At 46.3% G+C, this 71,591-nt stretch overlaps 1 protein-coding gene across 4 annotated transcripts; it reads right to left on the reverse strand.

Annotated features, from left to right (window-relative positions):
- Positions 1-34,577: 34,577 nt before the first annotated feature.
- On the reverse strand, positions 34,578-54,709 carry ZBTB44 (zinc finger and BTB domain containing 44). 4 transcript variants are annotated; one of them, XM_054395540.1, is made up of 5 exons: positions 53,671-54,709; positions 48,066-48,150; positions 42,382-42,491; positions 38,415-38,715; positions 34,578-35,942 (listed from the first exon to the last, which is right to left on the reverse strand). In XM_054395540.1, the coding sequence occupies exons 1-5, from the start codon at positions 54,686-54,688 to the stop codon at positions 35,660-35,662; spliced, it is 1,797 nt and encodes a 598-aa protein (XP_054251515.1). In that variant the 5' UTR covers positions 54,689-54,709; the 3' UTR covers positions 34,578-35,659. The 4 variants fall into 4 exon arrangements, with proteins under 4 accessions (XP_054251515.1, XP_054251514.1, XP_054251513.1 ...); XM_054395539.1 differs by having other exon boundaries at positions 42,382-42,494; XM_054395538.1 differs by having other exon boundaries at positions 42,382-42,545.
- Between the last annotated feature and the right edge of the window lie 16,882 nt (positions 54,710-71,591).

The following is a 71,591-nucleotide window of genomic DNA, read 5'->3' on the forward strand; positions in this document are numbered from 1 at the left end:
GGCCTACTCTGGACTCACTCCAACAGCTCTGTGTCCTTCTTATGCTGGGGACACCAGAACTGGGAGCAGGATTGGAGGTGGGGTCTCAGCAGAGTAAAGATGAAGAATCACCTCTCTAACACAGGTATCAAAGTGACCCAGAAAGAGTTAATCAGGACTCAAGTCACTGAAGGAGCATTAACCCACTGCAGCTTTGCCTTGGCCTCCCTTCCAGCACTGGGCTGGAATCAAGGAGGGGAACAGATCAGGTGGAGGATTAGGAAAACATCTCTCATGGTGAGAAATCTGCCAGGCTCCCAAGGGAAACAATGAAAACCCTGCTGCTTGAGTCACTTAAAACTGGACCCAGTACAGGAAAATCCAGTGGAGGGAACAAGCCTTCCCCTATGGGGGGAAAAAAATGGAGAAGTTGGATGAGCTCAGCTCTTTCCCATCTCCACTTTTGTGCCTCCAGAAATTCGCAGAGGTGATAGCTGACACAGCACAGAGCAGGTAAGTTGGGTGATTAATGGCTGCTACCAAACCTTCCAGGCTGACTCAACCCAAGCCACACAGCTCACACAACAGCTTTGGGACCCTGGACTGCTAGGACCACACTCAGCTTGAGGTGAGGAGCAGCTTCTTCTAGTGAGAGAAGCAGCAGCAGCAGCCACAGGAAGGAAAACTCAGCCAGGGCAACACAGGCCCACGAGTCACCAGCAACCACCTTGGTGGTGGCTTCTGATCTTCACTGCTCAAACCTCTGAGCTCAAACAGAAGTTACCTGACAAGGAACTGACACTTCACGTGGTGGAAGTGAGATGTTGATTAGGTTACCCAGGGAGGTGGTGGTGTCACCACCCCTGGAGGTGTCAAGGTGTTCAAGGTGTGGCCATGGCACTCTGGGCCATGGTGGTGTCAGGTTGATGGTTGGACTGGATGATCTTGGAGATCTTTTCCAACCCAAACAGCTCTGTCGTTCTGGTGACGTGTTCTCAGACAAATTCTTCCAGATATTAAGCCTGAGGCCACAGGAAAACTGACAGTCAAGTAACACTGAGCAGGACACTGCTGGTTTTGGTGTTCTTTGAGAGCCACACACTTCAGAAACAGACTTTCCTCAGGGAGACAAAAAATGAAAGCTAGGAAAAGCTCATTCCTTGATTAATATCAGCCTCCCCTGCTTTCTTTTGCAGACAACTGCTGCTCAGGCCTGGAAGACACTGGGCTAGACAGATCATTAGTCTCCCAGCAAATCCCAGCAAGCACAAGCTAACTGGAACACACAAACCATCCATCAAAGACCTGCACTGCCTGCCACATACCCTGAGACACCAGCAGATAAACCCACAAACAATCAACCCTTTGAGCCTGCCTGGACCTCTGGAAGGCAGCAATTGCCCATGCAAGGACACTTGGATCTGACAGAAGCTTGGCAGAGCAGGTAGGAGGTCTGTTACTGATGTCCTTCTAGCAGAGAGCCAGGCTGCCTGTTCAAACAAGGTATTTGCAGTGATGAATTCCTGGTCCAAGGTAATTTACAGCCTCAGTAAATAAACAGGCTTAGGGCTGCTTAAGCACTGCTTAAACACCCATACACAATAGCCCTGGGCACAGCACTCTGAAGCACCCAGGAGATGTCAAAGCTGGGGACAAAGAGAGGAAATCAAATCAAGCTTAAGACATTCCCCATCAGGAATGACACTCTTCCACTCTCAAAAACACCTCCTCTTCAAATAGTTCTCCTTCACCCTTCCACCCAGATCTCCATGCCAGAAATCTTTAACATGAGAGGTTATCACCTTGTCTTTCACCACCTGCCTTTTACATTCTCCATCCAACTTAACATCAGAGAATGGTTTGGGTTGGAAGGGACCCCAAAGACCATCCAGTTCCAGCCCCCTGCCATGGGCAGAGACACCTCCCACTAGCCCAGGTTGCTCAAGGCTCTGTCTTGAACTCGAGGCCCTGTCTCACCAGGTTGCCCAGGGAGGCTGTGGATGTCCCCTCCCTGGAGGTGTTCAAGGCCAGGTTGGATGAGGATGAGCAACTTGGGCTGGTGGGAGGTGTCCCTGCCCATGGCAGGAGGTTGGAACTGGATGATCTTGAAGGTTCCTTCCAACCAAACCATTCTATGAACCTATGAAATTAAGACATCTTTGAAACCAGAGTTCACTTCACTTTTGCTCTCCTTGCCACAAGGGCTGCATATTCAACAGCATCACCATGGCCCTCAAGGCTGGGGCAGAAGCAGAGACGTCCTCTGCTTTGAATTCCTGCAAGCAAGCCCAAAACCCAAGAACAAGAGGAATTAAGTGCTGGAGGCACCAATGTGAGAGAAAGCAGCTGAAAAAGTACAAAGGAAAGAGGCAACCTTCAGACAGTGAAAAACCCCAGAAATCCTCTGGGCAGTGGAATTATTCTGGACAATGCAAGGGCCTGGATATTCCCTAGCAGTCATGGGATGGGAGGAAAAGGGAAAATGTCAGCTGCCTACCAAGGACTGCTCCCAGGAGAGAGGTAAGGATGAATCTCTTCTTCCAGGGAAGGGACAGAGTGTTCTCCCTGCAACCTGCTTATCACCCCACTGCAGCATGCAGGGGATATAGGAACAGCCCTGCTGTGGCCAAGAGTGTGGAGAAGCTGAGCTCATTCCCTCCCCCATGTGCTTGTTCCTATAGATGAAGCCACTTGGAATATTTATCCCATGTTTTGATCATGCCTATGGGCCTGCTTGGCTTGCTGCCCTGGAGAGATGACAAGCAAGGAAAGGTAATTGCTAGCCAAGAGTGGCAAAGTCTCTGGCTCCACACAGCAGTTAGGATGTGTCCAGCAAGGCTCCCAGCCCAAGCTAAGCTGTCACAGCCTCGGAGCACTGCGTCCTGCAGTTTGCTGCTGAGCTTGCTGGCTCCTAGGAGGAGGACATGGGCAGGGCAGCAAGGAGAACTCAGCCAGATGGGAAGCTGTTTCAAGCATACCTTGCACCAAGCTGAAGAAAAGCATGAGCTAGAGACAAGAGGAGCCACGGATGAGGGAGAAGCTTGTCTTGTCCATACAGGATCTGAATTCTTGGAGGAGAGACAGCTTCTACACCAGCCTGCTGCTGCCTTGTTGAACAGCCTCAGGTGATCCTCTCAGCCTGTTTCCTTCTCAGACAGGACAATCCTAATCCTTCAGAACCACCTCTGTAATGAGAAGGCACACAAGACATTACCCCCACAGCAGATGACCTCACACAGACAGGCAGAAGGCTTCACCCCAGCAAACAAGTTCCCCAAAGGTGACGTTGCCTCACCTGAGGAAACAGCACAGGCTTGGCAGTAGCTGCTGGTCCCTCTGATGACTCCATTGCACCCAAAGCCAACACAGCTCACACTGTGAAGGCTGCCAGGGCTGCCCACCCCTCCCTCACCCAGCAGGAAATGTTCAGGGAGAGGCAGAAGAAAGCTGAGCTGGTTCTGATCCAGAAGGTTGGCATCAGGGTTCATACGTTTGTGGCAATTCAGCTCCAGTCTCAGAGGTGCTCAGGATCCAGCCTGTGCATGTGCTGTGCTGCTGTCTGAGCCAACTGGGAGTCCTGGGGCTGCATTAACTCAGGGCCAAATCAGCACTAAAGGATCCTACCTCTTCCCTGGGTTCACCACGGCTACAGAGTGCCAGTTCAGACCTGGTTCACATCCAGCTGTCTCTGAACACAGGCAAAAGGAACATGCATCTACCTGTGAAATACCATCCAGAGGCAGCCAGAAAGAATCAGGCCAGGTTCAGGGTGAACTCAGGCTCTCCAGGACATCAGTTCAGCCTCCTGAGGTTAATCCCCCACTACCCTGGAGGAGCCTGGCCAGGGCATGGTGAACCACAGCAGCAAGCCACCTAAAGCCAGAGGACACACAAGAAAGATAAACTCAGGTTGGCTAAGGCTTCATCATCATAGAATGGGTTGGAGGGAACCTTAAAGATCTTCCAATTCCCCTGCTATGGGCAAGGACTCCTCCCACTAGCCCAGTTTGCTCAAGGTCTCATCCAACCTGGCCCTGAACACCTCCAGGGAGGAGGCATCTGTGACCTCCCTGGGCAGCCTGTTCCAGTGTCTCCCCACCCTCACTGGAAAGAATTTCTTCCTAATCTCCACTCTGAATCTGCCCTCTTTCAGCTCAAAGCCATTGCCCCTTCTTCTATCACACCCAGCCCTTGTCAAAAGTCCCTCCCCAGCTCTCCTGTAGCCCCCTTTCAGGTACTGGAAGGCTGCTCTAAGGTCTCCCTGGAGCCTTCTCTTCTCCAGGCTGAACAGCCCCAGCTCCCTCAGCCTGTCCCCATAGGGGAGCTGATGGTTTTCTGATCCAGAAGACCATCAGAACAGCCAGGCTAGGCACTGGCTGGGTTCACACCCAGAGACATCTCTAACCAATTTAGTGTCTCTTCCTTCTCAGCTTACAGAGAGGTTTAGGATATCTTCCAAAGCTCCCCACCACATGGAGGCTCTCCTCACAGGCGTAGGTGTTAGGCAGAATCACTGCTGCTGGGAAGAATTGCTCAGCAAACAGCCTTGGAACAGGATCCCTCTAGAAAAGGTTTTTGTTTCCTGAATGGAAACCAAACCCCTTTATATAGGCTGGGCTGGAGAGTCAATGGCCAAACTGTTCCCTTCAGATCTTATTTTCCTTGGACCTAGAGTACACCCCACATGAGACATCTGGCATGGAGCATGCAGGAAAGAGTTTGCTTTGGCACTGGCTTAGTTTTGGAGCTCTCAGTGTTTAAAGAGGATTTTATGAATTGAACAGTCTCCCTCTCTTCTGTAATGCTGCAAATTAAGGTTTCCACATGTGCCTCGGACAGAGATTCACTAAGACACTTATTGCATGTTAAATAAACAGCACTCAGGGCAATAGAGCACTCTCACTGAGGATTAACAAACATACAATTCAGGCAGGCTGCTGCAGCTGTTAAACCTCTAACCCAACTCCAATGTCATAATCAGTCATTTTATTAAGGTAATAATTGCCCTATTAATGCTAATGAAATGACTCATGCTTCACGCTCCTCTGATCACCACCCTGAAAGCAGAGGCAGCAGTCAGCTCCTTCTCCAGCTCCAGAGGGGCTCAGGTTAGTTAAGAGGACAACCAGGACTTACAGTCCACTACTCCAAATCAGCTTCCAGACAGAAGTGATGAGGAAGTGAGACCTAGGGTGTTCTGGAGAATGAAGGTGGGGTGTGCAAAAAGCCTCATCATCCTCCTGAGGGATGATGGACAGGTTAGGGAGTCAGAGGGTGAGGGACTCAGAGCTGGGTTTAGACAGCCAAGCAGGGCAGAGGAACAGCTACTGGCCACCAGCAGCTATAGAGCTAGGAAAGTAGGAAGGAATCACTGCCCTAACCACAAAGCCTCCTTAGATCATAGATTCATAGAATGGTTTGGGTTGGCAGGGATCTTAAAGATCATCCAGTTCTAACCCCCTGCCATGGGCACACCTCCCACCAGCCCAGGTTGCTCAAGGCCTCATCCAGCCTGGCCTTCAACACCTCCAGGGAGGGGACATCCACAACCTTCCTGGGCAAACTGTTCCAGCATCTCCCCACCCTCCCTGGAAAGAATTTCTTCCTAGTCTTCAATCCATTCCCTCTCATCCTACCCCAAGAAGCCCTTGTAATGCACACATCATGCCCAGGACACCTCACTGGGACACTGTTTGGAGGGCTGGGGAAGCCCAGGCAACCTGCAAGCCCAGCACTCTGCTTCAAGGCACTCAAGCCACCCAGGAGGTAGAAGGAACAGAGGATGCACCTCCCAGAGTGACCTCACAAGCTGAGCTCTGTCCCCAGGAGCACCTTGAGCGATGCCAGCTCCCAGCTCAGTGCTCAGCAGCTGTTCAGCTCCCACAGTCCAGGCGCTTGTGCTGCAGTCAGGACCAGACTCTCTTGCCTGACCTTCCACCATGAGCTGGACCAGATGTCCCAGCATGGGCTACAAAGGGGCTCAGCAGCAGCCTTGGGGCCTGAAGCCAAAGCCATGTCGTAAGGCTTGGCTCTGTATGCAGAGAGATTCCCTTGCCCCTCGTTCCCAGAGTTTTTGGTAGCAATTATTAATTTCAAAGTTTGAAAAGAGAGAAAGAAAGAAAGCAAAAGTGGATTCCTTGCATCTTTGTCATTTTAATTGGAAGAAGAGCTTCCATAAGTGGCAGATTTCATTGACCTCATCTCCAAAGAGTCAGGGAGGAGCAAGTTATCACTTGCCATGTGATAGTAACCTCAAGTGCAGCTCAGGGACTCAGCTCGTTAGCACAGGCAGGCTCCCATTTGTCAGACTATAAACTACCACACTGCCAAGGCCTGCAGTGGGCTGCAGGTTTAGATATTGATTAATTGGTGAAGTATCTCTGAAATGTCCTCTGTTAAAAGGGAAATGACCTCATGCTTCCTTTGAGACTCTTCACTCTTCCTCCCGCTCCAAGAATTTCTACAGCGTGGTTTTGCTGTGATTCTTGACTCCACCACAACTCACATGAGTCCTTTTCAGAGCTCAGCTGACCCCCCAAAGCAATGCCACCCCCTTTTCAGAGCTCAGCTGACCCCCCAAAGCAATGCCACCCCCTTTTCACAGCTCAGCTGACCCCCCAAAGCAATGCCACCCCCTTTTCACAGCTCAGCTGACCCCCCAAAGCAATGCCACCCCCTTTTCAGAGCTCAGCTGACCCCCCAAAGCAATGCCACCCCCTTTTCAGAGCTCAGCTGACCCCCCAAAGCAATGCCACCCCCTTTTCAGGGCTCAGCTGACCCCCCAAAGCAATGCCACCCCCTTTTCACAGCTCAGCTGACCCCCCAAAGCAATGCCACCCCCTTTTCAGAGCTCAGCTGACCCCCCAAAGCAATGCCACCCCCTTTTCAGGGCTCAGCTGACCCCCCAAAGCAATGCCACCCCCTTTTCAGAGCTCAGCTGACCCCCCAAAGCAATGCCACCCCCTTTTCAGAGCTCAGCTGACCCTCCAAAGCAATGCCACCCCCTTTTCAGAGCTCAGCTGACCCCCCAAAGCAATGCCACCCCCTTCTCACAGCTCAGCTGACCCCCCAAAGCAATGCCACCCCCTTCTCACAGCTCAGCTGACCCCCCAAAGCAATGCCACCCCCTTCTCACAGCTCAGCTGACCCCCCAAAGCAATGCCACCCCTTTTCAGAGCTCAGCTGACCCCCAAAGCAATGCCACCCCCTTTTCAGAGCTCAGCTGACCCCCCAAAGCAATGCCACCCCCTTTTCAGAGCTCAGCTGACCCCCCAAAGCAATGCCACCCCCTTTTCACAGCTCAGCTGACCCTCCAAAGCAATGCCACCCCCTTTTCAGGGCTCAGCTGACCCTCCAAAGCAATGCCACCCCCTTTTCAGGGCTCAGCTGACCCTCCAAAGCAATGCCACCCCCTTTTCAGGGCTCAGCTGACCCTCCAAAGCAATGCCACCCCCTTTTCAGGGCTCAGCTGACCCTCCAAAGCAATGCCACCCCCTTTTCACAGCTCAGCTGACCCCCCAAAGCAATGCCACCCCCTTTTCAGACCTCAGTGGACCCTCCAAAGCAATGCCACCCCCTTTTCAGAGCTCAGTGGACCCTCCAAAGCAATGCCACCCCCTTTTCAGACCTCAGTGGACCCTCCAAAGCAGTGCCAACCAAACCAGCCCAAGCAGACTCCCTGTTAACCTGCTCACCTCTCACTCAAGTTTCCTCTACTGACACTGAAAGAAAGAAGAGAGGGTGGAGAAAAAGTCAAACTTGAGCTGAAGGGTTTGTGAACCTTCATGGTTCAGATCACTTTGTAACTAGAGATATGCTGTGGTCTGGTGAATTTTTATTTCCCTTCTTTCTTGTTCTTAAGGATCAGGAAGAAGCTGGGAGCAGCAAAGGCTCCTGAGCACCAGCAGACATAAATGCCATGGAGTGCCAGTGCAGGCACTTTGGAAATTCAAGGTGCTTGGATCAGAGTGTGATCTCCACAGGAGACAAACACTGAATCCTGGTCCAAGCCCCAGGCTCCTGAGAAGACATTTGGCAAGGGCAGGAAGGGAAGGCTGGTAACCATGGCAACCACTCATTTCTTAGCATCAGACAACAAAAATGACTCCTGAAGACACAGGTCCCATGGCCACTGCCTCCATTGCCCCTGTCCTGAGGGGGCTCTCCAGCAGTTGTGCCACACACAGAGCTACACCCAGGAACCTAACACAGCCCCCCCCTTAACCCCAAGCCCCCCCATGCCCATACCTTCTCTTGGCACACTCACAGGGAGCTGCTGAATTTCTTACTTCTGGGTCACAATCTTCCCCATTCCACAGCCGACACAGACAGATGCCAGGCACTCACCTCAGAGCCTTTGGCATTTGAATGCTGAGAAAACCAGATGGGAACAAACCAGATGAACATTCCCAACATGGGTGCTAAGAAGCAGCTGAAGCTCAAGGCAATCCTCCATTTTGTGGCACAGCTTCACCCACCTAGAACGAGCAGAAACCATTCTGCAACGTGCAACTTGATTCTCATTGTTATTCACCCTACACATCAGGTAAGAGCTTTCATCTCCACTGGGCAACCACATCACTGAGTTTTATGATCTGTGCACGGTGCACAACATTAGGAATAAAATTAAAACTACTCAGATCTCAGCAGCAACCGAGGTGCAGTCACAAGGCACCGAACTAAGCATCTTAAACAGCTCACAGGAGTAAATTCTTTCCCCTCACCTTTTTCTGCCTTCAGGTTGGCTCCATCTTAGAATGATAGAATTATTTCAGTTGGAAAAGCCTTCCAAGATCATCCAGTCCAACCATCAACCCACCACCACGGCCACTAAACCATGTCCCCAAGTGCCATGGCCTCAGGTTTCTTGAGCACCTCCGGCGATGGGGGCTCCACCACCTCCCTGGGGACTCCACCACCTCCCTGGGGACTCCACCACCTCCCTGGGCAATGCCTGTTCCAATCCCTGACCACTCTTGCAGCATAGAAATTGCTCCTAATCTCCAACCTAACCCTCCCCTGGCCCAATTTCAGGTGATCTCCCCAGCATTTGGGGCACTTTCTGATGGTGTTGTCCTCTCAGCATGTTCATCTGGCTACCAAACAGCTGCCTCATTAAAAGCCTCAGCTCTTCAAGACAGACATCTGTTTCAGAGAGAGAAGAGGGCTTCTAGATCCCTGGCCACTCGAGGAAGGGCTCTAGCAGCTGGCTGAAACTGGGAGGTGAAGCTGGGAATTGAGGAGTGGAGGGAAACCTTGCATTATTTTTAGCAAGTTTCTCAGCTTTTGGCCTCGATTCAGTTTTCTTCCAGCTGACTTTTGCTTTCTCAAGGTGAGACTTTTGCTCAAAACCTAAACCATACTTACTGTTCCCTCCCCTCCCAGCAGCATTCCCCAGCTCTCCACTCCCCAAAGCACGGCTAGACAGACATGCAGTCACTGCACAGCTTAATCCCCACCACCCCAACTCAAACAGCATCTGTACTTCAGCATTGTGCTGCACTACTCACCTTCCACCTGGCTTTGTCCTGCATGTTGCCAACCACAGGAACCTGAAAGCAGCACGTTCAACTCCTGCAAAACCACATTCCCATTTAGAATTCCTCTCCTTCACCCTCAAGCTCCCAGCTGCCCTGGAAGGGCTAGAGAAGGTCAGCAAGCAGAAGGCAAGGTTTGCTGACTCTCCTCCCCCCAAGAGCAGTGTTTAAGCCCAGCCAGGTGTTCCAGTTTAGCCTAACTGACAGATTGGGGTTGAGCTGCACCTGGCCCCAGCCCAAGCCTGCCCTAAAGTGAACCCACCACAGCCACACACACACCAGTGGCCTGCCAGCTGCCCAACCAGGTTCCTCCATGCCAAATAAAAGTGCCCACCATGGGGTCACTCCCAGATGATCTGGGAGTCATTCTCCACCAGCTGGGAAAGGCAGCCAAGGAGAAACCAGCCCCAGAGCCTTTGTTTTCCTAGCTAAGGGTTTATCAGCTCTGAGCACCTGCTTTTTTGGCTTGTGCTCCTTGCAAGGCTTTCTCTGTGCAATCCACGCAGCCCAAAGAGAAGCTCTGTGCCATGAAGAGAGCCAGGGCTGTTTCAGATGTCAGTGTCTCCAGCTGCTGTGTTGATTTTGAGGGAACAAATGTGCCTAGTGAAGCAGAGAGGTTAACATAACCCTGTCACCACAGCAGAAAGCACTGAGGTTCAAGGAGTGAGCACAGGGATCCACGGTGTGCACACAAAACCCTTATTTGGAAATGTGCTGATTTAAACACACAAAAGAGGGAGAATGGAAACCAAGTGCAGAGAATTTTCAAAGCTGACATCAAATGAGCTCTGCAGAGTGAGCTTTTAATTAAACCATATTGAAGGCTCCTTTTAGAGAAGAAAGGACAGGGGGCTTAAAGCTGCCCTCGTCTTTAAGAGATGTTGTAAAGTAGCTCTTCTCACAAGGAGATGAAAGGTGCTGAGGGATTGAGTTTTGAGCAGGGAAGACAAGCACCACACTGCCTTTGGCAAAGGCAGCAGAAAGAAGATGACACTTCTGGCCTGGGCCATCATCTGGCTGATCTACTTTGACCCCTTCCTTTAGGACTAAGTGCAGATCACTCAAACAACAGCCATCAGGGCAGCGTTTTGGACTGAAGAGTCAAAGGCAGCAGACAACTGCTCTGCTTTAATCCCAGCACTGGGGGCTTGCAGGGGCTTTCTGTCTGGAGAGCAGATGCACACAAGGAGGCTGGGAAATGAGGAGGGAGAAGATAGAGGCAGGGATCAGAAAAGGGGAAAGGCAATTATGGTCTGCAGCTCTGTGTTGTATCTTGAGCCTGTGGCTGCAAGTTTCACCCCTTCTACTGCTGAAATACTTCTTCCCCAGCTTTGCCAGGTGCTTTGCAACAGGGTAGAAGGTGCTACATGAACACAGGGTCTTTGATAACTGCCTGGGAGCCTTTCAGCTGCTGAAAACAAAAACGCAGAAAATAGCATTTTAAAGGATCCCACAAACAACAGAAAATGGTCAGGAAAGCAAAACTAAACAAACCAAACCCAACCTGGACTGAATAAGGAAACGAATTCCCCTAATTACCACAAGATGCTCCCCAAGTCTGACAGGATCTCTTGCAGCAGATGTGTTCAAATAATATTTCCTCAGCCTCCAGCCTGCGTGGGCAGATTCCAGCATCAGCCACTAATGTTAAAAAGCACCTAATGAGCATAGACAGTAAGAAACTGCTTTGGCTTTTGCTGTCTGCATTTTCCTCATCCTCTGGGCCAAGCTGCAAACATTTTGTTGGTATTATTCACATCAGAAAGTGCTTGATGGTGGAAAAAAAAAAAAACAAAAACAAAACCACCCAAAAAACCAACCCCAAACCACTAAAATCTGGATCTATGAAAGCAATTGCTAGAAAGGAAGGACTGGAGGCCTTGAACTTTCTCTGCAGACAGAGTGCAAAGGGGAAGGTCTGAGCTTCTTCCAGCAGCGACAGCAGACTCTGCCTGCCCCCTGCTCAGAAGCCCCTGCAGATATCTAGGGATGAAGAATTATACACACTCAGACAGACACCCCAAGCAAGAATCTCTCCCTAATTTCCCATTGGATTAGCTGTATTTGAAACACTGCAGAACGATGGAGGATCCTGGAGTGATATTTTCACTGCTCAACAAGCAAGTTGGCAGCTGCAGAAATGCAGCATATCAAATTATGCCAAGATTTTTTTCCCCTCCTTGCTGCTTGGGAAGGGATTGTCCAAGAACAGATGCTGTGAATTTTGCCATCCCCTCCACCACCACTGGTGCTGGAACAGGCTGCCCAGGGAGGTGGTGGAGTCATCATCCCTGGAGATGTCCGAGAAATGTGTGGCCATGGCACTTGGGGACATGGTTTAATGGCCATGGTGGTGTTGGGTTGATGGTTGGACTGGATGATCCTGGAGATCTTTTCCAGCCCAAACAATTCTATACAGTTGTTCTACAAATGTTTAAGTGGAGATCAGCATAACAGCTTGTAAAGAATGACCTTAGAGAGCCTCTTTTCCTTTCCCCTCTCCCCATTCCCATGTTCAGAACAAGCTCACTCCTTCTCTCCTCAGTAATCCACATTTACACCTAGAAAGCAACTGCTTTAATTAGACAAGGATTGCTTTCAACAGAAAAAACATCTACTGAAGGGAAGGGACTCTGGGAAAATCTGCCTTTGCCCATGGTAGCCACCTGACCTCTTATCAGAGTGATGCTGTGCATGGCCCTCCACGAGGACAGAGATGGGACAGCTTCTTGGAAGAGCTGGAAATTAAGAAATGCTGCTTGGAACCCTGCCAGTTAATCCTTCAAAGGGTGAAGGACAGGTCCCCACAGCACTCCACTGACAGCAGGCATCTTCCCTGCTTGTTCTGAGTTCTGCTTCAGAATCCAAGATCTTGTCCTCCTCAGGGCCCCCCTCTCTACCCCCACTCTCTATCCTCATTTCTGAACGAGCTCCAGGGTTGATTTCCTGCGTGTTTGAATAGGACCAGCTTGACACAGCCTGCCTTGGGATGAAATCACCAACTTGGCTTGCCTTCTGTCTGAAAAACAAATCCTTCTGCAGGGCTTTCATCTAGAAAAAGGACAAGGATTCTGAAATGCAGGCAGACCTCTGCCAAGTTCCTGCAAACTGCTGCCTGAGCGAAGCTTGCGTTTGCTGTGGATGGAGCTTGGCTTTAATAAAGGTTACCTAGCTGAGGCTTTACCCTGAGAGGGATCAATGAACCTCCTCCTGTGTGCTCCCCTCATAGCTCAAAAGAAGGAAGCAGGAGTGAGATACAGAGTGCTTGCAGGGCCCAGCTGTTTGCAAAGAGGAATGGGAACGTGTCCACAGGCAGATCTCCCACACTGTGGGAGCAAAGGGCAGGGCCAGCTTGGAGAAAGGGAAACTAAAACACCAGTCTCAAAGTCTCTAAACCAGTTTCCTTCTTCATGTCTGCCTTCTCCCATGACCCTATCTTCCCAGGTATTTAGGTTGTGATAGGAATAACATTTTCTGGGATATCTAGACTTTGGATTTCCTATTACTGTGCAGGAAATGGTGATGACAGAGGCACAGAATCATAGAATTGTTTTGAGTAGAAAAGACCTCCAAGATCATCAAGTCCAACACTCAACACCACCATGGCCACTAAGCCATGTCCCCAAGTGCCATGGCCACACATTTCTTGACCACCTCCAGGGATGGGGATGCCACCACCTCCCTGGGCAGCCTGTTCCAACACCTGACCACTCCTGCAGCAAAGAAAATGTTCCTAACCTCCAATCTAAACCTCCCCTAGCAGAGCTTGAGGCCATTTCTTTTTGTCCTATCACCTGATACTAACTTAGGAGGAACTGACAGCTCTGCATGCATGGTGTGCAAGCAGTATGATGGAAGAGTATGGTGATCTGACACTGGGTTTGGGACATGGTTGCTTCTATACGCTCCTCAAATTTGGCAAGCAACTGATGGGCTGTTCCAGCTAAGGATGGTAGGTGGTATTTGCATCCTAAACGAGTGAATGCCAAAGTCAGAATGTAATTATTGCACTTGGCTTGCCCCCAGCTCTTGAAAGTAGCCCAAAGCCCATCTCTGTGCTTCCCCAGCCCATCCAATTGCCTTTCCCAGGACAGAAAATGCAGTTTCTGTGCTCACACAGAAGATGGGCAGCATTAAAAATCATCCAGTTAACACCCCCAGCCATGGGCAGGGACACCTCCCACCAGCCCAGGTTGCTCAAGCCCTCATCCAACCTGGCCTTGAACACCTCTAGGGAGGGGACATCCATAATCTCCCTGGGCAACCTGTTCCAGTGTCTCCCCACCCTCACTGTCAAGAATTTTCCACTCTCCAGTCTAAATCTGCCCTCCTCAAGCTTCAGTTCATTCCTTCTCATCCTATCACTACAAACCCTTGTAAAAGGTCCCCTTCTGCCAAGTGCTGGAGCAGGGAAGTGCAACTGGGCTCAGTGACAAGAGTTTGTTATGTGAGGGTTCCTGTACTCCAGAGGCAAGTTCTTTAGCCCAATCCTCCTCAGCTTAGGTGAAGCTGAACCACAACATGAGCTGCTACAACTGGACCAGGCTGTGAAGGTGTTTGCTGGGCACTTGCAAGCAGCTTAGAGGCAAGGCTGGGTGCTCTGCTTGCACTGACTCTAACACTTCACCTCCTTTGGAGAGCTGGGGTCTGAAAGCCACCATATGGTTATCATTGGTACAGGAGAAGCATGTGGCCAGGGCATGTGTAACTCACATTTTCCTCTGGACCACACTCAGCCTGCACTTGTTTATTGTGGGGGAGGGACTGGAAAAATCATTGACTCACTGTCAGGAACAAAACATTTCAAATCTTGAATTGAAAAGGACTTTTTTAGTTCAACAGAGCTTTTCTGCTGGTGCAGGGGAAAGTGTTGAGTGGGAAAGTTTGGGGGTTGCAAATTGTTTTCCTTCAGTGGGAGGCATATGCTGAAGGGGCAGCTCTTTGGCACTGCTCTAGATAAAGTCAGGTTTCTACTCTGGCCTTGCTCTAGTCTGCACCTGGCTGAATTCATAGATTCATAGCATCATAGAATGGTTTGGATTAAAGGTCATCCAGTTCCCCAGCCATGGGCAGGGACACCTCCCACCAGCCCAGGTTGCTCAAGGCCTCATCCAACCTGGCCTTGAACACCTCCAGGGAGGGGACATCCACAGCCTCCCTGGGCAACCTGTCCCAGTGTCTCATCACCCTCACTGTCAAGAGTTTCTTCCTGATGTCCAGTCTAAACCTCCCCAGCTCAAGCTTCCATCCATTCTCCCTCACCCTATCACTTTTTACAAGCCCTGGTAAAAAGTCCCTTCCTGGCTTTCTTTCATACAGACAAACAAAGCCACACTGGCTCTATCCCTCAGGTCATGCCTGCTTCAGGTATCACTGAACTTAGGATTGTCTCCATCAGAAAGGAACCTCAGGTGGCAACCCTGCAGCTCAAACTACCCACCCCTGAACTGGGAGAGATCAAAATGACCCTCTGCAAATGGCCCACATGGTGCTAACATGCAGTGTGCTGGGAGAAGAGGGGATTAAAGGTTTAAGGTGGAATTCAGTGCACTTCAGCTCCACCATTCAGCTCAGCTCAGCCTTCACTGGCAGCTCTGTGAGTGTTATTTTGGAGCTTTGTGCCTCAGCTTACCTAAATTAACAGGTCAAAGTTTGTAATGCCTCTCTATTTCCAAAAGTCCACAGCAGCAGAAGAAAATAAGCCTGTGAAAAAAAAATCAAAGATATAAAATGGCTGTGGGTAAAAAGGTCTCAAATTTGGGCAGTGCTAGCCCCTGCCCTGTTCCACAGCTGAATTCAACAGCTGCACTCGTGTCTGGTTCAGTGAAATGCATTCATCTCCTCACAAAGCTCCTGCAGATCTAAGGAGGCTCTGCTGGGTCTAAGATCTGAGCCAAGCTTAAGCCTGAATTCTGCTGCATCCAGCTCCATTTGCCACGATGGATTCTGCCAAGCTCGCCTGAGCAGGGGAAAAGCTTCCAGTTCTAGTTCTCAGCTCTGCTCTCCTGCCTCTTTCTGGTCTTCCTCTCTCCTTCTGCTGCTGGAAAGCACAGGAACAATGGAGATTAGCCAGAGCTCAAAGGGCCTTTCAAGTGTTTCCCAAAGAGCATGAAACCTTTGCCTCTGTTCCTTGCTGGTGTCACACAGTCAGCTCTCCCCCCAACCACACAGACTCTCCTGGACATCTGAGAACAGCGAGTGCCTCACAGAGCTGAAGGGGGTTCCTGTCCTCAAACCTAACAAACAGTGAGAAGAGTGAACATCTGGAAGGAACAGATGCTCCTCAGAGCCCTGGAAGGCTCACTTCAGTGTGTACTTTCTGCCACCCAGGGCTGTCTGCCCACGGAGAAAAGGAATAAGGGCTCCTTGGCAGTGGAATCCATCAGCCATGAGTCAGAGCTGCTGGTTCACCAACATGGAGCTGTGCAGCTGGTGTCTCACTGCAATGGGCAGACTGAACAGCACTGTTCACCTGATGAGCTCAAAGACAGGGAAGCTTTCACAGCATGTGTGGGTAGCAGAGAACCAGGAGTAACTGGGGGTAAGATACTGGCTGAAGACTGTGCCACCTACAAAGGAATCAGGAGTAAAACACTCCTGTCCTGTGTCCCTAGCTGTGGCAGCTGAGTGCCCTGCTCAGGTATCACATCTTCTCTGCTTATCACCCAAGGAAGCAGGAGCTGCTCCTTTCACCTTCCAGAGAGAGAGAGAGCAGCAGCACAGACCACCTGAGGCTGCCAAGCCAGGCTTTCATGGGATGAACACTTTGAAGACCAACCTCATGCTATGTTCACAGCCCAGCCTTTTGTGGTCTCACCTTTGGAGATGGATGAGATCATAGGTGCTAGGTGAGAAAGGGGAGAGCTGTGCTGACAAGTCCCACTGAGCAGCACCAGGAAAGGGAGATGAGGATGCTGCAAGTGCTGTAGCTGCAGCTCTAGTCTGTACTCAGCTAAGCCAAGCCCTCAAACTCCAAACTGGTGGAGCTGAAATCCATGAGGCATTAATCTGGCTCAGCCACTTCCAACACAGTCACTCAGCTGCCAAGCAGCAGCGTTGGGAGTTACACAGAAATAATCCCAACCCCAGCTTCTTGTGGCATCATAAATTGCCTGTGTCGTCAGGCAGCAGAAACCTGAGCTGAAATTCTTTCCTTTGCACTTAATTATTTCCAAGCCTTCCAGCCTTTAGCAGAACTGGTGGAAGGTGCTGAACTGACAGCCCTGGAGAGAGAAGCTTTCCATTTGTCCACAGAATACAGGCGGAAGGGAGCCAGAAGTGAGAACCTCAACCTGCTCTGCCAACGTCCTGCTCAAGCTGGACTACTCTTCTTTCCTACCAGCCCAGCTCTGCTTGCATGCCCCTGCAAAACCACAGCCCCAGACTGATGGAGATTCTTTGTGGGGCCAAACCCAATGTGAATCCTAGCCCCTCTGTCTGGCAGCCCACAGAGGGTGAAGCAGCCTCCCCCAGACCCGTTGCTGACGTTTCTGGTGGCCAGGTGCAAATCTTCTTGTGCTGGCCCAGGGCCATCAGACCAGCATGTTTTTAAGGACTTCACCCTCCTACCAGACAGTGTTTTTCAGTATTTTGCATTAAATCTCCTGCTGTACTTGATTAGCCTGCAGCAGCTGTTTTCCACTTGCACAACAAACCATAAATCTATAGGCTTATGTGTGAGGGACTGTCTGTGCCTTAAGAATGCTGCTGTCTGAGAAGCCTTGTGGCTGCACAGCTGTGTATGAGCTATACCTGAGATACAGCAAGGCAAGAAACCCTCTCACATAATCCACTTTGGACTCAGCTTGGAGTCCATATTAAATAGACAGAGTGGGTTTACACTTGGTTATATGCTTGTGTGTAAGAATTCCCACCTGGATGTGCAGATAAATAAGTGTTCCACATGGAGAACCTGAGAATCAATGTCAGTAACACTTGACTGCAGCCATGTGAGATCCTGCATGCTTCTAGGAAGGAAGGTAAGTTCTATCCTAGGCTCATTAAGGGTGCAAAAGACCTCTAAGATCAACAAGTCCAACCATCAGACCATCACCACCATGCACACTAAAGCACAAGCATGTACCACACACAGAGTCATAGAAGGGGTTGGGTTGGAAGGGACCTCAAAGTTCATCCAATTCCAATCCCCCACCATGGGCAGGGATACCTCCCACTAGCCCAGGTTGCTCAAGGCCTCAACCAGCCTGGCCTTGAACACCTCCAGGGAGGGGCATCCACAACCTCCCTGGGTAACCTGTTCCAGTGTCTCACCACCATCACTGTCAAGAATTTCTTCCTACTCTCCAGTCTAAATTTCCTCTCTCAAGATTCAATCCATTGCATTCCATCCTATGGTCAGGCACTGGAACAGGCTGCCCAGGGAGGTGGTGGAGTCCCCATCCCTGGAGGTGTTCAAGAAATGTGTGGCCATGGCACTTTGGGACATGGTTTAATGGCCATGGTGGGGTTGGCTTGATGGTTGGACTTGATGATCTTGGAGGTCTTTCCCAACCCAAACAATTCTGTGATCATATGAGCACAGGGCTGTCAAGAGCACAGGTAAGAAGCTGTTCTGAAGCCCTGACTCACATAAACACAAGTCCATGTGAAATCAGGTTTGTGATTGTGCTCTCTCAGTCAAGATCTGCTTGTTGGGATGCCAAGATCTGCTGTCCCGTGGCCAATTCAGATAAGGAGAAGGAGAAGGGAGGGGTAACTGTTACATACATTAGAGGGGAAAAAAAATAATAAAAGGCTTTATTCAAAGACTATAAAAGGCAAAAGTTTGGATGAAGGAGAAGAGAGAGGGTTGCCAAGTTGTTATAAAAAAAAAAAAAAAAGAGAAGAGAAGGAGTAAGCTGCTGCCAGGACTTGGCACGTGTGCTTCTACTTGTATAAATCAGTCATTCCAGACCTATGGTAGTTCTTGCTGACAAGCTGTCAAGCTCTTTGGCTGGGGGAATAGGGCATGTGCTTTACATGCACTTACAGAGTAGTAAACTGTTATTAAAAGCAAGAAAAAAAAAAAAAGGCAACCCAACCAACCCTAGTCTGATCCACTTGTGGCTTTGCCTGCTCGGTGCTATTATCACAGAACAAAACCCCTCATGTGCAGAGCAGTCTGGGAGTGTGGAAAACAACAGGCTGAGCTCCCTCTTGGAAGCACTTGATCTCTGAAGGGGATAGGCAGGAACAAAACATCTCCAAGAGCAGAGAAAATGACATGAAGGAATGGGCTAAAGCCACATGATAGCAGCCCTGTGGGCTCCTGTATGCTTCTAGGAAGGAAGGTGAGGGTTACTCTAAGAAACATTAGGGGTGGAAAAGACCTCTAGGATGAACAAGTGCAACCATCAACCCAACACCACCATGACCACCAAATTACCACACACAGAGTCACAGAATCGTAAGCCACAGAATCATAGAATGGTTTGGGTTGGAAGGGACCTCCAAAGCTCATCTGGAATAGAATCATAGAATCAGAGAATCACAGAATCACAGAGTCACAGAATGGTTTGGGTTGGAAGGGACCTCCAAAGCTCATCTGGAATGATAGAATCATAGAATGGTTTGGGTTGGAAGGGACCTCCAAAGCTCATCTGGAATAGAATCATAGAATCACAGAATCACAGAATCATAGAATGGTTTGGGTTGGAAGGCACCTCCAAAGCTCATCTGGAATAGAATCATAGAATCATAGAATCATAGAATCATAGAATCACAGAATCATAGAATGGTTTGGGTTGGAAGGGACCTCCAAAGCTCATCTGGAATGATAGAATCATAGAATGGTTTGGGTTGGAAGGGACCTCCAAAGCTCATCCGGAATAGAATCATAGACTCACAGAATCACAGAATCATAGAATGGTTTGGGTTGGAAGGGACCTCCAAAGCTCATCTGGAATGATAGAATTATAGAATCATAGAATCACAGAATCACAGAATGGTTTGGGTTGGAAGGGACCTCCAAAGCTCATCTGGAATAGAATCATGGAATCATAGAATCATAGAATCATAGACTCACAGAATCACAGAATCATAGAATGGTTTGGGTTGGAAGGGACCTCCAAAGCTCATCTGGAATAGAATCATAGAATCACAGAATGGTTTAGGTTGGAAGGGACCTTCAAGATCACCAAGTTCCAACTCCCCTGCCATGGGCAGGGACACCTTCCACCAGCCCAGGCTGATCAAAGCCCTGTTCAGTGCTGTGAGAACAGCAGACAGCCCAAAGCATCAACATGGGTCGCCCCTGACAAGAGCTCTGTGAACAACTCAGACTGGTTCAGGAGACTGGAAAGCAGCTCTAGGCAGGCTTAGATCAGGGTTGGGATCAGGCCCACTGCTACCCAGTAAAACCCAGAGCAGGAAAACTGCCTGAGCTCAGCCAGCAGCCAAGAGAGCTGGGAGGAGAAGGCTGTTGTTACGGATGACAAGGAGATGTCAGCTTGGTCTGAAGGCTGCTGGGACCACTGCTGAGAAGGATAGGAAAGATGGATGCTCAGCATAGGGGAGGAAAAGAAAATTAAAGCTAAAAAAGGCCAAGAAAAGGATTAAGAGAGATGCAAACCTGACCAGACTAGTTCTCCTTGCAGTGAAGCACAGGCTCAAGTTACAGGGCACTCATCCTGCTGCAGCACTCGGCGAGCTGCACAGACGCAGGCAGGAACAGAACCCAGACACACACCAGTCTGGAAGATCTCTGCCCGTTCTGCCCCACCACACCACCACGTCAGCACTCATCCCAGCCCCATCCAGAGCCTGCCAGCCTTCCCAGGACAGATGCCTGTTTTCCTGGTCTGTCCCATGTTGCAAACTCTCTCCTTTTGGGCAGGAAACTTGTGAGTCCACCCAGCAGGCTCTTGGGAAGCACTTGTCAGGCTGTTCAAACCTACAGGAATAAAAAGTGAAACCCAACAAGTTTTATGGTGCTGCTTTGCAGCAAGGCTTCCAAAACTAGCTTTGGCTGGAATGCTGAGTTGGATCAGGCTGATCCAAGACCCACAAAACACACAGAGCATCCTTATTGGAAGAGATTGAGGTTTTCTGCATGACTTTTACTGTGTTCTTCAGTTTATGGGGTGTAAGCCCATACCCCAGGCTGTGAGAGTTGGGGCTTTTCAGCCTGGAGAAGAGAAGGCTCCAGGGAGACCTTCCAGCAGCCTTCCAGCACCTGAAGAGGGCTACATGGAGAGCTGGGGAGGGACTTTTAAAAAGGGCTTAGAGTGATAGGATGAGGGGTAATGGATTGAAGCTTGAGGAGGGCAGATTTACACTGGAGATGAGGAAGAAATTCTTTCCAGTGGGGGTGGTGGACACTGGAACAGGTTGCCCAGGGAGGTCATGGATACTCCTTCCCTGGAGGTGTTCAAGGCCAGGCTGGATGAGGCCTTGAGCAACCTGGTCTAGTGGAAGGTATCCCTGACCATGGCAGAGGGGTTGGACCTAGATGATCTTTAAGGTCCCTTCCAATCCAAACCATTCCATGAATCCATGAATCTATGAACTTGTGCTGCTCAGTCAGTTTGGTCCTCAACAGCACATTTATGCCACTTTCTGAGAGGCTGCAGCCTAAATCTCAACCCAGATCCAAAGCTTATTTGAGCATGCAAGCAGACAAAATTCCAGCAATAATCCCACAACTAATTCACAGGGAGATCAAGTTCTTCAGGACATGGGCTGTGGACACAAGAGGAAAAAAAAAAAAAAAACAAAGAGAGAGAAAGTGAGAACTTTGCAGGGGCTGCTCTCAGAGTTTCCAAACCCTGGCCCCAGCTGATGGACTCACTGCCTTGCCAGGAAGACCTCAACACATGTCCAAGACAAAGCTGCTTAGGATTGTTGGGAGAAGGTCAGACTTATGCAGGATTCTTCTGTTAAAGTAGGTCACTGATCCAACCCTCCATTTAGGGTTGTGTGTCTCACTGATGACTTCAGCATCTAACTGTCTTGACAACACCAGCGAGGAAGCACCACTGCCAAAACATTAATGGATCTAGGGCAGAACCCAGCCCAGGGCAGGAAGCCACTGTACCAGCCAGGCACCTTAAGCACCTCCAGAACAATGCTCAACCAGCAGCCCAAGTTCATATAAGCAAAATGATTCACTGGCAAGCAGGTTCCCAACAGCAGTTGATGTCCTTGGGTGGTCTCCGCAGTTACACAGCCTGCATCCGACATGTTCAATCTTTTTACATAGGTGCATAGAATGGGTTGGGTTGGAAGGGACCTCAAAGATCATTCAGTTCCAAACTCCCTGCCATGGGCAGGGACACCTCCCACTAGCCCAGGTTGCTCAAGGTCTCATCCAGTGTGGCCTTGAACACCTCCAGGGAGGGGGCATCCACAACCTGTTCTAGTCTCTCACCACCCTGTCAAGAATTTCTTCCTAATCTCCAGTCTAAATCTCCCCTCCTCAAGCTTCTACCCATTCCCCCTCATCCCATCACAACATCTTACTGAGGATCACTGCTTGTCTTTTACAGACAGTAGTGAGGCAGAGGAAGTGGAAGTGCCCAGCTGGTGGAGAACTGCCCCTGGACACCCTCACATAAAACACAGGCTCTTGGTTTTTGAACAACAGCATCGACCCAAGGCCAACCAACCCAAAGAATCCAGCACAAGCACCTCGGCTGGTAAGCATGTACCTATCTCAGGTGGTTCACCTTGGTCTTCTTTAAAAGGTGTGGCTGTGAAGAAGTCATGAGGCATGGAGGATTAAAGGAAGAGGGAGCCTGAGGTTAATTGGATTCTATTTGGAGAGGGATTTAGGCTGGCTGAGGGTTTTTCTTTTTTTTTTCCAGTCAGCAGCACATAGTGGAACATGTCACTTGTAATTGAGCTAATGAAACACCTCTGGAGAGATAAAGAAAAACACCCAACCAAACCCCAGGCTAAATTCAGCCTGGGCTGAGAGACCTGAAGTTCATTCACCACAAGGTTAGGCAGAGATATGGCTGCTTTGTTTAAGGGCAGTGGGCTGGGGAGGTGACAGCAGAACTGGTTTGTGCTTTACAAAATCTGTCTTTTCTCACTCAGAGCTGCTGGACTTCAGGGTAATGAAGGGCATTGGTTAGCTATGGACACTCTTCCAGGACAGGAATCTAAACTCTGCCAATATGCTAATGCAATTTACCATGTCCAGCTTCTCTCCTGCTCTGATGTTATTCTATTTATTTTCTATAAATAGAGCCAGGGAGGGGAAGCATTTTGCTCCCTGGTTATGGCAACAGGACTACATGTTGTGGGGGGGGTGTGTGTGCAAAGACCCACCCCTCTCAATGCACTTCGATGGTGGGCTGCTATCTTCCAGTGCAGTTAGTTTCTCCCAAGGGGAATTAAGGGCTTGTTTTCCAGCCTTTAAAGCTGTGACAAAACCCCTCTGCCCCAAAGCCAAACTGCCAAACATGGTTTGAATGCCAGCAAGGGAGTGCTGGCTTCCTGAGCCTGCCAAAAAGGCTAAGCCAGAGTCCTGCAAGCAGCTGCACCCTCTTTATGAAACCTTAAAGCTTTGAAATCACCTTAAGGATCTTCCAAGGCAGGAAGAAAACCTTTAACAGCAAGGTGTACCATGGACCAAAAAAACAACCAGAGCCATTTTCAGGAGGTGATTTCCAACCCATATTTTGCCACCCTCCCCCCCCCAAAGTCTGTCTTCGAATCACCAACTCAGAACGCAACTTACTTTGGAAATTAAAAAGCTGCAGTAAAAATTTGTTCCCAATTTTGTGGCTTTTAAACGCTTGCTCTGGGGATAATTAGAATAATCCACTCATTTTCTTTCTGAGACACTTTGTAGCAACCCCAAACTCCACTTCTCTCTTCTCCTTGTCTCCCTTCAGGAGTTTAAGACTAAAGTTAGCTTTAATGAGAGAAGAGAATGCACTTGACAGCTCTGACCAAAAAAAAAAAAAAAAAGCCACAGTAAGGAATTTTGTGCATAAAAATGATTGCAGGCATGAAGAGCTCAGTCTCTGAGTGCACTAGAAGACTTCTGTGCCAACCTTACAGCATAAGAAACCCTGAAATGATGTGGCTGGAGCTTTTGTAAGACAGAGCCATAGTAAAATTACTCCTTGAGGAGATGGAGGATAGACTCACGCCTGTAGTGCCTGCATAGATTGAGAGGGGAAAGAGATCCAGGAGGTTGGGTTTTCATATCCTGGTAAGAGTGAGGTTTGTTCAGCAGGAATTGCCCCTTTGATTCCTCCTGTTGTGGTTTGACTCTTCCCTCTCCCTGCTGAGGTTTGGTTCCTGCTCTGGCTTTAGGAAAGAAGACAGACCAAGTAGCTGCCTCGTCTGCTAGCGGGTATCTAGGAGATGGAATGTCTCAGGTTAATTAAGGCATCAAAACAGCCAAGGTGCTGAAGCAGAGGAAAATGTGCCCTGCTATGTCAAGCAAGTCACATTCTGTGCTGTTAGCTTCTTTGTCTCTCCCAAGATCCAGCTCAGAGCCTCTGTGTTGGACAGCAAACAAAAGAAAGGCTTTTCCAGAGCACGGGTCCTGCACACCCACTTTGAGATGGGAATTCAAGCTGCAGGCTTTCTGGCATCATCACCAGCAATAAAGACAAAACCAGGTCGTGCCCAGTTACAGCTCTGCAGCTGATTCACTGAACTGGCACAAATGGCAGCTGATGGGGAAAAGGCACCGATGCCACCAGAGTCCAGCTGCCAGCTCTGCAAAGAAAGGAACTCAGCTCCCTCCCCCCAGAGCTGCACTGAGACAAAAAGGGGCAAAACTGGTAGCAAACAACTACTCAGAACATCACAGACAGCAAAAAGCTCCATCTCCATGGAGCAGCTTTGCTGTCCTGAGGCCTCTATAGCCACTCTCTTGATGAGAGCCATACTTGAAAGGCCATCTGCCCTAGATTATGAACTCTCTCATATTTGAGGAGCCAAGAGCTTGCTAGTTCACATTAAGTGCTATTAATTGTTCTGGTTATCACATTGTGCAGTTTGACCTCACCTACTGCTTCCCCCCCCAACTCCTGCTGCAAAACATCCATCACTTTTTAAAGGGTTATAAAGCTACAGGGGAAGGTTCTGGTTTGTGTTAGCCTGATTGCTGTAGACTTTAATAAAGCACCCATCACAGCTGCCTAGCCACACTATAGATCAAGCTCCTATAATTCTTTTCATGTCTCTAGAGGGGAAGGCTAAGTAAAACATAAAATTCAACCTCCCAGTACTTTCTTTCTGGCTGGAGAGATGTTAGAGGCCATGTGAGCTTTCCCTTTTTTCCTTGCTCCCTTAGAATCCACAGCCAGAGATGGAAGGAAGAGGGAAAGGCAAGTGAGGACAATGAGATGTCTGCACAAACCCCACTCTTCATGTCACCTAACAGCAGCCCAGGGTAACACAACACTGAGTTACTGGCCCAGGAAAGCCAAGGGCAAATGAGAATGCCTTGGGAAACTCAACAGCTAAGGCAGGATCAGCTTTTATCCCTCAACAAGAAGGCTGCTGGGGATGGAGCCACTTGTCCAAGGTCTACTGGTGGTGAACCAGGGAATCCAGCACAAATCCATCACAGCTGAGCAGGCAAATATGAAGGAAAGCTCAGAGAGCTGGGTTTGTTCAGCCCTGAGAAGACTTAGGGGAGATCTTATCACCATGGACCAGTAGATAAAGGGTGGCACCAGGAGGACGAAGACCTCACCATCCTCATGGGGGAAAATTTCCTGGTAATTTCCAATCTAAATCCAGCTTCTTCCAGTCTGAAACCATCACCTCTGGTCCCATCACTACATACCTTCATAAGCAGTTCCTCTCCAGCTCTCCTGTAGTAGGCTGGAAGGCTCTTCTAAGCTCTCCCTGAAGCCTTCTCTTCTGTTGAGGAGGGCAGATTTACACTGGAAATCAGGAAGACGTTCTTTCCAGTGAGGGTGGGGAGACACTGGAACAGGTTACCTAGGGAGGCTGTGGATGCCCCCTCCCTGGAGGTGTTCAAGGCCAGGTTGGATGAGGCCTTGAGCAACCTGGGCTGGTAGGGGGTGTCCCTGCCCATGGCAGAGGGGCTTGGAACTGGATGATCTTTGAGGTCCCTTCCAACCCAAACCATTCTCTGCTTGTTTTGCACACTTTGCAATGCTGCCTTCACCACGCTGCCTCCGGTTCCACTCAAAAACACCAGGAAAAGAAAAAAAAAAAAAAAAAAAGAGGCTGAGCAGGTTTTTTATGCATTCAAAACAGAAGAAGTTAACCCAAAGCCATTTCTTTCTGTTTGGCTTTTTTTTTCCCACCCTTCTTCTCTATTAATTTCAATTCAATCAAGGAGGCTGTTGCATAACTCTTGTTTGTAATTGCTGTCACGTCAGCGCTGAGGCTGATGGCTGCGACCCTGCAGTTATGTAAAAAGGGTTTGTTAGGATTTTTGTTATTTTCCTCACTGCAATTGTGGGAAGATGAAGTCCTACCCCGCAGAAATGTTTTGGTTTGCTGAGCTCTGTTGCCTGCTAGCCCTGTGCTGTGGTATCTTTTACTCTCCGGTTGTGTTTTATACAGTGCAAAGCTCTGTTTATGGACAGGAACTCTCCTAAAGCTGTTCTGTGCACCCCCTTAATACACAGGCTGTAAAATACACCCTGCTGAGGCAGAGGAGCTGCAGGAGAGTTCACCAAATGGATAAGCTCTTCAGGAGAGATTTAAACACATTTCTCTTTAAATGCCTCAGTGGACTGGGACTGTAATTCACCTTGCTCCTCCAAAGCCTGGTATCCTTCAGTGATGTAGACTCAAGCCCTGAGGGATCCTCTCTCCTTCTGTGTGTGTCAGAATGGCTTCACTCACAGAAAAATGATCCTGGAATTGAAAGCCACCTCCTCCACCAGCCCATAAACACATCATGGTCTCCTTGCTCCTGTCATAGATTCATAGAATGGTTTGGGTTGGTTCCAAACCCTTGCCATTGGCAGGGACACTCTCCACTGGATCTGGTCGCTCAAGGCCTCATCCAAGCTGGCACTGAACACCTCCAGGGAGGGGGCATCCACAGCCTCCCTGGGCAACCTGTTCCAGGGTCTCACCCCCCTCAATTCTAAAGAATTTCTTCCTACTCTCTAGTCTAAATCTCCCCTCCGCAAGCTTCCATCTATTCCTCCTTGTCCTTCTTGTCAAAAATCCCTCCCCAGCTCTCCTGTAGCCCCTTTCAGGTACTAGAAGGCTACTCTAAGGTCTCTTCAGAGCTTTCTCCAGGCTGAACAGACCCAGCTCTCTCAGCCTCTCCCCATAGTGAAGATGCTCCAACCCCAGGACCATCTTCATGGGAATTAACCAAGAGGAAGACCCAAGCCCAGATGTTCCTGAGGGGAGCAGCAAGGCAAGAGTTGGTCAGACGACGTTTTTTCATGGTCACTGCTCAAAATTCCTTCTGAGTGAGCATATGGAGACTGTGTGCATGTGGAGGGGAACAGGCAGTACTTGGTGAGAAAAAACTGTTACCTTCCAAGTGATGGGAGCATTACAAAACACAGGGCTTGAGCATCCAGCTTGATGGCAGACTGGGAATGCAGCTCAGCCAGATGCAGCAGATGCATTCCCACAGAAATCCAGTGGCTCGTGTTTGAGATGTGGGGTGGCGTCCAAGAGTCTGGGACAGTGGCACAGCCACACAATTTCACATACAGCTGAGCAAAAGCAGCTTCCCTAACCTCAAAATGTGGATAGAGGAGCTCAGATTTCACCATCAGAGGTAAAGGTTCAAGTGAGATACACAAATATATGCCCCAGGAGCTGCTCTCTAATCTTCACCCGGAGACCTTGTGACTGAGGCAAAGGCAGGCCACCATCAAAAGCAATTAGCTCAAGCCTTTGGGATGGTTTTTAAACAGACATTTGTCACTCTGGGTGTCTGTGGCTTATTGCTAAAGGATTTTTGAAAGGCAACCAAGAAAATCAAGGCCATTATCAGGAAATACAAATCTGCTGTTCCAGGGTGCTGGTCTCCTGTGCAGAAAGTGTGAACAGATGCCCCAGATCAGGCCTGAAACTCCTATCTCTGAGCTCTGAAGTGTCCACACTTACCCCTGCTCTGTTTGCTCACAGCAACCTCTGCTCCAGGAACGGTGATGACAGAGTTGCACTCAGCACTCTGGAGATGCAGTCTGCAGGAGCAGCTTGTGAAAGGCTCTTTATCCACAACCCAGGTCTCCTTTAGCAGTTTCATTTTCACCAGGACCTTCAGGAACTTTTCCCTGCTCTACTACTCTTGGTAGCTACGAGTTCAACCTCATCTCAGCTCTCTCCTCTGTACAGAAGAAATGGTGCTTCATTCCTGACAGGAATAAAATGCTGAAACACCAGAAGGAAGCCACAGAAGAACTCCAGTAGTGCAGCACTTGCTTTGTAAAGGACGTTAAAAGATGTTTCATACTAACATATGGTTGTGCTTTGCAGAAGTCTGCTCGAGTTCCAAGCCTGGACCTCACCATCCATCAAAGCTAAGGGCTTCAGCAGTCCTGTCTGAGCTTTACGATGTTCAGATGCAGTCAGAGAGGCTTTGGGTTTGTGATGGTCTGCTAAGCATCACTGCCTGCTTCTAACTGGCTCTGCCTGTCTTCAAAGAAACAAAATTCTTGCTTTTATGAGAGACTGACACAAAGCCTTTGCACCTCCAACTTCATTCTCTCCAAAGCCTTCACCAGAGATTCAGAGAATGGTTGGGGTTGAAAAGGACTTTAAAGATCACCCAGTTCCAACCCCCCTGCCATGGGTCAGGACACCTCCCACTAGGGACAGGTTGCTCAAGGTCTCACCCAGCTTGGTCATAAACACCTCCAGGGAGGAGGCATCCACAACCTCCCTGGGCAACCTGTTCAAGTGTCTCCCCACCCTCATTCTAAAGAATTTCTTCCTCATCTCCAGTCTCAATCTCCCCTCTTCCAGCTTCAATCCATTGCCCTTCATCCTGTCACTCCCAGCCCTTGTAAAAAGTCCCTCCCCAGCTCTGCTGTAGTCCCTTCAGGCTGCTCTAAGGTCTTCCCAGAGCCTTCTCCAGACTGAACAGCCCCAACTCTCCCACCCTGTCCCCACAGGGGAGGTTCTCCAGCCCTCTGATCATCTTCATGGCCTCCTCTAGCCCCCCTCCATGTCCCTCTTTTAAACTCACCTCCTCCCAACGACAGCTCCAGCCATAGGTGAGTTCTCCTCACACTCAACTATTTTGAGAGTAATTATAAGCAAAAGTTGTAGAGAATTTAGCTCTGAGGGCTGCACCTTAGAACAGAAGGTCAAAGCTGGTCTTTTGTCCTAGAAGACAAAGTCTGGTCCAGTTAAATAACGACACCAAGCAAAGATATACTCCATAAAACATTAATATTTTAATGAAAAATCTTAGCTTCATGTTTCTATCCAAAGACACTCAAAACTAGTTGTTTTTTTTTCTCCCCCTTTAATTTTGACCTATTAATGGGACCAGTTTGGAGATTTTTTTTTCTTTTTTTTTTTTAATGTATTTTAGAACTTTTTTTTGTTTGTTTGTTTTTGTTTTTTAAAGATTAAACAACCAGGCTAGCAAAAAAGGTACCCAATACATAACTTCTTCTTATATCAAACAAGCTAGTATTTCAATACAATGTAACTATACAGAATTATATACAGGACACAGATTGATCACAAAAAAGCAAACACTACAGGCTCAGAACAGAGTCGAAAAAACCCAATGAGAATAATTCACATTGATTACAAGGAAACTCTAAAAATGATTGTTGAAACGGGCACTTGGAGTTTACAAAAAAAAAAAAAAGTCACAAAAAATATATATATATAGAGAGAGAGATAGCCACCAAGAACTATGGGTCCTGAAAAATACCTAATAGCCAGAGAGTTATTATAGAAAAACGTGAAGTGTAGTTTTTAAACATCGGATACATTAAAAACAAAACCAACAAACAAAACAAAATGAAACCTAACCAAACCAAAACAACAACAAAAAAAAAAAACCAACCCAAAAACTCAAACCCAATTCTGTTAGATCAATAAACATGCCAAGGTAAATCTAGCTGTGGCCAGCAGCAACAAGAGAAGCTGTGTGGATGAGATGATGACTGGAATATACGGCTGGTGACCTGGAGACTGGCACAGTTAAGGGGGATTCACTGCTACTAAAATGCACAAAGAAGCCCAACAATAATTTAATTCACATTTCTTTTTTTTTTTTGTTTGTTTGTTTGTTTGTTTTCCTCTCAGCTTACTCTTGTCCCTTTTCAGGGGGTGAGGGGTAGGGGGAAGGGAGGGTTCACCATAGGGCAGCACCTAGAGTGAAGGCACTGCAGGAACGGGGCAAAGAAGCTGTCCAAGAAGTTGGTTATAGGGCAGGATATCAAAAGCATGCATCAGCTAAACGAATGGTCGAACAAAATCACTCCTCTGGGGACTTCAGCAACCCTCAGGAAGACTGTAGGTAGAGTTGCCACACTGGGCTGGCAGCACCACAAAACTCATTCAGCTCTTTTAGTGCAACCAGATTTGTAGCTGGGACCTGGTGGGCACTGGATTGCTGTGCTAGCACACAGCGAGTGAACAAAAACCCAGAGCAGTAAGCACTGCTGCATTCCAAAACATTCACATTTTGGTGGTCTTTTATGGTACATTTCCTCAGATTCTTTGAACTGACTCTATTTCCTAGGGACCTCTGATGTGGCTGAGGCACCACCTGGCCTTGAACCCTCTTATCTGTCAGCAAGATGCTATGGAATTTTATATTATGTCCATAACTGGAGATGAGAACCCTCCAAAACTGGGTTCCACCTGGTGAGCAAAACTCGAACTGAATCGATCGGAATGAAAATTAGCTACTTTCCATACTCTGATGGGTGTGGAAGTTGCAGGGGATGCAGGAGCACCAGGTGCTCCCAACACCTGCATGTTCTCCATCCCTGCAGGGTGCACAAAGCTCCCCTTCTATTTGCATATAAAATGCTTCATGGTTCCTCTCAGAGAGAGACCAGCAATAGTCTCAGTGCTCTCACATCCTGGGGGCTGGAGGGGAAAAGCCCAGCGACCAAGAAGCAACTGAAGCCCTCATATAAAAACTTTTAAACCATAGCTTAAAAACAATAACATTTCATCCCTTAAGGGACATATAGGGATCATCATAGTCTTATAAAATATATCTGACTGCATTGGCAGCTATTACTTTTTTTTTTTTTTTTACAAAGTTTAAATTCACACCTTTTAGACTCAAGATACACCTGAACCCAGAACCATTTGCAATAACCTAGTCTACTAATCTCTCAGTATGAGAGACTTGACCACAGTATCTGTGAGCCTGACAACTGAACTCAAACTGGAGTAAAACAGAGAAATCATCAGGAACACACTTTTTTTTTTTTTCCCCCTTCCTTTCATGTGGTATTAAGAACAGCTCCTGGTGGGGAGCTTTGTTTGCTCAAAGTGTGGGCAATCTCCATGGATTTCCAGGGCAGTTGTGCTATGTGTCTGCATCCAGAAACAAAATAAACCCTTATGACCTGGCCAAATCTCTCTCACAGTTAAAAACTCACTTCTTTTTCTCCCACTCTTTGTGGGGAGATAGAAAGCTTTTGATTTCCCCCCACCCTTCTCCCAAAACACCACATTAAATCAGGAAAAAAACCCTCTCTCCCTTCCTCTCCCATTGTTCCCATCAGACATTCTGCTCTACACAAGGAGCAAAGACCCTGCACAGACCCCCGAGAAGCCTGGCATGTGGCAGAACCTTGCTGGTTCTGTGGTAGTGAAGGCACTCTGCTTGCAAAAGAAATGGGGGAAGGAAAGGATTTTCCACTGAGTGCAAAGAGTGGTGCCACATGGGAGAAGGAGATGCTGAAGTGAGTCATAAATTACCCTGTGAGTGGATTTGGAGACTACCCATGGACAGAGAAGCTGCTGCAGGGGGTTTTGTGTGTAGCTACTTGGAAGAAATTCCAAAACAACTCCCAAGAGCCGCAAAGATGATGAAGGGATGAGAGCATCTGTCACACAGGCTGAAAGTGATGGTGCTGAGGGGGCTCGGGGGGGGCTCCCTGATGTGTAAAGCTACTGGATAGAAGGGGGCAAAGATGGAGCCAGCCCTTCCTGCAGGGGCTAGGAACTGAAACACCAGAGATCCCATCTCAGCATACTAAAAACTTTCATGTGGTGAAGGTGGTCAAAAACTGGGACAGGTTTCCCTGTTGGAAGAGTCTCCATCTTTTTGGGTATTAAAAATCAGGATGGACTCAGCAACCTGCTCTCCTCCTTTGAGCATGGGTGTTGAATAACATCAGCTCCAGAGACCCTTCCAACCTCAATTATTCTGTGAACCCTGTCAAACAGAAAAAATAAATGCATTGCAAAAAATGGGACCTGGGGGGAAAAGGAGATAAAAATAAGGAGGGGAGGGGAAGGGGGGGAAGAACAAAAGGGGGGGGAAAAGAGGGCAAAAAGAAAATGCAGTCCAGAGTTCAAACCCCTCTGATGTCTTGAAAGAAACTGATGCTTTAGGTTTAATCCCAAGTGTAGTTTAAGGCAGGTTTCTTCTAGCTTAGCTAGGCATCTATCTCACTCAATTTGGAATCTAAGCATACTAGCAACAAAGACTGTTGAAGATGTCCTATGTTTTTGCATCTCTCCTGTGAGGAACATCAGCATTTCAAAGAACTAACCACTTCCACTAAATTAGGGAGGAGAAATAAAATGGTATTTGTATTTAATCTGTGCTTCCTCCTATGGAGGAAAGAGACAAGAAGAAACAATCACAAACAGGAAAATTAAGTAAACCCAACCCTAAAACAAACAAACCAACCAAATCCTCTATGAGCTCTATTGTTCCTGCAGCTGAGTTAGATTGAAAAGTGAGAACTAAATTAAGATGCTGCAGAGAGATTACAGGGTTGCAAAGAGATCAGTGCAATCAGCACTAAACCCATGTGTGGCTTTGTACCAAGCTGTTCACCATTAGTGATACCCTTCAAGGAAGAAAGCTTACAGCTACAAAGTCTTTTTAACTTCTTTTTTCCCCCCCCTCTCCTCTTTGCTGTTCAGAAAGCAGTTTGCCTTCTGACAAAGGATTTTAGGTCTTCAAATCCAATACCCAGATAAAGCTATTCTGTCTCTGCACACCTCACTGATAAACTGGTTAGGAAAATATCTAATGGGTGAAAATGATCAGATTCTAACAGATTATCTCCATCTACATCTGACCAGCTTTGATTATTACATCTAGACACTCTGGAAATGTGTTCCTGAATCACAAAGGATTCTCACATACCTGCAAAGTGGGAAAACACTTCTCAGAACAAAAACAACAGCAAAAAAAGGACAATAATCCACTTGAGTTCAGTGTCACAGCTCTGTAATTCAGGATAAAAGCCAGCAAAAGGTATTGTCCTGTCTCTCTGGTTTCTCAGATACAGAAATCAGAAGTGGAAGAGAACTGGTCTTTAAATGCAGCCCATCAACAGGCACTGGACTGTTAACTCACAGTACAGCACCCCAAAAAGAGAACTTCTCCTTCAAGCCCTTTTAAGAAAGACTTACAAAGGTAGACATACAAGAGTGAATTGCAGCAGAGAACTTCTTTGCAGCATGTTTCTAGAACACCATTTTGGATCTGGTGGAGAAACTTCATTCCAGTAATTTGGAAAGGACTTAAATCCCAACTGTTCTCACTCTACTGAACTGTGTGGGTCTTACTTAAAACACAGCAGAGAAAAATTGATAAAGTCACTGAAACCCTTCAAGCTCTTTCCAGAGGGCAATAAACTGTTTTTTTCTCTTTACAGAGTTGGTTATTAATAGAAGCAACTCAAGACCTAGAGAGCATCAGAGCTGCCTAAGCTAACTGAATACAAATTGATCTTGCAAGAGAATACGACTTTTGTCTCTTCTGTTTCTTCAGCAGCAACCTCTCTGCTGGTTTCATTTCCTCCTCATGTCTGCATAAAATAAATCTGGACAGAAAACAATGATTTGAAAACAGCAAGATTCAAAACTAAGGGAGTGCATCATGCCTTTGGAATACTAAGCTGGTGTAATACCTACTCAACTCAGTGTGTCCTAAGCATCTGGCATCAAACACTGCATTAACTTCAGAAGCAAGAAAGAAAAAGACTCACAAACCTCCTCATGGATTTCCTGATTTAGGCTTCCATAGCCCAAACAGCCTCCACAACATGAGACTCACCGCTCTGAAAAACTAAAGAATAAAAATCCCACACCCTAAATTTGCAGCTTTTCTTTTTTATTTTCTTTTTTTCTAACTATGGAAAACTGAAATTTCAAACCTTCTCATTTGTTGCTTGCTTGAGCTCTGTGTGTGTGTGTGTGTAGCCTTTAACAAAGTGAGTTGGCAAGGATTGAAAATGTGTGGAAACAGGAACAGTTCATCATTGCTCTATAAGCTTTTTGGTAAACAACTCCCTAGTGGGTTAGAAAGTTGGCCTCTGAGGACAATAAATTGCTTGTTTTGTCCAAAACAGGCTAATAAAAATCTCAGATGTGTAGAAACAAACCAACCAACCAACCCCTAAGGTCAATGATGCAGACAAGTGCTCATTTCTGTCCAGCTGAAAACTCCCTCTAGATATTGGTGGAAATGCAGGAGAGATGACAGGGGAAGTGACCAGAGCTGCAAAGGACCTGGCCATGAACTTCAGTTGGGGAAAACCTGCCTTTTCATCTGTGGTTTTCCTCCTAGAGAAAGACAAGGCCATGAGATATCTGCCAGGCTTGCATGGAGATGTATCCTCAATTCATTATGTGCCAGTAGACTCTTCCTGACCGTGGTATTTCCACATCTAACCTTAGGTGGGCAAACCTGCAAACTTCAGAAGGGCAAATCTGGAACCTTAGATAGGCAAACCTGGAACCTTAAATGGTAAAACCTGGAACCTTAGAAGGGCAAATCTGAAACCTTAAAAGGCCAAACCTTGAACCTTAGAAGGGCAAATCTGAAACCTTAAAAGGCCAAACCTGGAACCTCAGAAGGGCAAATTTGGAACCTCAGAAGGGCAAATCTGGAACCTCAGAAGGGCAAATCTGGAACCTTAGAACGGCAAATCTGGAAGCTTAGAAGGGTAAATCTGGAACCTCAGAAGGGCAAATCTGTAACCTTAAATGGTAAACCCTGGAACCTTAGAAGGGCAAATCTGAAACCTGAGAAGGCCAAACCTGGAACCTCAGAAAGGTAAATCTGGAACCTTAGATGGTCAAATGTCGAATCTTAGAAGGGCAAATCCAGGGCCTCAGAAGGGCAAATCTGCAACCAGAGATGGTCAAATCTGGAAGCTTAGAAAGGCAAACCTGGAACCTCAAAAAGAGTAACTCTGGAACCACAGATGATCAAATCTGGAAGCTTAGAAGGGCAAATTTGGAACCTCAGATGGACAAACCTGGACAAAGTTATTTGCTGAAACAGTTTCTTAAAAGGACTGGAATATAAGAATGAGGAATACCTGGCATGCCCTCACTTGGGTTGTCCAAATGGATTCATCTGAGATGAAAAGGGACAATGTGTTTTTCAAACAGTGTGGCTGTTCATTTCACAAATGCTTCCCATTTCCAAACAAAGGGTGACAGTAAGCACTTTGAAAACCAACAGGCACACAGATAGGAAGTGTCTTTTTCTGGGGTTTTTTTTGGGTATTTTTTATGCATAAGATTAAAGCAACCACTCAAAACCATTCAAAACTGTTCAATAATGATTCCCAATGCCTCCTTTTGTTTGTCATTTTTCAAGAGGTTCCCTCTGATTTCTTTCCCTTAACCAGAGGGTCTGCAGAAGCAAGAAAAAAAACCTTGAGCTGCTTTAACTGTGGAAGAAGAAAGAGTTACACCAGTTGTTCTTGAGAAGTGCATCACAGCTTCCACGATGTTCTGACAAGATCTTTTTTGTGCATTCAGTCTTAAATATTTTCACAGAAGTGATCATTCAGTCACGAAAAAATAATGTAACATCTGTTGCAGTTTCCTCTTTTAAAGCGTAGCTTACGAAGTAAAAAAGGGAAAATCCTCCCCACTTTCGTTTTTTTTTTCCTTTTTCTTTTTTTGTTAAAAAAACAAAACAAAACAAAACAAAACAACAAACCAAAACAATTAAATTAAAATGTACAGGACCAAACACAGGCACTTTCCAAAGAACAGGAAAAAAAAAAACAAAAAAAAGCAACCAAACCCATGGATTATTCGATAGTAATAGATGACAGCTCCGTTTTTGGAGGGTCACCTGAGGCTGCCTCAGCAGCGGTGTTAGTCTTTGGCTGCTCTGGCACATCTTCTTCCTTCTCTGCCAACCCACCCAGAGACCCCAAGGGGAAAGTGCTTTCACAATTCTGAGTTGACGACACCTGTGAAATGACAGGCATTTGGACAGAAGAGTTGCTCTCAAAGCCATGCTCCCCTAGCTCATACTGCCCGAGGGTCTCTTCTTGTTCCTGGTTTAAGTAGTCCGGTACTAGGAAGTCACTAGAAGAGGGGCAAAGGACAGAAGAGAAATGTCATTTCTCACACAAACATCAGTGGCAGCAGTTTCATCACACAAACTGTATTGCACAAAGAGAATCTTTCCACGTGGCTCTGAAGATCATCACGCCCACAGAAGTCACTAAGGGCTGCAACCTGCTTCTGCTGAAAGGCACAGGGAATTTATTCCAAGGCATCTCGTTTCACATGGCTGTGCATCCGTATTTCCTACACAGCAAAGTCTGATTGTTTTGATTGTTAGCACCTTGATGAGAAGGAAAGTTAATGTCTGGAACATCAGATGGCACTGACAACCTCATTGAAAAAAGGGAACGCTCAGCCTTTATAAATAGACACAAAAATGAGTTCAGCACTGGCAGAGATGTGGGTCTGTGCCAGGCCTGAGATAAAATCCACCCAAAGCACAACAGCAGCACTCCTGACAGGGTGGACAGGCTGTCCTGCTGACAGGACTCACACTACCGTGGAAAGAAGGGAATTGCATTTCCTTCCCATTTCAGTCCATTCGGGACCTTAACTCTTACCAACTGAGGGCTGAGTGTATCCAAACAACATCTACCAAACTCCCCAGCAGCATCAGCACACAACCCACACCAAATGTCTTGCACATTTGCAGCACCAGACATGTTAAGTTTGCACTTGAGGCAAGCAGGCATAGATCACACACAGGCACGTTTGTGTGCTTTGTGCTAATCCATTTCAAAGCAGTTCTGGAAGTGACAAGCAGCATTCACTGCCTCAAACCCAAATTCATCACCAACTCTGCTGCTGTTTGAAATTCACACACAAATTCTACAGACAACTAAAATCACGTCCTTTAATTTGACAACAAAATGCTTACCACAACCATGGCACCATCCCTTAAGAATTTTCACTCTAGTTTTGGCACAAACACCAAGAACTTGTACTTTGAAACAATATTGCCTTGGAAAAGCTGGGACTTGTTTTCCTGTTTTGTTTTGCAATTTTATTCCACCCTACCCCCCCCCCCCAGCCTGCATCACTTCTGAGACAACCAAAGAGAAGATGCTAAAATGTTTTGTAAGGGGAAAAGAGCATAATGTCTAGAAATCAGGAAGGATGGGATTGTAGATGCTGGAACATTTAAAATACATTGGTTTTGCAGTGGAGACAAATGATTTGCACCAAGCTGCACCCTCTCTATAGATTTAAGAGCTGGGAGATCTATCTTCCTCCAATTTCCCTTATCCTTCTTTTTTTCTAGCTCAAATTCCAATGGCTACAAACCTTTCAGTATGAGAAAACAGCTGTAGTCTCGTGCCTCAGATGCCTTCTAATAGCTATTAGTGACACTCACAGAATGGTTTGGGTTGGAAGAGACCTTAAAGATCATCCACCCCCTGCCACGAGCACAGACACCTTCCACTAGACCAGGTTACTCAAGACTGGGCAGTGTCCATAGATCCTAGTGAAAAGAGAAATTAAATAGCCCAGATGCAGCTTCTACATTATCACTTGCTTCTTCAGCACCCTCCTACTGTCAGGCAGATCAGACAGATTCATAGATTCATAGAATTGTTTGGGTTGGAAGGCATCTTAAAGATCATCCAGTTCCAACCACCCTGCCATGAGCAGGGACACCTTCTACTAGCCCAGGTTGCACAAGGCCTCATCCAACCTGGCCTCGAACACCTCCAGGGAGGGGACATCCATGACCTCCCTGTTCCAGTGTCTCACCACCCTCACTGTACAGAACAGAACAGAGAGAGTAAAGAATAAAACAGAGAGTAGCTCAAGAATGAATGAATTTTGAACTGGAATTAGCTGGCAACCTGATGAGAGGCACAGCAGGCTGCCCTGAAAGCAGGAAAAGATGATTTAGGGAACAAAAAGGGGAAAAAAAAAAAAAAGAAAAAAAAAGGGGGGAAAAAAAGAAAAAAGAAGGAAAAAAAGGATGGGAAAAAAAGGGGCTGGGAGATGGGGAAAAAAAGGGGCTGGGAGATGGGGAAAAAAAGGGGCTGGGAGATGGGGAAAAAAAGGGGGGAGAAATGGAAAAAGGGGAGAAAAAAGATGGGGAAAGAAGTGGGAAAAAGGAAACAAATAAAGGAAGGAAAGGCAGAGGGGAGGAAAGGCAGAGGGGAGGAAAGGCAGAGGGGAGGAAAGGCAGAGGGGAGGAACGGCAGAGGGGAGGAACGGCAGAGGGGAGGAACGGCAGAGGGGAGGAACGGCAGAGGGGAGGAACGGCAGAGGGGAGGAACGGCAGAGGGGAGGAACGGCAGAGAGGAGGAACGGCAGAGGGGAGGAAAGGCAAAATTAAAAAAGGAAGAAAATTTCAAAGGAGAAAAAATAAAATAAAAAAGGAAAAAAATGGGACGAAGAGGGCAAAATAAAAAGGGGGGGGAAGAAGTGAAGAAAAAAAAAAGAAGGAAAAAAATAAAAGGGAAAAAGGAAAAAAAGCAGGTTTCCCTGTTAGGTTTTTGCTGTGCACCTCACCTGCTCTGGAAGTAGTTTGCTAGCTCTGACGCTTCATGGTTCAAGCTCCTCAGGTGCACGATTAAATTCCCAGAGTTGGTGAACATGGCGCCGCATGTTTTGCACTCGTAAATCCGAGGCTTGCGGATAATGTGCCGGGAAACCCGCATGTGGTGTTTATATTCCCCGAAGGAAGTGAAAGTGGCACTACATATCTGGCATCGGAAACAGCGTTTACCTTCGTGCTTCAGGCGGTGCATCTTGAGAGAGTAAGCTCGGGTGAACTTTTTCCCGCAGCGGTCACACTGAAATGGTTTAATGCCTGCAGAAAAGAGAGTGGAAAAAAAAAACCCAAAAAAAACCCCCACACGCACACACCCGCAAAAGAAACAAACAAACGTAATAAAATAATCCTCCCTACCCCCCCCTGCCCCCCCAACAAGCCCCCTCCCAAAAAAAAAAACGTGACAGGGATTGGAAGGAGAAATAACAGCAGGGAAATAAAAATACTCCTGCCTGGTTTCTAAGTGAGGGAGGAGAGGAGTTTGGTAAGGAGGGGATTCTCTGCTTAGCTTTAAAATGGCACAAAAAAGAATCAGGAGAGCTGCTGAGGTTCACAGAATCAGAGAATGGGTTGGGTTGGAAGGGGCCTTAAAGATCATCCAGTTCCAACCTCCATGCCATGGGCAGGGACACCTCCCACCAGTCCAGGCTGCTCAAGGTCTCATCCAGCCTGGCTTTGAACACCTCCAGGAAGGGAACATCCACAACCTCCCTGGGCAACCTGTTCCAGTGTCTCCCCACCCTCACTGTCAAGAATTTCTTCCTCATCTCCAGTCTAAATCTCCCTTCTTCCAGCTCAAAGCCATTTCCCCTCAAGAACTGTTGAGGTTGGAAGAGACCTTTGAGATGATCACCAAGTCCAACTGCTCACCTATAGCTCACAATTTAGAGCAGGCAGAGGGGAGGCTTCATTGCTCTCTACAACTCCCTGAACAGAGGTTGGAATGAGGGTGGAGTTGGTCTCTTCTCCCTAGTCTCAGGTGACAGAAGGAAAGGAAATGGCCAGAAATTGTGCCAGGGGAGGTTTAGGTTGGAGATTAGGAACAATTTCTTTGCTGCAAGAGTGGTCAGGCATTGGAACAGGCTGCCCAGGGAGGTGGTGGAGTCACAGTCAGGAGGTGTTCCAGAAACCTGTGGCCATGGCACTCTGGGACATGGTTTAGTGCCCACGGTGGTGTTACGTTGACAGTTGGACTCCATGATCTTAGGGGGCTTTTCCAGCTGAACCCATTCTCAGATTCTGTAACATAACCTGTCTGCAAGGCTTACACATCACCTCCCCACAGCTTAAACACCCAGCACAGGCCTCTGTGGATTACACCACGGCTTAAGATCCTGAGCCACAGCCAAAAAGTATCCGATGCAGCCATGATCTCAACCCATCTTTGAACTCTTTTGATCTCTGCAAATTCTTGTGCCAGACTGGCTCCCAACAATGCAATTATCAGCCTACCCTTAATTGCAATGTCTTTTGCTGGCTGCTTTTGGCCTCTGAGAAGGGTTCTGGCAGGGGGACTGTGAGCACAAGGACGCCCCTGTAATGCAGCAGGAATGGTGATAAAAGGGTGAAGCAGCAGCCTTTATATCGCGTGGGAACCTTGCTTTACAAGAATCTTCAGCAGCTCTGCATGGCTGGCAGCTCTCTCAGACACTTCAGCTTCATGCCTCTCGTTTTTTCTCTTTTTTAAATTCAAAAATTCTCTTTCTAGACCATTTTTTGATTTCTTGAAGGCAGCAAAAATCCCTCAAGACACTAACTTTGCAATGTGTTAGAGTGGATGAGAGTAGGGAATCACACAAAACCCTTATAACACTACCTTTGCCACCTGTTGGAGTGGCTGAGAGTAGGGAATCACACCCAAACAGATCTACTCCAACATAAAAAAAGTGAATCACTAAAAAGTTAAGATTTAATAAAAAAGTCTGAACTGCAGAAAAGTGTGGAAAACCCAAGCAGGAGGCCAAGATTCTGGAATATGGAGTTCTATTCATAATAGGGCTGTCAGGGAATAAAAAAGAGGGCTTTTTTTTCTTCCACCCAAAGGCTGAATGTTCATCAGCCCAGGCTGTTAATTCCACTCTGCTTTCCTTAAGTTCAAAGCAGGAGCTGAACTTTTAATTGGGGCTTTTAGGCAGAGCAAGCTGTAGTTAAGGTTACACCAAAACTCCTCGTTAAGCATGTGAAAACAAGTTAATATCCTGGAATATTGTCTTGGGGAGCTCAGACTGCTCCTGCTTTTGTACTGTTCAAGGGCATCTATTTCCTCTGATAGTTTGAGGAAAATGTCTTCAGTCATTTTGCTTATTTGAAAACACTTCCAACACTGACAAGGTTGGGGAGTTTCTTTTGCATGCTAATTACTCCAAACCAGCTATTCACATCTCTCCCAACTCTGCCCAGGGGTTGCCTGTTGACAGCTTGGCCAGAGCTGCTTTGCTTAAGCCTGTCTGGCTGCTGTCAGTGAAGACTTTAGCCACCAGCTTGGGATCATTTCACACTTGATATGCCCACAAAGTTTGGATTTTTAAAAGTATTAAACACATCTTTATTACTGCTGGCCTAAACACAGTGTGGTCATTTTGCTTGAAGGAATTTGATAACTAAGCACTGACAGTGGCAAAAAACCCACACTTTCCAGGTGTGGTTTGCTTTGCCCCAAAATGGTGCAGCAGCTCTGTGCAGGTAAGAGGTGAGCTGAAAAAAGGAGATTATAGAATCACAGTATGGCTTAGGTTGGGACCTCAGAGATCATCTACTCCAACCTCCCTGCCATGGCCAGGGACACTTCTCAACTAGACTTGGTTGCTCAAGGCCTCATCCAACCTGGCCTTGAACACCTCCAGGGAGAAGGCATCCACAGCCTCCCTGGGAAAGCCATTCCAGAGTCTCACCACCCTTGTACTGAAGAACTTCTTCCTAAGATCCAGTCTAACACTGATCTCCCTCACCTTCAAACCATTTCTCCTTGTCCTGTTGCTAGACACCCTTATGGAAAGTCCCTCTCCAGCCTTCCTGTAGGATCCCTTCAGGTATTGGAAGGCAGCTCTAAGGTCCCCCTGGAGTCTTCTCCAGGCTGAACAACCCCAGCTCCCTCGACCTGTCCTCATAGCAGAGGTACTCCAGCCCTTGGATCATCTTTGTGACCCTCCTCTGGACTCGCTTCAACAGTTCTGCGTCTTTATGCCAAACCATCAGGCAAACCAGAAGTTGCTGAAGCATCACGCAAATGATCAAACCTTTAATAGTCCCTTCACTCACTAAAATGTCAATGCTGGGCCAGATAATGCTGACAAGTCTTGATAAATACTGACAGCAAAGACACTAGGAGTTCATTCTTTGGTCAGAAATCAAAATGAATGCAATGATTTGGGGATGAAGTCTCAGAAGAGGCATTTGCACAAACCTTTTGCTACCTGTAGTAGCTGAACTGATTATCAAAGCAATTCAGCTGTCCTGCCATCCCTACACAAATTGAGACACAAAGGCATACAACACTCTTCAGTGCAAGGACGTAAGATAAAGCATAGTCTCTGATGGCTGCAAGTCTCTAAAACACAGCCAACTACAACAAGTGAGACGAAGGATTTCAATCTACATCACTTCTTCAGTGCAGTAACAAAGCGGAGCAGACTTTATTTCATCTCCAATCTTTCTCCTGAAGATGAATTATTCCGATGAGCTCTAGGCAATCAGCTATTTTTCAGTCCACACAAACCCTAATCATCCATGAGCAGAGCTATCAGTCAGGTTTGATGTATCAAAACAAGCCTTTAGTGAGACACAGCTCTAACCCAAGCTTTCTGAAATCAAGTTTCAAGTGCTTGGCAGGTGATTAAAAAACCACAAGCGCATTATTCCAGCTGCTGCACAGCGAGCTGGGAGCCTACAGAGGAGTTAATTCCTGGAAGGAGGACTGGTTCTTACCTGAGTGGATAAGCATGTGTTGTTTTAGGTTCTGAATGCGAGTGAAGCGCACCCCGCAGGTTGGACACTGAAAAGGTCTGTCTGGACCGTTTGGGCTGGGTCTCTCTGTGCTGCTGGTAGAAGGAGCAATGTAGAGTTGGTAGGGATACTGAACGTTCTCCAAACTACAAAGAAAAGATTCACTGATTTACAAGCAAGCTAGAAGGAACCCAAAGTACAAAGCCTTGTCTGTGGAAACCTGAACCTTGAACACATCGGTATAAAACCCAGTGTGTCCCATGATCTCTATTTCTGCTCTGCCTCCAGCGCAGTGCCTCTGACCTGGCATCCGAAGGCTTCTAGTCACTGACTTTGCACAGAAGCAGAGAATAACGGAGTCACAGACTGCACTGGATTGCAGGGGACCCTCAAAGGTCATCCTGTCCAACTCTCCTGCAGTCAGCAGGGAACAACTCCAACTAGATCAGGCTGCCCAGGGCCCCATCGAGTCTGATCTTGAATGTTTCCAGGGACTTCTGGTTCTGTGAGCAACAAGTCCTAGAACCATTTTGGTCAGAAAAGACTTTTAAGACCATCATGCTAAACCAAGGCTTGTGCTAAACCATGTCCCTCAGCACCACATCTCTGTCTCTTTTGAACACCTGCATGCATGAGGATTCAACCACCTCCCTGGGCAGCCTATTCCAGGTCTGAGCACACCAGCTGTAAGCCAAACTTTATTTTGCAGAGCACATGCATTTTCTCAAGCCTAGCAATGATTTACAACCAGCAAACAGGCCCTTGAGGAAAGATTTAAAGAACTGAGCAAATTGGAAAGGAAAGGAGCATTTTGCAGCTTCAGTGGTATTTAGAAATGAAATTAAAGCTGATTCATTTTCATTTCAACCCAGGTTCCACGAACAAACATCAGGATCTACAGTTACATATTTCTACATTCAAGGTATTAATCTAATTACTCAATATTTGCTCTTTGTCTGATCCAGTCAGCTCGATGAGAACAGCTGTGTTTAAAAGCAGCACACAGCCTATAATAAAGGAACAATTTCACTTCCAAAGTGATTTATTTTCAAGTGACTAATTGCTCCTACATAGCCTCTAGCTGCAAACTCTTTAAGGGAACCACAGTGTTATAATCCAAGTCCTCTGGCAAGGAATTCACTTCACCAAAGGGCACAGTGAAAGGAAAAGCAAATCTGCTGGTATAAACACAACAACAGCAGGAGTTTGCTCTCACCTGGGGTTTCCCTTCCCTGAGCATTAAAGGCTATAATTTTGGTTGAAATAAGACATTTCAGCTTGCTCACAGCCTGATGGCAGATCAGACGTCACTGGCAGCAGGGAACTGCTCTGCCCCTGAATACTCCACAGCCAGGACAGTGCAACTTTAGTTCTGCTAAACTGTCAGATCTGAGACGTGTTGAGAAATAAAGCACAACCAACAACTGTTGCAGACAGTCAGAAAGCCTCCTTAACTGAACAAATCCTGCTGCAGGTCTGCTTCTACCTTCAGCCCAGATTGTTGGTTTCAAGGTTAGGCTGAATCTGTGGGCTTCAAACATTCACTTGAAACAAGCACTCTGCACAAACACATTTTCCTATGCATCCCACAGACATCCACAGCAGAGGAGGTCGAGAACTAGGACCATCTCCTTAGCTTTGATACCTTAACTGTCTTGATCTGCTCTGGAAATGGATGTTGGTACAACTGTGAGCACTGAGTACCTGAATTCCGAGGGCCTTGCTGGCCAAAGTTCCAGTTGTAAGATGTATCTGTAGAGAAAGCACCAGGTATCCCTCAACAGACACAAGATACAAGAGTTCACTGCAGGAGTTTAGCATCACTCTGCCTCTGAAACCCAGAATGATTTCTGGTCTCACATGGAACTGCAATAGTATTTGCTCTAAAGAAGAAATTTTATTGTCCTTCACATCTTTTTATACACAGTAGGGTCCCAGAAAGCTGTGAAAAAACAGATGCCAACAGGCTTGTTGATCTTTGCTGAAGGGAATGTTTGCAAGAGGGAAGTTATCAGAGCTCATATCCTGGGCCTGGCAGTTCACTGCCATTTATGGGTTTAAAAAAGCTATGGGCTGGCTCACCAAATGCACTTGAAATAAACAAAGGTGCTTTTAAAGACAAGTTCTGATCTGTCTAACCAAATTTCTGCCAGTCTCTGGCACTCCTGTTCCTCTTTCTGAGCAGATCATTAAGAGAAAGAACAGATTTTTGGTCTAGCTGGATGTGGAAACTGGTGTTGTCTCTGGAGGTGGTGTGACCGTAACACTTTCCACTTTATTAATGAAAACTCCATCAACAGAGACTAACAGCTGTTAGCTATAAATAAATAAATGTAGATGGACATAAATCACACATGTGGTGTGCTCAAATAAGAAGGACATTTAGATTTTGCAACATTTAACTTGCTTTATAGAGCAAGTTATTAATAGATTCATAGAAAGGGTTGGGTTGGAAAGGACCTTCAAGATCATCCAGTTCCAAACCCCTGCCATGGGCAGGGACACCTCCCACTAGCCCAGGCTGCTTGAGGCCTCATCCAAACTGGCCTTGAACACCTCCATGGAGGGGGCATCCACAACCTCCTTGGGCAACCTGTTCCAGTGCCTCCCTGTAAAGAATTTCTTTCTAAGAATCCTCTGGTAACACACTTCTTAAGTCCTTCCTCCCTCATTCCTGCATTAAGAGACTCTAAAGAGGCAAAAGTGCTCCTAGAACTTTCTAGGGAGACACTAAAACTAGGGGAGAAATGTGGAGCCACAGCTCTCCTTTTGTTTCCAGCTGTCTCAAGCTAGCTCATCCTCAAAGCCTTTCCTGGTGAAAGCTTCTCTGAAGCTGAAACAGGAAGAAGTGTGATGGGGACAACCTTCCTAGAAGACATGGAGTTGGTTGTTCCCCTACATAAAATCTTCACGATGAGAAAGGCTGCTTAAAGCAAATGAGGAGGAGATCAAGAGCTCTCCAGCTGCTAGTGACTAGCCTGTCTTTTCTCCATCCTTCCAACACTAGCAAGATGAAATACCTATTGGTGACATAACTGTGGCCCTCAGTACAGGGAGGAAATCCCATTTGAAACACAATCCTATTTTCTCTGCCCTGCTGCTTTTTTCCTCATATACACTCTGTTTTTCATGACTTGGCAGTTTGGGCTAAATGTGGCATTTAACAGTTGAGTTTTGTCTGACATCTCAGAGAATTTCTCTAACAGCTAGATAAAGAGAGGTTTAAAATGTTTTCACAGGAGCACTGAAACATTCTCCTTGCAATTTTCCATTCTTTTCATCATGATTATATTCATAGTTAACTGTGTAGAACTGAACTGACAAATGAGGATGCCAAACTGCTCAGTTTTGTTCTGTTTGTAAATAACTATTGTTTTAGAAAGGGGGATCAGAGAAATCTTTTATATCAGAGCCTTTACAACTCCTTTTTTTAGTGCAGCCACAAACTGAGCCATGGCTGAAATACAGATCTAGGCTACAAAACTGTGTTCCAACCCAAGTGTGAAATAGCAGAGAAAAGAGAGATCAGACTTTGCTCTGGAGCAGTAGTTTTACCACTAAAAGGATTCCTGGGGGCCTATTAAGCTGACAACAATTACACATGACCTGCTGGTTATCAAACACTGATTATGGAGAAGGACAAATCAATGATTTATAGCTTCATAGAATGGTTTGGGTTGGAAGGGACCTTAGAGATCATCTAGTACTAACTCCTCTGCCATGGGCAGGGACACCTTTCATTAGCCCAGGTTGCTCAAGACCCTGAGCACCTCTAGGGAGAGGGCATCCACAACCTCCCTGGGCAACCTGTTGTAGTGTCTCATGTCTTAATGTTTCATTTGATTAATAATTCTGTATTATCACCCAAAAACTGTATGCCCACAGTGAGTGACAAGCCATATTTATTTGCTGACAGGCCCATCCTGTGCTTAAAATGAGGATTTAAAACTTCAAGGCTTGAAGGGCTGTCACAGCATATCAGAACTGTCCCATCCTGACAGGCACATACACATTAAGTGTGTCAAAGAAAACTTCTTAGAACTTGCAAGCAACATTTTATACACTGAAGTGATTCAAGCAGTCTTGGCACTTTCATTTGAATTGATAAATCACTTGGTAGCAAATTTGAGTTCTGGAGTCTAAAACTGCCATAAATTCCCCTAACTGTCAGTTCCCTTATTGCTATATAAACAAATGTGCAAATTCTGTTACTCTGAGACCAATTATTTTCCAACCTGAGCATAAACTGAGGCAAATTCTTTCCTTCTGTACATGGGAGAGATCTTTTGATGGCAATTTTCACTGTGTTTAATGGATTTTATGTATTTTGAAGCTTCCCTGCTTCAGTTGGTGCTGCACTTCTGCCGTAATTCACTGCTGAAAATATGAATGCTACTTGATTTTAGAACTATAGCTTTAAAAACTTGGATTGGTTCTAATGTGCTCCTACTGCCAACTCACACCTGAAGTGCTGGGTTATTATTTTTATACTGAGGTTTGTTAGCAGAAAGAGCAAATATTCTGGTGTCATACAAAAAAAAAATAATCTTATCTAGGTAGTTATTTTCCCTTCAGATTTAATCCTACAACAGGGCAGTTTTGAGACAGAAATAGCAGGGAAGATTCTGTGAGCTATCAGAGTGCAGCTCTCCATAGTTATCTCCATAGGGATTTTCCCTTGACACAGTTTCTGGAGCAACTCCCAAAGGTTCCCACTTCTCCTTGGACCCACTTGTCTAACAAAAAGCTGTGCAAAAGTGACCTTGTCAATACTTACAGACACCACAAAAGCAAACAAATCAAAGTCAAACCAGCTCTGTGCACTTTCCCGTGCCACTTGCAGGTAGAGTACTTTGCTCTAACAGAACTGCAATGTATCTTTGACCAGACAGACTCATTTTAGCTCAGCCTTCTCCTCCAGCCTTCCCTTATAAGGGATTCTCTTAATAAATCACTCAGCACAGCAAAAGGCTGCTAAATATTTACAGTAAGAGACACACAGCATCTTGGTAAGAAGCTACACACAGAAAGTTTGAGAGAAAAGATTTAAGGCTGCTGGATGCTTTATGGCAATAGCAACATCTGGTGAAGCCAAGACCAGGCACTTGTTTTCATAGGTTCATAGAATGGTTTGGGTTGGAAAGGACCTTAAAGATCATCTAGTTCCAAACCCCTGTCATGGGCAGGGACATCTTCCACTAGATCAGGTTGCTCAAGCCCTCATCCAACCTGACCTTGAACACCTCCAGGGAGGGGGGCATGCAAAACCTCCCCAGGCAACGTGTTCCAGTGTCTCACCACCCTCACTGTAAAGATTTTTTTTGGTGGCTTGAGGTCAACTTTAGCATGCATGCAACTACCAAGACACAGCCAAGATTATTTATCATCATCATCATCATTATTATTTAAAGAGCAGGGATGAAGAAACAGCAAAACCAGGAGTAGCTTTCTTCACCAGTGCTGCCTGGAAATCGACAGGAAACCAAAAGCAACAAGTAAGCAAATTCTGACTTTTCATCACCTACATTCTTCTGGAGCATCTGAACCCTCAGGCACTGATTGTACTTTGATCAAGGCAGAGAAGGAGACGTACAAAGAGCTAAACATTCAGGCATTAAGGCTGGGTGGGCTAATTAGAGCACAGCACTTGCTGCAGTGGTACATACCGATCATCATCATCTGCATGAGCGTTAGTGCCAGAGGTACTTTGGAGTGTGGGCAATCCCTCTGTAACTCCCTCATCTATAGAGCCTAGGCAAAGAAGAAAAGGGCAATTTAATGTGCATACATGTTCATCAAGGCTTGAGAGGGACAGGTAAATATACATAAAGCTTGCTTCCCCAAATCTCTGAGAGATGCTGCTTCCTGGCTGCTAAGATACTGCAATTGTCTTGGGGAAATCGTTTGGAGAAGCCAGAAGTGCTCCAACTCAGCTTCTCCTCTGCACAGATTATCTGCTAAATGGACAACGACTCAGTAAAGGGTGAATTGGCACACCTAGAAAATGGAAAGAATCTATGTTAAATACAGGCAGAGTTTTGAAAAGACATCCAGTACTAACACAGTAAATATTACCTTTGCCTAAAGGGACTACTTCAGCAATTTTCAACACTTCTCCAGCAATAAAGACTTAAATCCTGCTACACTACCTGCTTCTGTGTTCCAAATCTTCCATATATATCTATATCTGTAGTTGTTGATAATGTCTTCTTTTATTGATAAGATGCTGAGACAGGAAGAGCCCTCTGAGAAATCAGAAATGCAACACGAAAGAGAGACAGCAAACCAGGGCAGAGCTTTGTTCAGCATGTCAGCCTTCAAGCAAATGCAGCTTGAGTGGGGTTTGGAGACAGAATTTCAGGTAAATGCAGCACTAAACCACAGCTACAACCTCCATCACCTGCTGTGGCTGCTGCTCAGATGGGTTTCCTGAATCACTGCTTGCAGTTTGGTGTTCAGTCCTTGTTCAGGTGTATTAAAGCAAGGTTACTTTGGCCAGATGTCACCACAACAGCGAGGGAATTTGGCAGTGCAGGATTAAAATAGAAGTGATGCCCACCATACCCCTTGATGAAAAAATCCTCTGGTTTGGTTAGGTGTGAGCATTTAGATAAACAACTTTTTGTTCCCTCTTTAAGCTGAGGGCAGAGAGCAAACTGGATCATCTCACACTCCCTCATCCTCCTCTGATGATGATGTCTATGGGAGATGATAGAAATTGATGACTGAGCTCTGCCCAGTTTCATAGGTTCATAGAATGGTTTGGGTTGGAAGGGACCTTCAAGATCATCCAGTTCCAACCCCACTGCCATGGGCAGGGACACCTTCCACTAGCCCAGGTTGCTCAAGGCCTTGTCCAACCTGGCCTTGAACACCTCCAGGGGTCATTCACAACCACCCTGGACAACCTGTTCCAGTGGTAAGGAATTTCTTCCTAATCTCCAGTCTCAATCTTTCCTCTTCCATTGCCCCTTGTCCAAGCCCTTGTGAAAAGTCCCTCCCCAGCTCTCCTGGAGCCCCCTTTAGGTACTGGAAGGCTGCTCTAAAGTCTCCCTGGAACCTTCTCTTCTCCAGGCTGAGCAGCTCCCAACTCTCTCAGCCTGCCCCCATAGAGGAGGTTCTCCAGCCCTCTGATCATCTTCATGGCCTCCTCTGGACCCACTCCATCAGGTCCATGTCCTTCCTGTGCTGAGGGCTCGAGAGCTGAATGCAGTGCTCCAGGTGAGGTCTCACCAGAGTAAAATGGCAGAATGAGAGCCTGTCTCCAAAAATAAAAACCAGTCTGTCCTTGTAGAGAACAAACCTTAGTGAAGTGCAAGACTGTCTTAACATGACTCTGTTAAGGGGCCAGTGATGGGAGGCAACTTGCACCTCCAGCAGTTTCAAAATACCACTACACAATCCACTCTTTTTTTAATTTTGTTCCAAGATAACAAACTAAGTTTGGGAAATCCAGCAACTCTGCAATCTCCCAAGGCACCAAAGTTCAGCCCATTTGGATTTAGCAGGAAATACTTCACGGAAAGCTGACTGAAAAATAAGCCCAGTTGCTCTTAGGTCTAATTTTATGCCTCCACCCCTCAAATGGAAGCAGTGTTAATGAGTTATGAAAATCTCCTCTCAGACACAGCTATTGTTGTAACCCTAATAACTTATTTATCGAGGCCCTGCTTCACGTCTCTTTCTGGAGTACAAAGTGCTTCCAAATATAATAAATTGCAAATGAACAATTCTTGAAATTGCCCAAAGAGTGAGTAAGAGCTTTTGCAGTATCAGAAAGAGAGGCAGGAATGCTTTTATACAAGCACTATAAAACACTGAGATAAATATATGCAATTATAGGAGGAAAATACATTCAGGAGAGAGAAAGCTGTACTTGAACATATTTTGCTGTCTCCACTTACTGTTCTTCTATGACTACATAAGGAAATTCATCTTTGGGAGGTAAAAAGTGCTTTCTAGCAACAGAGTGTGCCTTGTCATATATTAGGTAAATGTGAGCTGTGCTAAAAAAAAAAAAAAAACCAAACAACAAACCAACCAAGAGCACTGCTTCTCTTTATAGCAAAGTGTGAATCCAAATGACTCTGAGGCCAGTTAAAGTTCTGCAAAGACAACTCAACATGAATTCAAACACAGGATAAGACAAACAACAGATTGGTACTTTGAAGACTTTGGCCTAGCATGTTTTTCTTCTCTCTGTTTTAAGGCTTCAGAGAATGGTTTAGGTTGGAAGGGACCTTTCAGATCATCTCATTCCAACCCCCCCTGCCATGGGCAGGGACCCCGTTTGCTCTTTTAAGCTGCTTGGGGATGATATTTATAGCAGGTAAAACTTCCTCCTTTCACTTGCCATGTTATTTTTAACTCCCCCATATCATAATTTCTACTTCTGTTTTGTCTGTGATGGTACAATTATGATGATGAAAGAATCTGCATCTCATGATCTGCAAGGTGAGGCCTTCCTAAAGCTCCTACTATAATGGGATTAAACCTGAGTCTAACTAACCCTGGTGTTGAACAAGGGCCACTTCTGGAGGCTCCCCAGCAAACAAATGATGTCTTTGAGTTCTTTAAACTATGCCTTATTTTGGTAAACTATATTTAAAGATTTATATTTCCACTTCAGGTCTGCTTCTCAGAGAAGGTAAACAGCCTCCTCTTCAGTAAATAAAACATCTTCATACCATCTCAAATATCAACACAAGAGCTCTGAACAAACCCAACCACATCGAGTCTTGAAGGATGGGATCAATGGAAAATATTTTCATTTTCCTGTCTTCTCTGACTAGTTTAATGAGGCTGATGACACAAAATAGATCATAGAATCAGAGAACTGCTTTGGTTGGAAAAGACATTTAAGATCATTATCTATCAAATCTGATCCTAAACCACGGCATTCAGCACCACATCTCTGTGGCTTTTAAATGCCTCCAGGGATGAGGATTCAACCACCTCCCTCATCAGCTTAGTCCAGGGTTTGAGAACCCTTTCAGTGAAGAAGTTTCTTCTAATGTCCAACCTAAACCTCTCCTGGTACAACTTGAGGCTATTTCCTCTTGTCCCATTACTTGTTCCTTGGGAGAAGAGACCGACCCCCACCTGGCACCAACTTGTAGGCAGCCAGAAGGTCTTCCCTCAGCCTCCTTTTCTCCAGCCTAAAGAAGAGACTAAACTAAATTTCTCAGCTGTTCCTCACCAGCCCTGCTCTCCAAACCCTTCCCCAGCTTTGTTGCTCTTCTCTGGACCTGCTCCAGCCCCTCAGTGTCCTTCTTGGAGTCAGGGGCCCAAAACTGAACCCAGTATGCAAGATGTGACCTCAGCAGTGCTGAACACAGGGGCACAGTCACTGCCCTGGTCCTGCTGGCCACACTATTGCTGAGCCAGGCCAGGATGCTGGTAGCCTTGTTGGCCCCTTGGGCACAGGCTGGCTCATGTTAACTGGCTGTTGCCCAGCACTCCCAGGTCTTTCTCTGCTGGGCAGTTTCCAGCCACTCTGCCCCCAGCCTGGAGGGTTCATGGGGTTGCTGTGACTCAGTTGCAGGATCTGGCACTTGTCCTTGTTGAACCTCATACAACTGGCCTTGGCCCATAGATCCAGCCTGTCCAGGTCCCTCACCAGAGCCTTCATACCCTCCAGAACATCAACACTGCCACCTTATTTGGTGTCATCTGCAAACTTACTGAGGGTGCCTCAATGCCCTCATCCAGATCACTGATAGGAGAACTGGTCCCAACACTGAGTCCTGGGGACCACCACTTGTGACTGGCTGCTATCTGAAGTGATCTTCATTCCCTACCACTTTTGGGCCTGGCTATTCAGCCAGTTTTTTATTCAAAGGCCCAGCATTAGGTTGACCAAACCAAACAAATAAGGCAGGCTGCTGGGCTCCAAGTATTTACTTTATTGCAGTTTATTTAATTAACTGAAGCACGCAGCATTTGAATGAAGGAGAGCAGGACATTTGCCACTCTTACCATCCTCACACAGAACAGGCTTTATTAAATATCTTTCAGTAAATAAACTCTGCTGAGTGCAGGTCAAGCCACTTAACTGAAAGAAAAATAGATGACTGAAGGAAAATTTTGGTAATTAAACCAGAAATCCTATGAAACTTCTATCTTCTGACTTACTAAAAACCACTCAATGCATCCTGGGCAAAGAGGATTGTTACAGTAACCTTTAGCTCTTACCTATTAACAAACAAGAGCCTGCTAGAAGAACCCAAAACTGGCTTCAAATTGTCTTTCACGGAAAAGAAAAAGGTTTCTCTCAGCAACTGGCAGCACTTGAAGAAGCAACTTGAGAACCAAATCCCACAGACATGGAAAGATTCTCAATAAGATGACTGTGTGGTTTTGTTTTCATCTGGAGCACTACGATGAGCAGTGTTCCACCGCTCATTTGGACAATCTCACAAAGGCTCTCTGTCATAATTACACAAGGTTTTATGTCTGATGCAAAGCACCATTCCACCCCTCTGTGGCTTTCAGATCTGAGGTTGCTGCCCAGCCCTGATCATGCCTTCTGACTAATAAAGACAGAATTATTCTCCCCAGTCAAGAAAGTAGAGGTAGAAGGGGGTTCATAAATTCATAGAATGGTTTGGGTTGGAAGGGACCTTAAAGATCATCCAGTTCCAGCACCTTCCACTAGCCCAGGTTGCTCAAGGCCTCATCCAACCTGGACTTGAACACCCCCTGGGAGGAGGCATCCATAACCTCCCTGGGCAACCGGTTCCAGTGTCTCCCCACCCTTACTGTGAAGAATTTCTTCCTAATCTCCAGTCTCAATCTCCTATCATCCACCTCAAAGCCATTGCCCCTCATCGTTTCACTACAAGCCCTTGTCAAACATCTCTCCCCAGCTCTCCTATAGCCCACTTTATGCACTGGAAGGATGCTCTAAGGTATCCCTGGAGCTGTCTCTTCTGCAGGCTGAACAGCTCCAACTCTCTCAGCCTGTCCCCACAGGGCAGATGCTCCAGCCCTCTGATCATCTTCATGGTCCTTCTCTGGACCTGATCCAGCAGTTCAACATGCTTCTTATGCCAGGGGCACTACGGAATAAGGAGGTTCACCAACCTCTCTTAGTTACTTTCAGGGCTCTATTTTCTGTCCCAAAGCTGAGGTTTTCATGTAACATTTCATAGAATAGGGTAAAAAAAAGACCGTTTCATAAAGCAAAGCACAAAACTCCACCAAGCGGATCTCCCCCACTACAACCCCAAGCCTCTTTGTAGAGGTCCCAAACCCCAGCCATGGTCATACCTATAGAGGAAGACTGTGGGCTGATCAGGAGATCTTCCTGCACTTGCTCACTTCCTGGGACCGTCTGTTGGTCGCTCAGCGAGCTCTGGGAGGCGCTAACAGGCTGGGACACCTCCTCGTGCACCTCCTCGTCGCTCAGCCTCTCCACTTTCACTCGCACATCCTCTTCGATGACCAGGGGAGAGTTGTCTTTTGTGCTCTCACAAGTCACGTAGTCTGCAATTCTTCTGTTGGACTCGGAGGGCCCAGGCATTTCCAAAGTCCTAGAGTTCTCTGCCTGCTTCACCTTCTCTGACTGAAGTCTTCGATCAATTCCAAAAGGAAAAGTCCAGGGAAAAGCTAAGGATGAGTCCACGGGCTGATTTCTGGACTCTGGGTAAGAAGCTGAAGGATTCAGCACTTGGGGGGAACTGGTTTGGGTGTTGCACTTGAGGGGGCTCTCGGGGGACATGACGATGTAGCTCTTGCGCTTCCTTCGTGACTCGCGGCACACGGGGATGGCTCTTTCCACCACGCTGCACTCGGAGGAGACTGGAGAAAGGCTGCCGTCTCGAGAGGTGAAGTTGCAGTTGGCGCTGTTCTCCTGCCCAGCCTCCAGCACCTTCTCCTGCTGGCTGTTGGGGGTATTCCACAAAATGCTGGACTTCATGAACTCCGAGCAGGTGCTGGCCACGCTGAACATCTGCATGTAGCTGGCCGCAGCCAAGACGTCGATGATGTTCTCGGTGTTGATGGACAGCGTGGCCGTGTAAGCGTACTCCAGAAGAGGGATGAACCCTGTCACCGTCACGTGGTGGAGGTCTAACACGCTCTTGCTCTCATCTTCTGCTTGGCCAACGAGTTTGGAACGGAAGAAGTCACTGCAAGCTGCCAAAACCACCTTGTGTGCCCGGAAGATCTTGTCCTGGACGCGGATGGTGATGTCACAGAAATGGCCGTCGTTGCGGAGCATGTTCAGCTTCCCCAGCATCTCCTGACTGTGGGCAGGGGAGTTATGAGTGAAGGTTTTAACACCCATCTTTTCACCTTTCTGCTAGCGTTCTTGCCACATACAAGAGATCACAGGGAGCCTGGAACAAAGAGGAACACTGTCATTTGCATCTCTGAAAGCAAAACTCAAGTGGCTTCATGATTGCAAGTCTCTGTACAAAGAAAATTCAGCCGAATTCTCAAGGGCCAGGATCTTCTAGGATCCAAGGCACTAACTCTAGAGAACTGCAATGACCTACTTGTAGTTTTCATTACACAGATCAAATTCTCTGCCATCTATCATCAGTATCTTCCACATTTTGGCTACTGCTCGCTCAAACCCAATTCCTAACACAGTTTAGAGCAAACCCAAATGTCTGTAATACTCCAAAGAAAGCAGTTTTGAAACCATCACCTGTATTTTTATTTTCTGGGGTCAGGAAACTATTGCTCTCAGTTCTAAAACCTCACAGACTTCGTTGAATGTTTCTTCTAAATGGAAAAGACATTAGCTTGGGTTCACTTACACATGTGCAGGAACAAGTAAATCTCCCAGAGAAGGTATTTAATACCAGAAAAGCCTTGGAGAAACGACAGCCTGAATTTTCAGCGAACAGAGTTCAAACTAGTGAACATAAACCACCAGTTGCCGATAGTTCTGCATGCACTGATTGCCTAAAGCTGCTTTTAATAAACAGCTTTGGACTAGGATGAGAAGTTACTGGAAATCCCTTCAAAAACACAATGGATTATAAAGCTCAAAAGAAAGTTTAAATTTATATCAAAGTCAGGCAAACTGATTTTATAGATGTGATAAGGAAGGCAACTTTTTCCTTCTGGAAACAAAACTGCCTTCTTGGAGACTGGTTGTCTCCCATGTGTGGAGCAAATGGATGGGTTTGGTGCAAGGTCCTGAGGGATCAGGGCTCACTCCAATTATTTCTGAATGATTTCACTATAAAGGAAACACAAGGCACCGTGTTTGCCCTTCCCCACCTCAAGCTTCTGTGAAAAGTCTTCTGTGATCCACATGACTCACACAATGAACATAACCTACAAACATCATCTCAGTAAAGCTGATGGGTTAACATCAATGACATCACTGGGTCTGGTTATGTCCTGGAGTCAGCTTCTTCACATCATGCCTCTCCTCTCCCTTACATGTGCACAAAAACACGGACACAGTGCTGTGCAAACTGGTCATGTGGAGGATCCAGATACAAAGAGCACTGCAAGTCTGGAACAACTCTTTACCTGCCATATGAAGAAAGGCTGAGAGAGCTGGGTTTGGTCAGCCTTGGGAAGAGAAGGATTAGGGGAGAGACCCTATCACCATGGACCAGTACAGAAAGAATGGTAGCAGGAGGATGATGACTCCCTTTTTACAAGGGGTCCCATGGAAAAGACAAGGAGTGATGGGGACAAGTTACTGCTGGGGAGATTCCCTTTGGACTCCAGAAGACATTTTTTTTCCCCAGGAGAACAGTCGGACATTGGAATCATCTCCCAAGGGAAAGAGTAGAGTCCCCTCCTTTAAGACTCAGCTTGCCAGGGTGCTGGGCCAGCTCATTTAACTCCACCATCACCTAGAAAGTTTGGAGCAGATAGATCCTTGGGGTCCCTTCCAACCTGGCGTTCTGTGAATCTGTGAAAACCTCAGCAGTCTTAGCACTGTTTAAGTGGCAGCTGTCAGAGCCCACCTGGTTCTACAGACATTTACACTTGGCTTCTTTTTCCAAGTATTTCACTTCTGATACCACAAACCCTTTCAGACAGAGGGAAAATATCTGAGGGAACAGATTAACTAACAGTTACCAATATATATCTAAAGTCTGAGTGAAACTGTAAGGGCCACTTGGATCTAAAATGAAATTTCACACTGCTACAGAGGAAGAAGTTAAGCAGAAGCAAAACACTGCCTTCAGTGAAAGAAAAACACATCGACCCCAAGAGGCATCTGAAGACCCAGACTGTTTGTTCTCCAGCATCAATCTAATGAAAAGCATATTTAATTGATCTCAGACCAAAAATCTACACTAAAAGCTTATAACAGCATATTCGAAAATGGCCTTGGGATACCCTTCCTGCTGAATTCCCAGTCGAGGCAGCAGTTCCTTGGCACATCAGAAGTCCAGAGTACTTCTGTTCAGCAACTGACTGCAGAAGGAGTTAGGCATTTGCAAGGACTGTCAGGGGTGGATCTGGTGTTTAGGAACAGTACCAATACATGACTATAAACAAGGAGACAAATGCAGGCAAGCAACACTTTCAATTCTTGTACACTCCAAAGACTGGCAGACTGGGGGACCTGAACATCTCTCCCGTGAAGAAAGACTGAGACCTGGGGCTGTTTAGCCTAGAGAGGAGCAGCCTGAGAGGGGATCTTGTTTATAGCCATCCATATCTGAAAGGTGGGTGCCACGAAGAAGGGGCCAGGCTCTTTTTGAAGGTGTCCTGTGATAGGACAAGGAACAACAGGTACAAGTTAGAACAGAATAGATTCCAGCTCAACATAAGAGACACTTCTTTATGGTGAGAGTGCCGGAGCAGGCTGCCCAGAGAGGCTGTGGAGTCTCCTTCTCTGGAGAGATTCAAAACTCACTTGGATGTGTTCCTGTGTGACCTGCCCTGGGTGATCCTGCTTTGGCAGCAGGGTTGGACTCAATGATCTCTAGAGGTCCCTTCCAACCCCCACCATTCTGTGGCCAACCCATTTTTTCTTCATTATTCATCTGAATGATTAAAACTCATTCCTCCAGTCCCTAAGCGCCACAGCTCTGCTCACCACCTTCAAACCTTGCTCTGAACCATTCCTTGTCCTGCTTCCCCCTTCCTGCCTGCCTCTCCCCTCTCTCCTGGCTTCCTTTCCCCTTCTCCTTTCATCTTGTGCTTCCTTGACCTTGATCTGGTTACAGAATTTAAAATCAAATAGCGGAAGCCAGCGATGTGCAATAAATTGATTTAAATTTATTACAGCAGCAGCGTGCCTGCCACGAATGTGAGATGTTGCTCTGCTGAGTTACTTCTGTCAAAGGACCTTCCCTTCTCGTTGCACTGACACCACCATTCCAACAAGTGGCTCCTACACAGACAAAGGGCCTATGCACATGCCTGTTCTTCTCAGAAGAATCAGCAGGGGTGGCCTGAGGAGGGGGGAAACAACATCAGTGCTTTCCAGTTAATGAGGTTGTAAAAACATCAAATATTTTTAGAAGGTAATTTAAACAATATGAGAATATTTTCCACATGAAAAGATGAGAGTGCTAAAGCTCAGCCAGGTTATAAAACGGTTCAGTTCTCTTTGCTAAGTGGCACAGGGCACTTTTACAGCTGGCACTAACTCACAGTGAGGGAAAGAGGGTAAAGGGCTGCAAAATTACCACCTCACCTCGACTCTAAGGTCTTTGGATCACCACTGTTTCTAAAGGGCATCTTGTCATGCCTTAGTGATTAGCAGATAGCCCAGGCTGTCAAGTCATTGGCCTGTGAGGTACAGGGCATACGTTCAGGAGTGAGTAAAGAACCATAAACTACAACTGAACAGACATGGTCCCTTGGCAGTGGTTGGAGTGGTGAGAACAAGGTGCACAAATAAAGTAGGTGATAAATGGGTTGGAGCTGGAAGAGCCGTTCAGTTGTTGTCCAGTACCTGAAGGGAGCTACAAGAAGGCTGGGGAGAGACTTTTTACAGGGGCTTGTAGTGATAGGATGAGAGGAGCTTGAGTCACTATCCCTGGAGATGTTCAAGAAGCTGTAGATGTGGTGCTTCATGACACAGTTTAGTGGTTAGGGCAGTTGGGTTGCAGCTAGACTCAATGATCTTACAAAGTCTTTTCCAGCCTTAATGATTCTATGACCTGGATCACCTTACCTCTGAGCTACACAGGTATCAGCACTCCTTTGCCCCTCCAACTGCTCTTCTAGTTAGTATAATGAAATTTATAACTGAATTAGAACTGCTCTTGGCCTGTACTTCAACTTTGCTGTTTCTCTTTCAGACTTGAAACATTTGAATATCTAAATGGGCATCTGTTTGCCCCAACACCAGCTGGCCTAATAAAAGGTCCTACCTCCAGCTATAAATCTTCACTTGCATCACTTGACAGAACTGCTGGCTGCAGCTGCCAAACTGTCCTCCTTTCAACAGCACCTTCTAAACTTTGTTTAAAAGGGTGTTTTAAGTCAGGCCAGTAAACCTAGCCTGAACTCAGCCCAGCCCTGCCCAGCCTGATGGCGTTTATGAAAAAGGGAAGGCAAACACAAGGATTCTGTGCTCAAAATTACGTCAAAGTGCAGTGTTCTCTTTGGTGCACTGGAATCTGTGGAATGCAAACCTGTAACCTTTAGCTGCAGTGGGTGAGTGGACCAGGGAAATAAGCCATCCAGATAAAACAGGCAGAGTTTCAGCACTTCCATTTCCTCTAGGACAGCAGGCTACAAACTGCAAGTGCACAAAAGACCCAGTGTCAAGTGAGCTGCTGCATGGACACCGCTATGGCCAAACCTGAAATAGATGCTGAGCTGCAGTCTATAAACGGAGGCTGATGTGATGCTAAACCCTCAAAAAACCAGCAGAGCTTTCAGTGCTGGAGCTAACCTGGTTCAGGAACCAAACTTTAATTCTCCAAACCACTCCCACTGAAATTGCTGAGCCCCTTTCCTCCCAGCTTTTCAGACGTTTTCAGTTTGAAGGAGTTTGGAGGGGTTTTGTCCTTGGGCAGGGCTCTGGGAAGACCTCTGTCTGCCCAAAAAGGACACTGACAGGAAGATAAGTAACCCTGGAGAACTCCACTTGGGAGGTTTAACAGCAGAGCAATTTCACCAAACAAGATGAAGACCCAAACTCCTAACAATCCATCTCTTTATTGTTAGCAGTAATATTCTCTTTCACAGTAGAAGGCTCATAGAAGAGTGTGTTGAGATTTTCCCATGCACTCCAGAAGTACTGTGTCTGACAAACTAAGGCCATTTATTTTGTAAAAACTGGGGGAGGTTTGGTACACCACCCTTGACAAGTTCACATGACAAAGCTTTTGAGGCTATTGACTTCAACTGCCATCAGCAGTGGCTCACAAAAAACAGTCATTAGCTTCTTTGTACTCTGCATCCTGCAGTGGAAAATTGTTTCACCAGCAGCCAACCTTTCCTCTGTGAAAAATACCTGGCAAAGAGACTTTTCAAAAGAAGATCTTCCTAAATTTTAGGTACAGCCCAGCAGGAGCTGCTGCAGAAGGGTGGCAGGCAGATCCTAATAGATCTCTTCAGTTTCCTCCAAATTAAATCCTCTAATAGTAATGATAAAAATGCAAGAGCTTTAAATATAACATGCCAGGGTATGAAAGATGATGTGTGAGGGCACAGAAAAGTCCTGGATGGCAGTTCCAGCACTGACTCCCATCATCACTGCTAGTGAAATAAAGATTAGTCTTTAATGTGGACAGCAAAAGAAGGACTCGAACGATGGAAAAGTGGATTTGCATGACACAAATCTGGTAGATGTATTTTAATTCTCAGAGCTGGTGAAAGCAAGGAGACAAGCAGTGGGGGGCCAAACCCAGCAATTTGTTGGGCAAAATGGGTTTATTGTGAATTGAAGTGACAGGTGAGTGCTACAGAGCCCTTCTGAAAGGGTAACATTCACATATACATTTCAAGGGAAAGTTCAGGCTGTGATTTCTGGAGCAACAACAGGCTCACAGCAAGATCCAGACTGTCTTAAACTGGTTTGCATGACTGGACCTTCACCTGAGTGTTGAATTTAGAGGGAGCTGAAACTCCTCCTATTTGAGATGCTGTGGCTCCCAGCCACTTCTCTCCCCTGCAATTCATCTTTCAAAACTTAGGGACTGTTTTTGGTAACTGAGCTTCTTGAAATGTATTTCGACACAGATATATCAAAAGATTCACTGATTCTGGCTTTCAGTTTTTACTGTTATTAGCATCAAAGTGCAAGCTTTGGTCAGCAAAGGAATGGCTTTAAGCTTGAAGAGGGCAGATTTAGACTGGAGATTAGGAAGAAATTCTTTCCAGTGAGGGTGGGGAGACACTGGAACAGGTTGTCCAGAGAGGCTGTGGATGCTCCCTCCCTGGAGGTGTTCAAGGCCAGGCTGGATGAAGCCTTGAGCAACCTGGGCTAGTGGGAGGTGTCCCTGCCCCTGGCAGAGAATTTGGAACTAGATGATCTTCAAGGTCCATTCTATGAATCAAAGTGAAGAAGAGGCACGTTTAGTTCAAACTAAACCACTCCATAACAGTGGACAAACGACAATTTGGACAGTTCTATGAATCTATGAAACCAATACTGCTGCTGAACACACCAAACTCCAGCTTTCCACATGCCAGAACAAGTGCTTTACTCAGTGGAGAGGAACCTATTATGCACTAGGTATGAGGCTAATGAAACAGCTCCCATTTCTCTGCAAATTCCTAAAGAACAGTCACAACATTTCTCAGCTTTCTCCTGGGCATGATGAGCCCAGGGCCTGGTTTTTGCCATCCTCATTCATGGTTTTTCAGAGTATTTCTTATACGCTATGGATATTAAATGCAAACAGCACAATTCCTACTGTTAGAACAATGCAGACCAAAAACAGCTCAGCAATATTTCTTTAGTTCCAAACATCTCCACTGGATTGGTTCTAAATTGGAAAGCTCCAGGTAAAAAGTGTACAGCTTGCAGAGTGATCCAAGCTTTCTTGTGTTACAACGCTGCCTCAGAAAAGGAAAGCAAGATTTTTTTGCTGGATACATGGAAAAAACTCTAACATCTACTGTAAGAAAAAAAAAAAGAACATGTCTACTACCCTTATTTTAGACTATTAAAACCAACATGAACCAGATCACAGAGTTGTTGTTCTTGTAGCATGAGGTCATAACAAAGGGAAAGCTGTAAATCATTAGTTAAAACATCACTGGTTTTCAGGAGTTGCTGTTCCTACACAGAACATGAAGCGCAACGTGTCTCAGGGATTTTGTTTTTTTTGTTTTCCTGATTAGTCATTTGCATGGAAATGAAGAAGTTGGCTGTCAAAATTCAGCAGTCATGTTCTGACAGCGTGGCAAGAGATGGTAGATAAAGAGAACCTGGCTGCAGGCTGATGGGATGAAGCATCACAGCCTAAAGAGGAGCTTAGAGCACAGCACAGAGGGGAGATTTAGACTGGATATTAGAAGTTCTTTATGGTGAGGGTGGTGAGCCACTGGAACTGGCTGCCCAAGGAGGTCATGGATGTCTCCTTCCTGGAGGTGTTCAGGGCCAGGTTGGATGAGACCTTGAGCAACCTGGGCTAGTGGGATGTGTCTCTGCCCATGGCAGGGGGATTGGAACTAGATGATCTTGCAAGGTCCCTTCCAACCCAAACCATTCTGTGAATCTATGAAATGAGTGCACCTCTATCTGTCCACACCAATGCTTTCCAGAAACTTCAAAAAAATTCCCAGTGATGGAACAGAACAAGACACAGGACCTATGCATTTGGCCCCACACATCTTCCAGCATGTCCTTCACAGACTGTATCTGTTTGAACCCCTCAATTGTGTCCTGGAACTTAGAAAGGAGCTCTCCCAAGCCCTGTGTCTGGAAGAATTAAGAAGTCATCTGCCTGTCTGTAATAGATCACAAATGCCAAGGCCACATTCATGTAACTTCACCAGCAGACACATCCTTGCAGCACACTCTGGCTTATCATTTCCTTGTGCAAATGACACTTCTACATTGATTCTTGTCCCTTATCAACTCATATACATAAGAATCATGGCCTACAGGAAGCAGCCTGGGAGACTTTCTTCTGACTGACGAATAAAAGGATTTAATCCTACTGTAAACCTCTCTTAATTGCTGTGGCAGGACCTGCACACCACTCACATCTTGGGCAAACTAGAAACAAATGAGGGTTTTGGTCTCTGTCATGGATGAACTCAGAGCTGTCACAAGGCAGCTCTATAGCAGATCACCCAATACTCAGATCAATCACTGATTCATTAACTGTGGAAGTGTCACAGAGTTGGAATTCAAACCAGAGCAAAATTTATCCAGAGCAAACCCATCCCACTGGCTTCTGGGCAATGAAAACTGGTCTGTACAACATCATAAATGGCCATGACCACAGCAGACCCTCCTGAATGGTGGGAGAGGCTGACAGCTGACAACAGCTTGTAGCCAAAACCACTTGGGAGCCACTGACAGACACATCAAGAGCTCTGTGTGCAGGCACCAACTGTGCTAGATGAATGCAGCAAGAAGATGAAAGCATAGCTACAACTCCTCACCTAGATAAAGCCTGGAGATTAAAGATCACGTTGTAGGTGTGTAGAACCTACCACTCCTCTCATTAGAAGCCCAATCTAGAAATGTTTCCATTAAGGCACTGCTGTGACTGCAAACATGCAAAGTGGGATTTTCATCCTTAAGGAGAATGTTCTGGCATAGCAGGAGTTGAGGCAGGACTGCTTGAAGGTTGTCTCATTTGGTGGGGCACACCTGCCAGAAAGCCTGGCCAACACTGACACGGTGTCAATTTTGTTACTCCAATATTTAGTGCAGAAGCTCTGCTGATTGAAAAACACAAGAGGTGTTGTGGTCTCTCAAAAGATAACATGAGTATAGGTGTTTGTGTACAACTGCAGAAATCTGCCTGAATGAAAACAATCTGAAGAAGAAGAATAAGAAAACAAACAGAAAATGGGACAGACAGCACCTGTGTTTACTGAAGCTAAAGGCTGGCAAATTGACTTGAGAATGTGAAAAAAGGAAATGAGAACTTCATTAAAGTGTTTGACTAACATGCCACATGGAGTTAGGAGTGAAAAGGAGGAGATGAATAGCCAGGCTGCACCCAAGGAGCTGGCTGAAAAGAAGTAATTTATGTACTTGAAGTAACAGGTTAAAGAATTTACCTGTGAAGTGCCGTGAGGACTTGTTTTAGCAATGATCTCTGAGTGCTTCCCTAGAGACACTGGCTCCAAAAATGCTGATGAAAAGGTGAAGATGTTTCGTCAGCACCACACATAAAAAAAAAAAAACCAAATGACTGAGAACTGGAGCCCTGGGAAGAGCAAAATCCATGGGAAGCCCAACAGTATGAAATGAAACTTCTGACATTACGTGAAGGTACCAGGCTGGAGCTATAATCTGGGAGCTAATTAGTTAAGAGGGACTTTGGAGTGAGATCTCCACACTCTTAATTAAATTGAAAAACAAACTGCAAGGCCCACAGAATAACCAGGCTCTTAATACCTCATTTTTTTGTCATCTGCTTGTCAGTAGCTATTTTAACCTCCTGCAAGCTTCTCAAGGGCTTTCTGGTGTGGTTGTTTTTTTTTTGGGGGTGTGTTTTTCCTCTCTGTGCAGCTCTGTCCATAAAGTAAACTCTGCGTTGATCTGTTCAGAGCCATCTGACTGTACCAGCCATTGTTTCAGCTAAAAACATGTAGCAGCTAGAAGTGAAAGGGCACACATTAAGTGCAGTGATCAGCAAGGCAGCTCTTAATCTCAGGATCTAATTAAAAGAAGAGATTACAATAATCAGGGCAGTACAGTAGTCCATGCTGTATGTAAATTGTTGAGCTGACGCTACTGACTGCTTTTATGCAAGGCTAGAAGATGTTCCTTGAAATCATTTAGAGATACAGGAAGCTAGATCTCAGGGTCTCCAAAGGCTCTGTGCCTAACCTAACTGAGCTTCACTGGCTCCACCCAACTCCTTCAGCTGAACACTGAAGATCCAGTAGCTGGAGTGGGCTGCAAGAAAGCTGGGGAGGAACTTTTTCCAAGGGCTTGTAGTGATAGGATGAGAGGCAATGGCTTTAAAATGGAAGAGGGGAGATTGAGAATGGACATTAGGAAGAAATTCTTTCCAGTGAAGGTGGGAAGACACTGGAACAGGTTGCCCAGGGAGGTTGTGCATGTCCCCTCCCTGGAGGTGTTCAAGGCCAGGTTGGGTGAGGTCTTGCAGGCTGGTCTAGTGGAAGGTGTCCCTGCCCACGGCAGAGGGTTGGAACTAGATGATTTTTAAGGTCCCTTCCAACTCAAACCATTCTATGAATCTGTCTGGGGAGAATTTCACCCACCACCTTTGCACCATTCCAGCAAGGAACTTCAGGAACACAGTCAGATGCAACAGTCTGGCTATTCTTTACTCCTATCAAGCAAGAAGCTCCACTCATTTTCACAGCCTGCATTTTCTTTTCCCCCCACACCCCCCAAGTCTTGTTTTCCCTCCTCACCACAGAGTTTTTCAAGTTTTGCTGTGACCATTTGCAGTCTCAGCTCTGTCAGGGGACTGAATGTTACCAGTCACCAACTTCAAAGAACCCAGATTTAACTTGTTGCCTTTTTGAAGCTGCAGTGCAAAGTATAAACTTGATGTGCCTAATATAGCTTTTGCATGGTTGAATGAGCAAACCAGAGGCAGGCTGCTTTCCCCAGCCTCCAGCACTTTGAACTTTTCACTGCTGGAATCTTAAGTTAGTGCTCCACAGAACTGCAAACCTCCTGACAAGTGCTTAAAAGTGAGGCTCATTTAACAATACGAGCAGTAACTGCTAAAAGATCTTAAATTATATTGAGTTACACTTATGCTCCCAATAAAAATTAACGTGTGAACTTCACCAGACAGAGGGGATTGAGATGTTTCTCAACAGATTCACTGCCCTGCATTTTCTGTTTTTCACCAGCTCTCTGAGAAAAAAGCACATGACTACACTATGAGCCAGCCAGCTGAACAGTGGTTTGCCCTGAAAGCACAACCTAGAGATGCTCATGCCATCAACACAGGAGCAAACCTCTGTTTGATGGGATTTTTACCTAGAAGAAAAGCAACAGGTGAATTTCAGAGTCTTCTTTTATCACCACAGGTAGAACACAATCAGATTAGAGAGTTGAACTGATGTGTTACATCCCCTGAGGCACACACCCAAATCTAACCACTCTTCCCATGACAGTGTTAAGCATAATTTGTATGTGTCCTTAATGTTCTCTCTACACTTTCACACTCTGTAAATTCAGGTTTCCGAATTTCTCAGTGTAAAAAAGCAAAATGCAGGCTGGGTGAGGAGTGGCTTGAGAATGGTCTCCAGGAAAAGGGCTTAGGGGTGTCAGTTGATGACAAACTCCCCATCAGCCAGCAATGGTTGCTGGCAGTCCAGCAGGCAGCTGGCTGCATTCAAAGCAGGGAGAGCAGCAGGACAGGGAGAGGATTCTGCACCTCTGCTCTGGGGAGACCTAATTTGCAGCACTGCATCCAATTCTGGTGCCTCCAGCATAAGAAAGACATGGAATGCTGGAGCGGGTCCAGAGAAGGCCAAAAAAGATTATTGGAGGGCTGCAGAACCTCCCCTATAGGGACAAGATTACAGAGTTGGGGTTGTTCAGCCTGGAGAAGAGAAGACTCCAGGGAGACCTTAGAGCAGCCTTCCAGTACCTGAAGGGGGCTATGGGAAAGCTAGGGAGGGAATTTTGACAAGGGCTGGGAGTGATAGGACAAGAGGGAATGGATTGAAGCTTGAAGAAGGGAGATTTAGACTGGAGATTAGGAAGAGATTCTTGACAAGTGAGGATGGGGAGACACTGGAACAGGTTGTCCAGGAAGGTTGTGGACATCCCCTCCCTGCAGGTGTTCAAGGCCAGGTTGGATGAGGCCTTGAGCAACCTGGGCTGGTGGGAGGTGTCCCTGCCCATGGCAGGGGTGCTGGAACTGCTGATCTTTAAGGCCCATTCCAACCCAAATCATTCTATGAATCTTCGATGGTTTCCCACTCCGTGCATGCAATAAAACCTGAGGCTTAAAATTTTATACTCTGGTTTTTAACAGCAGCACAAATAATGACACAAGAAGATAAAAAGCCCAACAAGTTGAACATTAAATTCTTCTCAAGTACTGCAAATTACAAAAAAAATATCCATAAAGTACTTTTATTTGTCATGTGGCATCAACCTTCTAGTTTAAACTAATTCCAAAAAGCTGGTTTTTTTGTGTATTTTACCATGGCTACCCCTGGCATTTCCTCACTTTCAGGAGCCCTGCAAGCACATCAATATAAACTCAAGAAAAACAGACATCAAAAAAACTACTCAAGCCAACCTCCCAGATGAAGAACCAAAGCAAACCTCTCCAAGCACTTTTTGGTAGTGCCATGTGAAAGAAATAGCAAGAAAACCAGCATGGCTTTGTATCTGCAAATCAAAAATACTCAAGCAGGGCTCAAGATTTTCTTGGTAGTAGATCCATGAATGAGTAAAAAAGAATAAAACCAACAACAACAAAACACCTTCTCTATGCTTCCTCACACATTTAATTTCTTTCAAGACAAAACCATGGCCTAACTGGCTGCCTTACACCCCAACAGCAACCAAACTGGAGAAACCTCCCCCCGCCCCCCCATATCACCTCCAAGCTATACACCTCCCAGTTTATTGCACACCAGGCTTTAATTTTTGTCACTTGCAAGTGACAAACCTGTCTCCTCACTTTCCAGAAACAAAGGCCTGTAACAGCATATCACAATCACCAGGTTTGTGGCAGCCAAATTTGGCTAAGTGCTAGTTGTCACCAGCTGGGCACAAAGCTTACCTGTCAACCCTGCTGTTGTTGGAAGGATTCGGGTCGGTTGCAACAAACCAGAGCTTTCCTTCTCTTATTTTTATTGTTTTTTATCCCAGATTAGCTACACCTTAATGAAATGCACATTAACAATTGGGAGAGGTGAAAAGGCAGATCCAGACAGCATGGACTGGGGCCAGCTAGTCAAGGTGTCACAGACACATAAACAAGCAGCCACCTTTCCAACGGAAGCGGCTCTGAAGAATCCTGAACAAGTTTAAGCAAGGCAGGAATGTGCTTGTGTCATCACCCTTTTAGCTCTCTGTGTACCCTTTATTTTCCTAATGACTCATTGGTGCAGATAAATGTCTAAAAGGAGTTCTTCTTGGCCCCCAAAAAAAAAATCAAAATCAGTCTGTTTATCCACAAGTCACATTATCAGGTGAGCAGTAACTATAGAGGCTTTCTAACTTTCTTCCTTTGCATGGCCAAGCCTGGACTGGCAGAACCAAATCCATGGTTCAGGCTGGGGAAAAGGAGAGTTCTGAGGTTTTTAAGCCTTTAGCATCTTTACCAACATTGCACAAGAACTCCTTGGGGTAGCTCTTTAACAGGGGCACTGATCCACTTAAACCCAAGCCACTGAAAGAAAATTGCAGGAGCTGCGAGGCCTGCAGAACTTCAACGCTATGTAAATATCTGCCCAGGTGAGACCAGCTTGCCCCTTACCCCACAAGCTATTCCCAAACCCTCCAGAGATTTCCAGGGTTCTTGAGTCTCCATCATTCACAGAACCATAGAATGGTTTGGGTTGGAAGGGACCTCCAAAGGTTATCTAGTTCAATCCCTCTGCAGTCAGCAGGGTCATCCTCCACTAGAACAGGCTGCTCAGAGCCTTGTCAAGCTTAATCTTGAATATCTCCATGGATGGGACCTCAACTACATCCCCAGGCAACCTGTGCCAGTATTCCACCACCCTCATGGAAAGGAATCATGGCATCTTCATGCTTCCAAAAGGCTTAACTTGTAAGGCAAGTACAATAATTTAGTGTTACCAAGCACTGTTGGTAATAGCAAAATGCAAAATGCCATATCAACTACCATCTGTAGCTAGGTTTATAACCCAAGATCTTCTTCTGTCTCTATATTTTCACTAAAATAGCTCTCACTACAACTTCTATGTTCATTTGTACTTTAAATATCACCTGTTACACACAAGAAGTGTTTATAATTTTATCACAGATGAGCTACAAATTGTTCCTTTATTAGAAAGACCTCCCGATGCTCTGAGAACCTGCCCCTTGCTCAGTCTTCTTGAGTAAAGAAAACAAATGATGTGGTCAAATCACCTCAAAACAATATAACAGAGCTCAAAGGGGATAAAAAAAGTGAGGTAGAACAGCCTGAGCAGACAGATGCACTAAATAGACTGAGAAAGGGGGAAAAAAAATCCTGAAGAGAGAAAACTGAGAACAGATAGATCTATAAAATTGCAAATGAGATGGTGACTGGAAAGAAAGACTTTATTCTTTCTCATAGTACAAAAAAATAGGAGGCACTCAATGAAATTACCATTTGCTGGGTGAAAAAAAAGAAAAAAAATCAATCCCAAATCCAGGAATTCTTTTGGCCCCAGCAGCGGGATTTGTAGCATAGCATAGTGTAGAAGCTACAGGTCAAAGCTGTTCAAAGGGCCTGGGCACATCCCTAGGCAACAGGTCCACCAGGCACTGTCAAATGCATCTGTCAGCATATACCCTCCAGCTCAGGCCACCTCCAAACCCTCCCTGCTGGTAGATGTGTGGAGGAATGATCACTGTGCTCGCTGTCCACATCTGCTCTTCCTCTTTCCCCTAATGATTTACTTCTGGCCACTGTCACAGCCCACATGCTGAGCCCAACAGACATTTTGCAGTCCTTATTATGCCATCCTTCACATCCTCTGATAAACCTGTTCATGTGAAATAATTATTCCCTGGCTCTAAACGGGAATATATTAAAGACAGGCTATCCACAAATAATGCACAGTTTGAGTCACTTCCTGAACTTGATTAAATGGAATGTAAGAACTAAATGAAATGCTGAGCCTTTCCAATTCCTCTCCTTCCAATCTGTACACACGAATGCCATTTGATGGGGTTGGCAGTTCATCCCCTAGCACCACCATTTCATTTAGGTGTCTTGTACAAAGCAGGACTGGACATTTGTTTTCATCCAGTGAAACCATTAGAAGAATCAATTTGATCTTCGAGGCAAGTTAAGGGTAATGGAGCCCTGTGTTTACTCAGCAATAAGCACACAACTATTTAATTAAATCTATATGCACCTTTCAAAGCAGCAGCTGCAATGAGTGAGGCGTCTCAACTTCTTACGCCAATCAATGGTTTCGGTTTGGTTTTTTTCCTGCTCAGAATGGCTGGAAAACACAAAGCTGTTGCAGGCAGAGGCACATCTTCCACTCAGCTCTGCTCCTGCAACCTCACACAAGGCTTTTTTTTCAAAGGAACAAGCAGTTCTGTGGCTGCCCCTTTCCAGCCACACGCGATTCCAAGGCTGATGTCATCTTTCAGGCGACAGACTGTGAACGAACGCGCTCTGCAACCGGAGCATTTAATTTAGGAGTCAGCACTTGACACATTGAAGTATTTGGAATTCCTGAAGTCTGGCTGTCTGCACAGTTGCATAATTTGAGCAGGGATAACCTACTTATAAGCAGGAGAGATAGAGGAATGTCAACAGACAATCCCTTCTACGTCAAGGGACATCTCCTTCCTCATCACGTACAAGAGTACCACTGCTATGTCACGGTTTGACTGTCTTCTCCTTGCAGCTAGTGGGTTACCATGCCTTCAAGGGGTGAGGTTACACCTACCACCAGATATTCTCACAGGAACATCCTCACACCTTCTCCCAGCCCATTGAAAAAGGAGTTTACCTGATGTAACAGACAATGTCAGCGAAACACCAGAGGTGGAGCAACCAACACAAGCCCAAAGCACCCAAACCCTTTTCCTAGTCACTCCCACAAACACTGTTCACCTCGCAGCTCAGGCCATCCACAAGGACACCAAAATGAAAAGCCTCCTTCAAGCAAGTCACAGAATGCAACTGAAAATAACGTTGGGAAGCTTGTTTAACTTCACACATGATGGGGGAAGCTGTGTTTGCTTTTGATCCTCTCTGCAAACAGCTGACCAGACCCTCCTAACAGCAGACATTTGCTGCAGACACCACAGAAGGAAACCACCCCTTTTAAAAGTTGCCAGAGTTTATGATTAACCTCCTGTTGCAACAAACATGGCAAGGATTCAGTTTCACTCCCTGACTACTTCTCTTACGTACTGCAGAGCAAATACATAAGGACACTCCCCCCCCAGCACTCCAAACCTCCTGGTCACAAGAGGAATTCTCTCACCCTGTCAACAAAACCAGCACCAAAACTTCAGTGTGGGAAAGGCAGCACGCTCCTCCCTCCTGACCAGTCAGCATCCACGCAGCATCCACCTGGGGAAGCTAAAGTAGGGCTGGAAATTCCCTTCCCCTGGAAAGGGACCGCTTGGAGTGTTCACACCAATTAAAGTTTCGGATTAAACCCAGCTGTTTAAATAGGAGTAGTCCCCCGGGAGGGTCACTTGCAGCATTGTAACTGGTTTCTAGTATAAACAGTTTTACATCAATGGAGGCATTTATACTGGCAGAGCTGTAAACCAGCAGGTTAACACTTGTTCAGCCCCATCTCCTTAAATAGATGCACTTAAACCCAGGCAAGGTCTCCAGGGGCATAGCACCTTGGAGCTGCGTTAGACACAGACGTCAAGCTGCAGTAAGAGGCCTCGATGGCAGAGGAAAAGCACAACATACTCAAAGTAACCTAAAAACCTCCTGAATGCCAGTTTGGGACCCAAAAGCTATCCCCACAGGGTGGGTGTCACCTCGCAGGGTCTGCAGGCGTGCCCCACACATAATAAACAACACATCAGCTAGTCGATGAAAACACGAAGGTAGGCACCAGGAATCACCTCAGGAGGTGAACTAGGTGACCTCCACCTAAGGAAAAACTCAGTGTACTAGACAGCCAAAGGATTAATAAAATAAAGATTTAAAAAGGGGGAAAAGTAAAGCTTCATGTCAGGCAGAAGCACAGGCAGAAAACAGGAGTAAACACAACTGAGAAATTCCTCACATGGCGATGGCAAACCAAGGACCTCATGTGAGGAAAATAATGAAAGCAAGAGACTTCTAGAAGCATTAGAATAGATCTTGGGCTGGCCAAATTATGTGTATGTTGGGAAAAGAGAAATTAAACACAGTTTAAAGCTGTGGCTTCCAATGTGGGACCTGCAGATACCTAGGAAGTACACAGACTGCTTCTTTTTGACTCTGGTGGACTCTCAGCAAATTCAAAAGTCAGAG

The sequence above is a fragment of the Indicator indicator genome, chromosome 34, assembly GCF_027791375.1.
Source record: "Indicator indicator isolate 239-I01 chromosome 34, UM_Iind_1.1, whole genome shotgun sequence".
Taxonomy (NCBI): Eukaryota; Metazoa; Chordata; class Aves; order Piciformes; family Indicatoridae; genus Indicator; species Indicator indicator.

Coding starts and splice junctions, on each gene's coding strand:
- ZBTB44 (XM_054395538.1), bottom strand. CDS start 54,688: ATGGGTGTTAAAACCTTCACTCATAACTCCCCTGCCCACAGTCAGGAG. Junction 42,546..48,065: donor CATGCAGATGATGATGATCG/GTATGTACCACT, acceptor TTTTCTTTGTAG/TTTGGAGAACGTTCAGTATC. Junction 38,716..42,381: donor ACACATGCTTATCCACTCAG/GTAAGAACCAGT, acceptor TCTTTTCTGCAG/GCATTAAACCATTTCAGTGT.